The sequence below is a fragment of the Sparus aurata genome, chromosome 10, assembly GCF_900880675.1.
Source record: "Sparus aurata chromosome 10, fSpaAur1.1, whole genome shotgun sequence".
NCBI classification, from domain to species: Eukaryota; Metazoa; Chordata; class Actinopteri; order Spariformes; family Sparidae; genus Sparus; species Sparus aurata.
The window spans coordinates 4,428,928-4,501,016 of NC_044196.1; the positions used below are offsets into that span (position 1 = coordinate 4,428,928).

The window sequence follows — 72,089 nt, forward strand, 5'->3', positions numbered from 1 at the left end:
AACCCATCGGCCCTTACTGTATTAACAGTGCATTTTGGCTGGTAGAGGGTTAACCTGAAAACTCATATGTTGACATCTAAGTAGGAAATCTCTCAATTTTGAACTTTCTATGTGCAATATTGTGATAAACTGGCTGGACATAGGCTGCCTGTAGGGAACTAGCCTGAAAACCTGGCAAGATACAATCTTAGAGGCTACGGGACTAGACCTGGACCCCCGGCTGGTTACTGGGCAGCTGAGTCTGTACCAACAACTCACATTATCATCCTCATCTGATTCTGACCAGTAACTGTTTGAAGTCAGTCATACTTTCCATTGTTTTTGAGCCTTTTCCATGTTTGAAAGCTTGTGATCCTTTTAATCACCACTGACTTGAAAGATGTAACAGCCATATCTGTTTTATTTGAGGAGCAAATAAATAACAATATCCAGGTGTAGAGCATGTGTGTGTGAGGGAGGCTTAACTGACTCATGAAGTTTCAAATTGTTCTTTGATGAAAGCACAAATTTTGGTACATGTTGGGAAAATGTGACAGCTCAGTTTACTGCAGTGGTAACAAAAAAAAAAAAAAGAAAAAAAAAGCCTTAAGTAGTAAATGAGGCTTACAATTTTTCTTAAAAAAGTTATTTTAATAATAGGTTTCAGTATGTAAAAATTAATAATATTGTGTCACATTTTGGAAAAGTAACTTGTGGTGTACCACAGGGTTCGGTATTGGGACCTAAGTTATTTATACTTCATTTGAATAATATTTGTACAGTATTTAATAAGTTGAAATTCATTACATTTGCGGATGATACAAATTTATTCTGTTCAGGACCAGATATTAAAGAATTGTTGTCAACAGTAGAAAAGGAGTTTTCATGTTAAAAGAATGGTTTGATATTAATAAGTTATCATTAAATGAAAATAAAACAACATTTATGGTGTTTGGTGGTTTTAGGGCTAATTGTGAAATGAAATTATTCCTGAATGAAATAAAAATTGAAAGAGTATATGAGATTGAATTCTTGGGAGTAATTTTGGATCATAAATTCAGTTGGAAGCCACATATAGAATATATTAAATATAAATTAGCTAAATCTATTAGTATTATTTACAAAGAAGGGGATTTGTTGAACAATAAATGTCTGCGTATATTATACTTCTCACTTATAATGATATATTTGTCATATTGTGTTGAATTTTGGGGAAATGCATGCAGGACAAACGTAGACCCTATAATTAAACTCCAGAAAAGAGTTATCAGAATAATCAATAAAGCTTCCTATCGCGAAACCACTAATGAATTATTTATAAAGTCTGGCATCTTAAAATTCTTAGACATTGTACATATAAAAACATTAGAAATATTATTTCGAGCAAGGAATAAAAGTCTTCCCACCTGTATTCAACATTTTTTTAAATTGAGAGAGAAAAACTATAATTTAAGAGGGTTGTGTGTCTTTGAAATATGTAAAGTGAGAACTAATGTTAAATATAGATGTGTTTCATTTTTGGGAGTTAAATTATGGAATGGACTTGGTGATGGACTGAAATTGTGTAGATCACTGTTGAGTTTCAAAAAAACATTGAAAGGTAAAATAATTAAGGATTATAATGTAAAATAACTGAAATGTGAAATGATTAAGAAGTAAGAATTTAGTAAATGTAGTAAATCTTTGCTAATTTTTGTTGTTGTTGTTTTTTCTTCCTCTTTGTATTACTGATACTTATTTACTTATTTCATGGATTGCACAGGATAGGCAAAAATAAGCCTTGGCTTCAGCCTATTCCTTTTTCGGTTACAGAGTTTGTTTAATATTTATTTTTTTTGTGAGAAAATGTTGAGTGGAAGTCTGTATGATAATATCTGCCAGTTGATTGCACATGATTTAAGTATTTTATATTGTAACCGAAATAAAACTATTCATTCATTCATTCACATATGCATATACATGACAACATCAGCCAACCATCATTGATTTGATTGATTGAATATGATTTGGAATTTAGAAGAGAACTAGTCAGTGTATATAAAGGTGTTTTTTTAGATTAAAGTACTGAAAAAGTTTTACTTGAAAAATGGTGTATAAAACTATCACACAGGAGGACAAACATAATGGCCCAATAATAAAGCATATTGTTAGACAACATGTAGCAATAATATCCTAATAAAGACAGTGATTTGTTTTAAAAAAAAAAATACAGTTATTGCTGACGAGTAAAAAACAAAGGCCTTTCTACCACTGATGCAAATGCATGCCCACTACCTTGTTTTAAAACTATCCTATTTGAAAATGTTAAACAGTATATACTTTTGAGTGTGGATGTGTCATTTAACAGATACATTCATGGTTGAAGAATTTGGGCTAAATATTTTCAGAGTGATTATACAATGAAAACATAATTTGAAGGAGGGATAAAACAAGGCATAAATAATGGGGTTACAGGCTGAATTCAAGTAACTCAACCAGTATAATGCTTCGTAGAAGAAAGGATCAATGTGGAAGCCAGTGAGAGGATCAATGATGTATTGCATAAAAAAGGGCATCCAACAAAAGATGAATACACCAAGCACAATACTGAGAGTCTTTGCAGCCTTGCTCTCAGAGTGCTTAATCAACCCACCTCTTCCTCTGTCATTTGAACATTTGTTCTTATCTCCAATCTTTCTTACATGCTGTTCGGCCACAATAAATATTTTAGTGTAAATACAAACCATTACGGTGCAGGGAAAGAAAAAGCAGAAAGCGCTGCTCAACATTCCCCAAAGTGGGTTAAAGTAAACAAAACAAGCGCCAAGGCAAAAATAGTTTGATATTTCTAACCCCGCCATGTTGGCCTTTGAATAAATGACTCCATAAGCATAGACAGCAGCCAGTGCCCAGCTGACACATACCATCATCACAGCCACTGACATTGTGATTCTTCCAGAATAATGCAGAGGATTACATATTGCTTCATGTCTGTCAACAGCAATGCAAATCAGGTGGAAGATAGAAAGAGTGGTGAGAAACAACTCAGAACTGGTGTGTATGTCACAGAACGTGTCGCCATAGAACCAGCAGCCATGAATAGTCCGGGTGGCACTGAAGAGCATCACAGTAACACCTACTAGTAGATCAACCAGAGCAAGAGATAAGATGAGCACATTGGTAGGACTATGCAACTGTTTGAAATGACATACTGACACGATGACAAAAGAGTTCCCTAAAATGGTAGCCAGCATGATCGAAATAAACAGCAAATACAGGGCAAAACTGGTCCACACACTGAACTGTTGCATAACACATGAGGCATTGCTGCCAGGAAGACATTGCATCAACAGCTCTTGAGAAAAGTTAGCAGTCATCCTTAACACAAACACATATGCCAAAACCTCAGAGATAACCCAACAGAACCCAACAGAGAGAGGACCTCAGGAGAAACATGCTTAAACCTCTCTCTTGTCGCAACATTGAAGCCACCTAAATAATCATCGGATTCACTGTGCCATCCAATCAAAGGCCTTCTATTAACATACACTTAAAATAGTCGAGCAACGTCATTACATCATTATGTTTGCAATTGTCTCGATATTCATCCAAATAACCATTAATGGTTTCACAAGGAAAATAATTTTGTTTTGAGTAATAAAGCATAATTTTAAGTGTCAGTATTACTTCAAAGTGCACTGTGCTATAAACTGTATCGTTTGTAGAGTCAGGTCGCTGTTGGAGTAAAAGGTTCAGTTATTCCAAACACCTCACTCTGAGAGCTGCAAAGTCTACTCAGGGCCCTCCTATCTGTGACAGAGCAGCAGAGTACCAGGGGCAGTTTTATGAACACTTGAAATGAAGTGCTAGCTAAATGTATGACTAGTCCCATTCACACTGCCCTTTGAGTGCAGGGATCCTGTGCCAGTTCTCTGCATCTTCCTTTGTGTGAATGTCTCAGATGCGGCGAGGGGTGAAATTTCGCTGCACCTCTGATGGGCCTCCGGAGGTAGCATTAGAGGTGCAGCATTGGTGAACTGTACCTGTGTGAGTGGACAAGTCGGTGGCGCGGAGTGATGGAGTGTTTATCTGTAATGTTTCATTTAATCTTCTAACCCTGCTACATCATGCTAATCATTGCCACTGACATTGTGATTTTTCTAGAATAATGCAGAGGATAATGCCCTATGTCTGTAGACAGCAATGCAAATTAGGGGGAAGATAGAAAGACTGGTAACAGACTTATTGAACAGATCATGCAGGATATAATTAACATGTTGGACAGTGACGTATATATCAGCCCCCATTTTGAGAGCTGCTGAAGTCTGTGACCTCAAATTGGCCATGGGAGAAGGCAGAGCGTGTAGCCTATGGACACCATGACATTAGCTATCTGTTGAATCACTTCAAAGCAGACCTACAGAGACAAAAAATGGAACATTCAGCTGAGGGCACGTTTTACCAATGCAGGGTTGTGTGCTATTTCTGGTGCATGTCACAGAGGCTACCAGGAGAAGTTTGCCCTCATTCTGATGCCACATGATATGATGTTTCTATCTCCCTGGCTGTATGTGGGTAGAGATTTAACTGACTAAACAGAATTAAGAAGGATAGCAGGTCATTTCTTAAGTTCTGATGATGGACAAGCTAATGTTGATGTAACTTGTGGGAATTGAGGGTGGACACAACTGACTGATAAATGGGAACTAATGACATTGATGATATATACAATTCTTACATCAGATTCAAATTCTGTGACAGAATAGTATGACATCCAAAAAATACAAATGTTGGTTGGCCAGTGTAATGAAGCCTTTTAACATTATTTTTGTCACATTTTCATTTTTAAGTTCATCTGTAACTGTGTAGTAATTGTAGCATTTGCCAAAAATATATTGCATGTTTTCTGCTCTCTTGTCATTGCTTAACCCCCAAAACTGAAGAGAAGTTGATTGTAGACATTGATTTACAAGACATATTCATGAATTCACATGCTGCCACTTCTACAAGCTTCTGGGAAGAAATGTCTGCTTCCATTACGGCACTAGTCAAAAAACAAGGCCTAAAATGGACATATGCATGACAGTTTCAATTACTCCCAATGGACAAATTTCTGAAAATAAGGAAATAATTACAAAACACAAGTTACACTTTTAGAGGCTTTATTTTATAGTGTGGCAAAATACATGATAAAGCATATGTTATTTATTTACCCCTATGTACCCTTAGAAAGCAATAACGTATGAATTTTTACAAGTGTAAATTGATCAAGGGACTAGGGTTGTCACGATACCAGAATTTCAGTAGTCGATACCAATACCTGTGAATTTCCACGATTCTCGATACTAATTTGATACCACGAATTGAACTCTCTAAACAAGTTGGGGTGCCTGTCTTTGAGGTGTTTGGCCAGGTTTGACCTGCTTCCTCCTTTCGTTTGAAAACTTCTGAGGCACTGTTTGCATGTCGGCTTGTTTGAGTCTAGAATTGCTCCGTATTTATCCACTTCGAATGCAAAATATTTCCACACGCAACTCTTAGTACCTGTCTTGTCAACGAGCCGACGTGTTGTGCTTTCACTCTCACTTGCTGAAGCCATTTTTTTCTAAGACGGCAGGTTTTCTTCTTCAGCGCCTCTGACTGCTCTGTGCTGCTCATATGCGTATACTGCCCCCGTCAGTCCCGCCAATTATCGACACGGCTCGCCAAGTGAAAAGTTGTATATTTGGTTCTGACGGTACCAGAAAAAAGCAAGTATCGAATTATTTTTTACGTGTCGGCATAGAATTGGTATCGAAGTAATCGGTTCTTGTGACAACCCTATAAGGGACATCATGTGATCATAATTGGGAATCGATTATACGCGTTATTATTGCCAGGTGTTTTTCAAATTCAAATAATGAACTTTGAAATATAGTGTGTAAAATAACCACATAGAGCAACAAACATAATGGCCCAGTAATAATGTATGTTGCATGCATTATTAATATCGTAAACACTTTGCAACACAGATTATTGTTGATTATTTATGAAAAGACTTTGATTAATTTGCTGATGCAAACGCTCATCTTTGACCTAGTTTCAAAAATGGCTTATTTACATGATGCATTTTCATGATGTAGATTTATTATTTAACAGTTATATTCATATTCGAAGAATTTGAACTAAATATTTTCAGAGTAATTATGCAATGAAAATAGTTTTTGAAGGAGGGATAAAACAATGCATTAATAATGCCTTGTTATTAGGCATTATTAAACAAGGCATTAATAATAGGGTTTAAGGTTGAATTAAAGTAACCCAACCAAATTAATACTTCTATCAGCAGACCAGGTGTGCTGTAGCCAGTGAGGGGATCAATTATTGAAACTGTAAACAAAGGTATCCAACAAAAGATGAATGCACCAAGCACAATACTGAGAGTCATTGCAGCCTTGCACTCAGACCTTTAACAAAGGGGAAGCAGGGGAGGTGGGTTGAGTGAGAGGGGCTGCGACTCGGCTGTAGTCGTGGATGAAGTGCCAGTAAAAGTTCGCAAACCCGAGGAAACATTGGAGCTGTTTCCGTGTTGCAGTTGTAGGCCGCTCCACGAAGGCTCGGATCTTGGCGGGGTCTGACTAAAGCTTCCCTTGAACTATCGCGAAGCCCAAAAAGATGACCTCAGTTGAGTGAAACTCACATTTCTCCGGTTTAACGTACAGTTTGTTATCTAGGAGTCGTCTTAACACTGCCGCACCTGTTCGATGTCCTCAACATGTCATCCAGGTAGACAAATACAAAATGATTAAGCATGTCTCTGAGAATATCGTTGATCATTGCTTGAAAAACAACTGGGGTGTGAGAAAGGCCAAATGGCATCGCCTGTTACTCAAAGTGTCCCAAGGGGGTGTTGAAAGCCGTCTTCCATTCATCTCCCTCTCGAATGCGGACCAGGTGATATGCATTTCTTAGGTCCAGCTTGGTGAAATCTCTGGCATGACACAGCGGCTCGAATGATGGGTCAAGGAGGGGTAGAGGGTTTTTATTCTTGACGGTGATGTCGTTTAGTCCTTTGTAGTCGATACATGTGTTACGCTTCTTTAACGCAGGAAGAACCCAAAAGCCGACAAGATGCTGGGGCAGGATGCAAAGGTGCTTTATTTATATACACAAAATAGAGCCACAGTGGGCGAGGGCAGGGATAGAAAGCAGATGGGACTGAGTCCAAGAGGTGAAGGTGCCCTGAGGAGCGCAGTGCAGGTGCCGTGCTGCAGGGGAGCGGAGGTGCTGCACACTAAGGCCGGTGCTGATTAGCAACCTGCTGCAGGTGCATGTGTGAAAGATCCTTTCTTAGACTGCAAACTCCGCCCAGCCCACCTCTGTAAGCAGACAGAAACACACAAGCACAACCAAACACACAGACAATTGCAGCCATAGATTGTGACAACATGGGCAAAGACTCTCATCCTTCTTTCCCACAAAAAAGAAGCCAGCACCGAGAGGGGACGAGGAGGGCCGGGTTATTAATGAATGAATGATGAATTAATGTAATCATCCATAGCCTCCATTTTGGGGTGTGACAAGTTGAAAGCTGGCGTGAAGGGAGAGGAGCACCAAGAAGTAGATCAATTGCACGGTCGTGTGGGCTGTGTGGTGGCAAAGACGGGGCTCGTTCTTTGCTGACTACTGTGGCCAAATCACGGAAAGCTGGTGGCACCAGGGACCGATTGGGTGAGGATGGAGTGATGGAAACAGATGGTCTGACAGTAGTGGCGGCAGAACCGAAACAATGGGAATGACAGAAAACACTCCGGCTTGAAATGGAAGCGGAAGACCAGTCTATGTGGGGATTGCTTAGGCGTAACCATGGGAGACCCAGAACTACAGAAGAGGAGGGTGATGAGATGATGTAGAGCTGCAGATGCTCCCGATGATTGCCAGAAACAATTGATGAGACGGGTGCGGTGCGGTAAGTGACGGTTGCCAGGCGCTGCATTCACCGTCTTGGGGTCATTTAGGGTTTCAATGGGAATTTGTGATTGGTCAAGGGAAGAGTCAATGAAACTATCATCTGCCCCGGAGTCCACAAACACAGGTTCAGGTAGCCACTCACGGGACCACTGGAGAGATGCTGGGAGGATGATACGAGCTGTAGGGCTGGGTAAGGAGGTTGTATGGCTCACCAGTTTGCCCATATTCACTGGCAAGCCGGACCTTTTGGTAGAGCCGGACAGGTGGAGATATGGTGTCTGGGCTGACCAGAGTAGATGCAAAGACGTTGGTTAAACCAGCGTTAAAGGGATAGTTCGTGTTTTTTGAAGTGGGGTCATATAAAATACATATTTATAGTTGATCTGTTCCCTACCATAATCACCGATCAGTGCAGCCTCAGTTTGGAGGAGCAGAGAGCCGCTCCAGCCCAGACGCTCAGCTTTGTACTGCAGTGAACAGGGTCCAGATGCGTTGTATAGAGAAAATTCACACCCCTTTACATCGTCGTCAGACCGGCCTTTCTTTTGGCACTACATTTTCTCAACCTCCGTATCCCTACGCAGTTGCGCTAATGCATAGGGATACGGAGGTTCTACGGTCTGTCTGTGTCTGAAAGTTTCTTTTTACCGAAAGTAAACCTCTCATCCAGCAACTAGGCCTAGCACTGTATTTTACCGCTCGCAGATTACCTGTCGCCCAGTGACGCTAATGCATAGGAATACGGAGGTTCTATGGTAGAGAAAATGTAGTTTTTTAGGTGAGCATTATTTTAGGTGCTTAAAATTCAGCGTCTGGGCTTGAGCGGCACTCTGCTCCTTTGATCTGAGGCTGTGCTGATCGGTGATTACGGTAGGGAACAGATCGTGACGGAGCAGCAGAGTACCAGGATATCAGGTTTTCTGAACTCCTGAAATGGAAGTGCTAGCTAAATGTACGACTAGCCCCATTCACACTGCCCTTTGAGTGCAAGGATCCTGGACCAATTCTCTGCATCCTTCTCTGTGTGAAAGTCTCACATGCAGCGAGGGGTAAAATTTCGCTGTGCCTTTGATGGTCCTCCGGATGTAGAATTAGAGGTGCAGCATTGGCGAACTGTACCTGTGTGAGTGGACAAGTTGGTGGTGCAAAGTGGTGGAGTGTTGATCTGTAACGTTAAATTTAATCTTCTAACCCTGCTACATTGGCTTTTGAATAAAGTACTTCATAAGTGTAGACAGCAGCCAGTGCCCGGCAGGCAAATACCATAATCATTGTCACTGACATCATGATTTTTGTAGAATAATGCAGAGAATTGCATAATGCTTGATGTCTGTCGACAACAAGTTTCTCTAGTTGAACCTGCGGAAGGATCATTACCGATTGCGGGGCGGCCCGTGAAAACACTCTCTCCCGCTGAGGGTCTTTAGCCGTGCGCGGCACCCTTAATATGGCGGCACCCGGCAGGTCTCCAGAGGTGTGCAGCTCTCCAGAGGTGTGCAGGTCTCCGTCGTCACCTGGGCCCCCCACCTTGGATCTCAGGGTCTGTGGGGTTGCTCTTGCATCTCGGACTTGACGTGTCGGGTGCGCCTGTGGGAAGGCCTAAGGTGGTCATCCAGGATGTGATTAACATGTTGAACAGTGACTTGGATATGTCAGCCCCCATTTTGATACCTGCTGAAGTCTGTGACCTCAAATTGGCCATGGTAGAAGGCAGAGCTCATATCTTATGGAGACCATTACATCAACTATCTGTTGAATAACTTCAAAACAGACCCACACGAGATTGAGCAATAACAGGTCTGTGATGGCCGGTGCTGCACACGCGCCACACTGAGTGGATCAGCGTGTGTCTACCCTCCGCCAAGAGGCGTTGGTAACCCGCTGAACCCAACTTGTGATAGGGACTGGGGATTGCAATAATTTCCCATGAAAGAGGAAATCGCAGTAAGCTCAGGTCATAAGCTTGCATTGATTAAGTCAATGACACAGTCGCCAGGAGAACTTCAGACATGTCAAATGATATCAGAGAGCAACTGATAGAGTTTATAAAAAAGACTCCTTACTACTCGCAGCAGCTGGACGAATCCACTGATATTGCTGGGCAGGCATAGCTCCTCACCTATGTCAGGTATCTGCGGGACAAGGCGATTGAGGAGGATGTCCTGTTTTGCCGGCCTCTTCAATCGCACACTACAGGAGAAGCCATCTTCAATGTCCTTGATATTTTTATCTGTGAAAATGGTTTGGCTTGGGACCGATGCGCTGGCCTATGCACAGATGATGCGCGGGCAATGACGGGCCGTGAGTGTGGCCTAGCTGCTCGTGTCCAGCAAGTAGCTCCACTTTTGAAATGGACACATTGCATGGTCCATCGCGAAGCACTAGCTGCTAAAAACATGCTGGTTCTCTTTGACTACGTGCTGAACCAATCCGTGAAAATGACAAATCTAATCAAATCACGGCCGCTAAACTCTTGATTGTTTGGGGTCCTCTGTCAGGAGATGGGGTCAGGGCACAAACAGCTGCTTCTGCACACTTAAGTTCGCTGGCTCTCCAGGGGGCAGGTGTTACAGCGGTTGTATGAGCTGCGAGAGGAGGTGAAGTTGTTTTTGACAGAAATCAAATCAGATCCACTTAAAACGGTTGAACAGCGACAGCTGCAGACCGAGGAGACAGAGCAGTCTGTGAGAGGAGCAGGGAGCAGGAAGGTGGGGGCTAGAGGAGGACGGAGGGCTTCTGTACTCCGTGGGAGGGATCTCCTTCCATTCACTCAATGTATTTAGGATTTTTTCATGCTGGATTTTTTCATGCTGATCTATAAGGACCAATCCGCAACCAGAATACAAGATTGACAGCAGGTTGGTCCAATAACAGTTCCCAAATTTCATTCTCACATTTATACAACCGTAAACAAAAAATACTTCTATGTATTTAACAGCTTTCACTGCCAGCCATGCTCGGACAAGAAATATGGAGTTTTCAGCGATATTGGAATCGGTTTCAAAGGAAATATATGCAAATTTCTGAAAGAAAAAAAACTTTTCGGAGAAATCAGAGAGAAGCAGTCAGAAAGATCTCTCTCCCCCGCACCGTCGGGGAGGTGGAGCATGAGCATACACGGAAGGACATGAAAGTTGGTGAAAGTTCCAGTATTTCAGTGTACCCCAATAAAAAAGGATGTTATATTCTTTAAAGCCGTTTGGAAACATGTTTCTGGAACACCAAAAATTTCAGATGTCATCCTTATCCGATGTAAGATATGGTTTCATTCTCAGGAAGTATCTGTAATGAGGCCCAGGTTTCTTTAACAACAATTTCCTACATTTTAACAAAGGCCTTCTTTTAACATAAAATTAAAGTAGTCAAGCAACATTATTACATCATCATATTTGCATTTTATTCAGCATTGATCTAAATAATCATTAATGGTTTTACAAGACAAATACTTTATTTTTGTAATACTCACTAGTAGCATTACTTTTTCTTCAGAGCGCCCTGTGCTATAAACTGTATCGTTTCTAGATTCAGATCGCTGTTGGAGTAAAAGGATCAGTTATTCCCAGAACCTCACTCTGAGAGCTGCAAAGTCCACTATGGGCCCTTCTGTCTGTGATGGAGCAGCAGAGTACCAGGGGCAGTTCTATGAACACCTGGAATGGAAGTGCTAGCTAAATGTTTGACTAACCCCATTCACACTGCCCTTTGAGTTTGGGGATCCTGCACCAATTCTCTGCATCCTCCTCTGTGTGAAAGTCTCAGATCGCGGCGAGGGGTGAAATTTCGCTGCTCCTCTGATGGGCCTCTTATTGAACTGGTCATGCAGGATATGATTAACATGTTGGACAGTGACGTAGATATGTCAGCCCCAATTCTGACAGATGCTGGAGTCTGTAACCTCAAAAATTGGCCATGGGAGAAGGCAGAGCTTGTAGCTTATGGAGACCATGACATCAACTATCTGTTGAGTCACTTCAAAACAGACCCACAGAAACAAAAATCTGAAAATTCAGCTGAGGGCACATTTTGCCGATGCAGGGTTGTGTGCTATTTCTGGTACATGTTACAGAGGCTGCCAGGAGAGATGTGCCCTCATTCTGATGCTGCATATTATGATAGTTTCTATCTCATTCTCCCTGGCTGCATGTGGGTCAATATTTAACTGACTAAGCAGAATTAAGAAGGATAGGAAGTCATCTTTTAAGTTGTGATGATGGACAAGCTAATGTTGGTGTCACTTGTGGATATTGAGGGTGGACACAACTGACTGATAACTGGGAACTAATGACATTGATAATACATTCTTACATCAGATTCAAATTCTGTACAGTATGAGATACAATGAAGTACAAATGTTGGTTGGCCAATGTAATGAAGCCTTTTAACATTATTTTTGTCACATTTTTATTTTTAAGCTAATCTGTAACTGTGTAGTACTTTATTTGCCAAACATATATTGTACATTTTCTGCTCTCTTATCGTTATTTAACCCCCAGAACTGAAGAGAAGTTGACTGTCACAAGACATATTCATGAATTCATGTGCTGCCACTTCTAAGAGCTTCCATGTCCATTTCCATTTTGGCAGCAGTCAAAAAACGAGGCCTAAAATGGACATATGCATATGCATGACAGTTTCAGTTACTTCCAGTGGACAAACTTCCAAAAGCTTCTGAGAAGAACTACAGCTTCCTTCAATTCAGTCGTCAAAATCAACTTAAATCAGTACATAACTCCTTAAAGTCATGAGGTGATGTCTGAAGACGAAGACTGAAATAATTACAAAACACAAGTTACACTTTTAGAAGCTTCATTTTATAGTGTGGCAAAATACATGATAAAGCATTTTTTTTGCTTACCTCATGTACCCTTTGAGAGCATTAACGTATGAATGTTTACAACTGTAAACTGATCAAGGGACATTATGTGATCAAAACTGGGAATCGAGTGTACACGTTATTATTGCCAGGTGTTTTTCAAATTCAAATAATGAACTATAAAATATAGTGTGTAAAACAACCACATAAAGGGACAAACATAATGGCCCAGTAAACATGTTGTTTTTGATAACAAAGAATAGACTTTAATTAATTTGCTGAAATGCTTGGCTTTGACCTAGTTTCAAAAATGGCTCATTAAAAAAAAAGGAATGATGATGGTGTAAATTCATTATTTAACAGTTAAATTCATGTTCGAAGAATTTGAGCTAAATATTTTCAGAGTAATTATGCAATGAAAACATTTTATGAATGAGGGATAGAACAAGGCATAAATAATCGGGTTACAGGCTGAATTGAAGTAAGCCGACCAGTGTAATACTTCCGTGATTATTGGAGGTGTGCTGAAGCCAGTGAGGGGTTCAGTTATTGAAATTGTAAACAAGGGTATCCAACAAAAGATGAATGCACCAAGCACAATACTGAGAGTCTTTGCAGCCTTGCACTCAGACTTTTTAACAAACCCTCTTTTGCTTCTGTCATTTAAACATTTGTTCTTATCTCCAGTCTTTTGAACATGCTGTTTAGCCACAATAAATATGTGAGTGTAAATACAAACCATCACAGTGCAGGGAAAGAAAATACAGATAGCACCGCCCAAGATTCCCCAAAGTGGGTTAGAATAAACATAACAACCACCAAGGCACGCTACTGATGCTATTAAATCTTCTAAGCCTGCCTCATTGGCCTTTGAATAAAATACTCCAAAAGAGTAGGCAGCAGCCAGTGCCCAGCTGACACATGCCATGATCATTGCCACTGTTATTGTGATTTTTCTAGAATAATGCAGAGGATTACATATTGCTTGATGTCTGTCAACAGCAATGCAGATTAGGTGGAAGATAGAAGCAATGATGAGAAACAACTCAAAACTGGCATGCAGTTGACAGAACGTATCACCATAGAACCAGCAGATATGAACAGTCCGGGTGGCACTGAAGGGCATCACTAAAACACCCACTAGCAGATCAACCAGAGCAAGAGATAAAATGAGCACATTGGTAGGACTATGCAACTGCTTAAAATGACATATTGACAAGATGACAAAAGAGTTCCCTAGAATTGTAACTAGCATGCCTGAAACAAACACCAAATAGAGGGCAAAAATGGTTCGAAAACCGTTTGGTATCATAGCACATGAGGCATTGCTGCCTGGAACACAGTACAGTAACAGCTCTGGAGGCAATGACTCATGAGTCATCCTGAACCCAAATACACATGCCAAAACCTCAGAGATAACCCAACAGAACCCAACAGAGAGAGGACCTCAGGAGAAACATAGTGAAACCTCTCTCTTGTAATCAGTGTCGCAACATTGAAGCCACCTAAATAATCATCAGATTCACTGTGCCATCCAATCAAAGGCCTTCTATTAACATACATGTAAAATAGTTCAAGCAACATCATGACATCACCATGTTTGCAATTTGCACGACACTGATCTATATAACCATCAATACTTTTTAAGTATTGAAGAAGTATAATTTTTAAATATATGTCATGTTACATATATACGTATACAAATGTTTATTACATTTTTGTTGATGACCTTTGTATAGTATAGTAATAGTCAATCTGAGCCCCAAAGTACACTCAGCTATAAACTGAACTGTTCATAAATTGCTAGCACTGTAGTAGTGTAACATTTTTCTGAAGCACTGCTCTCTGGGCCTTTCTCTCTGAGAGAGCTAAGAGAAGCTAGTGTTTCACAACTAGGTGAAATGGCAGTTGAAGCTATGAGATAAGGTCTTAATTGTAGTTTAAAACAATACAAACTAACATTCTTGACAGAATGTAAGAAAACTGTGTTGACATTATGTAAAACATGTCTGTGTATTGTATTGCAGAGTTGTTTGAAGTTGGTATACGAACCAGCTAGCCCCGGCCCTAGCTAGCTCCCTTTATTTTCATTTAGGACATTTGTGAGCAGCAAGGTTCTCTGTGTTTCACAAGCTCTTAACCTGTAGTGTATTAAATGAAAGAAAAATCTTAAAATAAATATTCTTACTCACATTTACATAGTAAATGAAAAAATACAGCCATACACCAACTGAGTTCAGGTTTTTTTCTTCGATCAATCTAAGATGAGCTTAATTCCAGGGTGCCATGTTCTAACCCATAGGCCCTAACAATACTATCTGTGCCTTTTGACTTAACTTTTGACTGATATGTTAACATTTTAGTAGGTCAGTAGGTTAGTCTCCTGTGTGGATTTTCTAGGGGTCCAATACTCTGATAAACTGAATGGATATCAGCTGACTGTGGGAAACTTGCACACGACAACCTGACGACCCTGAATCGTGTGTGAGATTTATGGACCAATTCAATTATCTGGGGGCAATAGCTCATGTTATCATCATTATCCTATTTTGACAAGTAACTGTTTGAAGTCAGTTCCTCATGATTTCCAATGTTTTACAGCCCTTTTCTTGTTTGACAGCTTGTGATCTTTTTATTCACCACTTACTTGACAAATACAACAGTCAGGTTCAGGGGTTGGAAGATGTGTATGTGAGGCAGACTGAACAGACGCATGTGCAGACTGATGACAGCAACACATGCACACACTGATTGAACCAGTCATGCAGCCCATGATTATCATGTTGGACAGTGACTTAGATGTGTCAATCCCCATTTAACAGCTTCTGACCCCAAAGTGAGGCCATGGGAGAAAGCAGAGCTTGTAGCTTATGGAGATCATGACATCTAGCATCTGTGGAGTCACTTCGAACCCGTCTTATAAAGAAACAAATTTATAAATAAGGAAAATGTCTTAACAGAGTAAATTCAGCTTAAGGCATTTATTGGTAATGCAGGGCAGTGGGCTGTTTCTATTGAATGTTATCCTGCAGAGGTTTGCTGACATTCTGAATTCATGTTGTGTTGGCTCTCCTAATCTCTTCAGTTGCTTGTGAGAGGACAATCAGCTGTCTAATTAGAATAAAGAGAGATTTTAGATCATCTCTGCAAGGAGAAACCGAACACAACAAGAAGAAGACGAAAATGGCCGGTGCAAGGAAACCAGAATCGTTTGTGTGTACGGATAATGAGGTCGAACTGTTGCTGCGACTCACACTCGACTACAAGGCGAGTAAGTTGCAAGAAACACGAACACAAGCACGTAGTCCGCCATTTTTGTTGTTGTTGTTATGAGACATCGCGGGGTTCAGAGGTCGAAGGCTAGAGGTCAAGGGGTGGGGCGATTGCGTCATTGATATGGAAAGTATGCGGATTTGCTGTCCACGCGAAAATGCGAGGGCTGCGTTTTCAGATTTTTTCACCCTGAGACCCGTTTTCAAAAAAGTGCGTTTTCAGGTGCTGCGTTATCAGGATCGATGTGGACGATTGGCCAAAATGATGCAATACATGTGCGTTTACACAAACGATCATTTCCGTATGGACGGGGCCTAAAGCCTCCCCTAGAATTAGGGGGAGGGGCCTTATGGAGGGGACAACTGCCAAGCAAGGCCCACGTCAATTTCCAACAATTCACAGCAGTTTTCGTTGTTGTTTGCAAATTGCCATGCGCAGTCGTAAACCTGAACAATTCCAGGACAATCTACAGTGCTGTTTACTGACGAAAATCACACTTTTCATGCAGTGATCTACATCACTGGTAGGACAACTGTTTGAAATGACATATAGACAACATAACAAAAAGGTTCCCTAAAAAAGTAACTACAATGCCTAAAACGGTCACCAAATAGAGGGCAAAACTGGTCCAAAAACTGAACTGGAAAACAGTACATGAACTGCTCTTAAGAAAAGTCACCAGTCATCATAAACTTAAACACATATGCCAAAACCTCAGATATAACCCAACAGTTCCCGACAGAGAGAGGACAGGGGAAATGGGATAAACATGCTGACGTCTTTGTGTTGTTACCAAAGTCAAAGCCAAAAAGCCACCTTAATAATTGTTGGATATGCTGTGCCATCCTATCAAAGGCCTTTCATTAACATAAATGTAAACAACATTATGATGTCATCATGTTTGCAATTTGCACACTTATGATCTAACTCACTGTTAATAGTTTCACAAAGAAAACCATTTAGTTTTGAGTACTGAATGAGTATAATTTTAAAATGTCATATATTACATATACACATTTTAATTGCATTCATGTTGATGTACACTGCACACTGAGTGTTTGTTTGTATCATATAGTAGTAGTCAATCTGAGCTCCAAAGTACACTCTGCTACAAACTGAACTGTTCATAATTTGGGAGCTCTGTTGGAGTATACTGTTAATTTTCTTTTGAAAGTACTGCTCTCTGGTCCTTTCTGTCTGAAACAGAGCAGCAGAGAGGAAAGAGAAGCTAGTGTTTCATGACCAGTTGAAATTGAAGCTGTTGCTATAAGGTATGGCCACAATTTTAGTTTAAAACATTAAAAATACAAATTAACATTTTCGACATAATGTGATCCTTTTAATCACCACTGACTTGAAAGATATAACAGCTATATCTGTTTTATTTGAGGAACGAATAAATAACAATATCCAGGGGCTAGAGCATGTGTATGTGAGGGAGGCTTAACTGACTCATGAAGTTTCAAATTTTTGTTTGATGAAAGCACAAATTTGGGTACGTGTGGGGAAAATGTGACAGCTCAGTTTACTGCAGTGGTAAAAAAAAAAACTAGGTTTGGCTCCACTTGTGATGCCTCGTCCTGCTCGGTCGTCTCCTGAATCCACTAACTTTACATAACTTGTATCAGATTTTCTGTTGATGTAACTTGTAAACTGTGATTTGTTGCTCTTTTCTGTACACGCAACATCTATTGCATGTCTTTCCTCTGTGGCTCTTCCTGAGGTTTCTTCCATTGTTTTTTTTTACCCTCTTAAAAGGTTTTTTTTTCCATCAACATGTGAAGTTTTTCCTCACTCAAATCGAGGGTCTAAGGACAGAGGATGTTGTTCACTGTACAGATTGTAAAGCCCACTGAGGCAATGTGATTGTGATTTTGGACTATATAAATAAAATTGATTTGATTTGATTTGACTAGGTGTGAACATAGAGATATGTTGTCTTTTGAAAAAAAATAAATAAATAATGATACATTTGACAAGAAACTAATATGAACCCATGTTTTCCTTCACATTCATTCTGTTATGTTTCTGGAGTATAAATGTATTTATTTGAGCTTCTGGGAAGAACTTCAACTTAGTTCACAACCTCCCAAAAGTCAACAGGTGCTATCTGTAGACAAAGACTGAAAACAAAGTAAAATCTATGATTTGGTAATGCTCACTTCTCAAACCAGCCCTCCATTTCCTGTAACAGCATTAATGTTTGAGTGTTACAAGTGTGAATTTATCATGGTGCATTATTTTGATATGATTAGGAGCTGAGTATACACGTTGTTAGTGTATATAAATGTGTTTTTTTTAAATCCAAGTACTGAACAAGCTTTACTTAAAACAATATTGCATAAAACCATCACACAGGAGGACAAACATGATGGCCAATAATAAAGCATGTTGTTAGACAATATGCAGCATTAATATCCTAATAAAGGCAGTGATTTGTTTCAAAGAAATATGGTTATTAATGACAAGTGCAAAACAAAGGTGTTTCTGTGCCACTGATGCAAATGCATGACTTACACCTTGTTTCAAAACTATCCTATTTGGAAATGTTAAATAGTATATATTTTGAGTGTTGATGTGTCATTTAACAGATAAGTTCATAGTTGAAGAATTTGGGCTGAATATTTTCAGAGTGATTATGCAATGAAAACATTTTTTGAAGGAGGGATAAAACAAGGCATAAATAATGGGGTTACACGCTGAATTCAAGTAACTCAACCAGTATAATGCTTCGTAGAAGAAAGGATCAATGTGGAAGCCAGTGAGGGGATCAATAATGTATTGCATAAAAAAGGGCATCCAACAAAAGATGAATACACCAAGCACAATACTGAGAGTCTTAGCAGCCTTGCTCTCAGAGTGCTTAATCAACCCACCTCTTCCTCTGTCATTTGAACATTTGTTCTTATCTCCGATCTTTCTTACATGCTGTTCAGCCACAATAAATATTTTAGTGTAAAGACAAACCATTACAGTGCAGGGAAAGAAAAAGCAGAAAGCACTGCTCAACATTCCCCAAAGTGGGTTAAAGAAAACAAAACAACCGCCAAGGCAAAGTGATTTTGATATATCCTCTAACCCTGCCATGTTAGCTTTTGAATAAATTACTCCATATGCATAGACAGCAGCCAGTGCCCAGCTGACACATACCATCATCACAGCCACTGACATTGTGATTTCTCTAGAATAATGCAGAGGATTACATATTGCTTCATGTCTGTCGACAGCAATGCAAATTAAGTGGAAGATAGACAGAGTGGTGAGAAACAACTCAAAACTGGTGTGTATTTGACAGAATGTATCACCATAGAACCAGCAGCCATGAACAGTCCGGGTGGCACTGAAGGGCATCACTATAACACCCATTAGTAGATCAACCAGAGCAAGAGATAAAATGAGCACATTGGTAGGACTATGCAACTGTTTGAAATGACATATTGACACAATGACAAAAGAGTTCCCTAAAATGGTAGCCAGCATTATCGAAAGAAACACCAAATAGAGGGCAAAACTGGCCCACAAACTGAACTGTTCCATAATACATGAGGCATTGTTGCCAGGAAGACATTGCACCAACAGCTCTTCAAAAAGCAACTGCTTTATAGAAAAGTAATCAGTCATCCTGAGCCCAAACACATATGCCAAAACCTCAGCGATAACCCACCAGCACCTAACAGAGAGAGGACCTCGGGAGAAACATCCTTAAACCTCTCTCGTTGCAACATTTAAGCCACCTAAATAATCATCCAATTCACTGTGCCATCCAATCAAAGGCCTCCTATTAACATACAATTAAAATAGTTGAGCAACATTATTGCGTCATCATGTTTGCAATTGTCTCGATATTCATCCAAAAAACCATTAATGGTTTCACAAGAAAAATAATTTTGTTTTGAGTGATAAAGCATAATTTTAAGTGTTGCCATATATTTCTTGTAATACTAACATACTTTACTAAGTAGTATAACTTCAATTCAAAGTGCACCTTGCTATAAACTTTATCATTTGTAGATTCATAGCACAGTTGAAGTAAAAGGCTCAGTTATTCTTAGCACCTCGCTCTGAGAGCTGCAAGGTCCACTCGGGCCCTTCTGTCTGTGACGAAGCAGATCGAGTACCACGATTTTACGTTTTACAAACACTTGAAATGGAAGTGCTAGCTAAATGTATGACTAGCCCCATTCACACTGTCCTTTGAGTGCAGGGAACCTGCACAAATTCTCTGCATCCTCCTCAGTTTGAAAGTCTCAGATGCAGCGATGGGTAAAATTTCACTGCGCCTCTGATGGGCCTCTGGAGGTAGCATTAGAGGCGCAGCATTGGCGAACTGTACCTGTGTGAGTGGACAAGTCGATGGCACAGAGTGGTGGCGTTTTGATCTGCAACATTACATGTAATCTTCTAACCCTGCTACATTGGCTTTTGAATAAAGTTCTCCATGAGCATACACACCGCCCGTCGCTACCACTGATTGGATGTTTTAGTAAGGTCCTCGGATCGGTCGAAACGACAATCAAACTTGACTATCTAGAGGAAGTAAAAGTCGTAACAAGGTTTCCCTAGGTGAACCTGTGGAAGAATCATTCCCGGTTTTGCAGGGCAGCCCATGAAAAACACTCTCTCCCGCCAAGGGACTCTCATCTGGCACGGCGCCCTTAACATGGCAGCCTCCGGCAAGTCTCCAGAGGTGTGCGGCTTTCCGTTGCGCCTGGGCCTCTCCCCTTGGACCTCAGGGTCTGTGGGGTTGCCCTTGCACCTTGGACTTGATGTGTCAGTTGCGCCTGCAGGAAGGGCTAAGGTGGTATGCCTAGTGACCCTCCCGACATTCATAACCTCACCTCCCAAGCGTTTGTTGTTGTTGCGGCTGCCTCACCCTGGCTGAGGTTCACTTTCCAATCAACTGGAAACCCCCGTCGCGTCACCAGGGAGGGGATCAGCCCACGTAAAAAGGTGTCAGGGGTCTGCGGCGATGTAGGCAACCCACCCGACCCGTCATGGATAATGGACACAGATATACCAGCCATATCTGTTTTATTTGATGAGGCAAGAAATACCAGTGTCTAGATGGTAAACGATGTGTATGTGAGGCGGGCTTAACTGACACATGAAGTTTCAAACTGTTCTTTGATGAAAGCACAAATCTGGGGCTTACTGGGCAAAATGTCAGCTTGGGGTACTGCAGTGGTCAAAAAAGTCTTAACAAGTAAATGGACTCATGTATAAACATGACAACATCGGCTGTCTCAGTGGACTACCTAAGTGTAAATCAGTGAATGAAGCCTAAAATAGACATGTTCTCTCTTGCAAAAATTATTTGACAAGAAACTAATATAAATCCATGTTTTCCTTTACATTCATGCTGTTTGTAATGTTTCGGGAGTATAAATGTGTTTATTTGAGCTTCTGGGAAGAACTACAGCTTCGTTCATAACCTCCCAAAAGTCAATAGGTGCTGTGTATGGACAAAGACTGAAAACAAAGCAAAATACATGAAATACATGATTGTATAATGCTGCAAAAAAGCCCTACATTTCCTGTAACAGCATTTATGTATGAATTGGTTCAAGCATAAATTCATCATCATGCATTATTTTAATATAATTAGGAATTGAATGCAGAAGGTTTTAGTGTATATAAATGTGATTTTGGAATTCAAGTACTGTAAAAGCTTTTGTGAAAAATGGCATATAAAACAATCAGACAAGAGGAAAACATGATACATTCATAGTTGAATATTCTTAGAGTGATTATGCAAGCTCGTTAGGGGAAAGGGAAGCAACATAAAACCAGGTGTACTTGGTAAATTAAAGCTATTTATTCACCAGAAGCTGGATTGTCAGCAAAGCACAGACAATAAAGGCAAAGCACAGAGGGCCTGCAAGTGCTGTTTAAATCAACAAACAAATATAACCACAAGAGGACTCGTAAAACCGAGCTACTGTTGCTACAACAAAATAAACCCCCCTGTATGCTTCCTTTCTTTCTCCAAACCAAAAACAGTCAAAACATCACCGCTCCACCTAGTGGATGTGAGAAACAATGAGAAAACTGCAAGTGTGTGTGATCAGTTCTATATTCTAGCTAGTACACCTGCAGTTGCGTCTGTACGATTTGTCATCAATTTTGGTTACAAAAACTTCAGACTGGATGGAACTGACAAACGGAGCGCTGACTGCCAAGTCTGCAGTGCACGAATCAAAGATGCTGGATCCACCACATCAAATTTTATCCAGCATCTAAAAACTCACCCGGATAGGTCAGTCACATTAGCTAGCGCATATGGACGGCTAGATCAGCATCAACGTTCACTTAGCTAAGCCTGCTACTAGCTTTGTAAGTGAGTATTTGAATGACGTTAGATGAGTGAGTGTTAGTTAGCTTGTCGCACTGATTTGCATTGAGTGGCGTTGACATGATGTAAAAAAAAAAGAAAAGAAAAAAAGGTCGGGTAACGTTAATCGTCTTATGTTCCGCTGCGACCATCTACTGGCTGACATTAACGTTAACCATAGAAAAATACATAGTTATACTGTCGGCTTACGGACAGGTTACAGGTTAATTTTTGACCTTGTAACGTTACACTGAGTTTGAGTGAGAGGATAGAGGAATATCTTATTAGAGACCCAGAGTAATTAAACTATACGGTTGCAGAGTGCAAACTTTTAAATTGTTTGTCCACTGGCAACATGGCCAGACTAGTGAATGTTGAAATTTGATGATTAGTTATTATTGCATGACTAATAATGTTAGATTTACAAGATTACAAGATTACTTTGTCACACACAGTCACAGAGTAACATGCAGTGAAATGTCTCCTGGTTACTCCTAAACTGGCCTTATAAATAGAATAAATAAGATAAATATGAATAAAATCAAACTAATACGATGTAAATAATGTTATCAGAAATGAAAATATGTGCAAGGGTGTGTGTGTGTGTATGTGTGTGTGTCAGGCTGAGTCCTGGTGGGGAGTGGTCAAATAGTTCTGGTTCAGGAGTCCAATGGCCTGAGGAAATAGCAATATTTTCCGGTTACCCTGAGTTGGTAGATTTCTTTTTTTAGCAACCTTTTTTAATCAGAAATAAAAGATTGATATATAGCCTACATCATTAGTTTAGATCTGATTCTTCTCTCAGAAACATGTGGTTCCTGATGTGTTTTGCTACACATAAAAATATTAGCTACATCATCCAGATCTTATTACTATAATTCACAGCCTAATTTTTCCACGTTGTTCATCTACAGGTTTATTGAATTCAGCACAGCAAAAAAAGTGGCCAGGGGCAGCGCAGAGGGACAGAGCAGCATTGACTCCTTCTTTAAACCAGGTGTGCAGATATACAGCCAGGGCCATCCCAGGCAGAAGGCCATCACAGAATCAATAATAAGGGACCTCATCACTTCATGCGATCTGCGTCTGTCTTTGATTGACAAGCCCAGATTCAAAAACTTCATGTCAGTGGTAGAGGAGAGATACTGTCCAGTGAGTCAAAGCACTGTTCCAGACATCTCAGTGAGCTAGCAGCAGACAAGGAGTCCAAGGTCAAATACAAACTAGAAAAGACAGACAATGTGTCTGTGACTGTTGATATTTGGACTGACCGAAGCATGCGTGGCTTTTTAGGGGTAACAGCCCACTTCATGGAGATAGAGAAAAACAGCCCAAGCCAGCAGACAGTTCTCTTAAGTTGTGAACGATTTACAGGGTCACACACTGGAGAAAGAATAAGTGAGAAATTTGAGGAGATATGTGACAACTTCAATATAAAACACAAATTAGAGTACATTATCTGTGACAACGCATCAAATATGAGGAAAGCCTTCACAGTTTGTTTCCCCTCTGCAACAAGAACTGAGACTGAAGATGCTGAAGACGACCTGGAAAACAGCAACTTATGGGAAGATGTAAGTGAGAATTTCCAGGACGATGTGGAAACTATCCAGAGCTGCTGCTGTCAACAGCGCCTACAGTGTTTTGCACATTCATTACAGCTTGTGGTGCTCGATGGACTGAAAGAGACTAAGACTCTGGATAGTGCAATGGCAAAAGTTACAAAGTTCTGCAGTCTTCTTCATTCTACTTGTGGGTTGAAGGAAGCATTTGAGAGAGAGTATGGACCCAGTCGCAGCATCCCCTCTGCCATGTCAACCCGATGAAATACAACACTCCGCCTTGTGGAGGCAATCACTGACCTGGATCCTCAAGGCCTAAACACTCTTCTGGAAGCCCAAGGACATAAAGGCCTGTGCTTATCAGCAAGAGAACTGAGTCAGTTGAAAGAGCTTGTGGAAATTTTGGCCCCATTTCTTCAAGCAACAGACCTCACACAAGGGGAGAGAGTGGTGACTCTAAGTGCAGCTCTGCCATGCGTTCTCTCACTCAACAGCCACCTCAACAGTATGCTGAATAAAACTCAGCATCTGGCCGGTTTTGTGAAAGCTCTCCAGAAGTCCCTGCAACGCCGTTTCCGTGGGATCTTTTCAAATGTTAGAATGGATGACTCGCCTCAACTTGCAGGAGAACTTCCATTTGGAGATATGGTCTATATGATGTCTGCACTATTCGACCCATCATTTTGCTTCTTTTGGCTAGAGCAAGATGTCCTCGCACCAGATGAAGTCATGAGTGAGGTGAAGGAGATGATAATAGGTAGGTGAATGCACATCATTTTCAAAACACATTATCATCACATTATTATCATTCATGGCTTGAAGTTTTTAGGCACCAAATTAATGCTTAATTTAATACATTGAATATATTTCCTCCTCCTCCCAACTTTTCAGGCACAAAAATATTTCCTCGCTTTCAAAAACATCAGTAAAATCTTATTCAGACTTACTTATAGTTCATTAACTTAACCATCACCGCTGTGAGTAGTGTATATCAATTAACTTCATAATATTGTAACTAACCATGATTTTTGTGCAACTTTTTCAGACCTTGTCTTGGCAGAGGCTCAGAAAGTCACCATACTTGCTGAGAGCAGTAGTGGAGAGGATGATGCTGCTAAAACTCCACGGCTTTTCACTGGCTACAGGAAGAAAAGCAACAAGAAGGATGACCCTGTATCATCTGTTAAGGCTGAGCTTATTCGCTACATGCAGGTGTCTTCCGATGAAGAAGAAGCGGACTGCCTAGGTTTCTGGAAAAGGCATGCCAAAGTGTTCCCGATGCTCTATCTTGTGGCTATGAGAGTGCTCACTGTTCCAGCCACAAGTGCACCAGTGGAGAGGGTATTTAGTCATGGAGGCCTTATAATGCGCCCTCACCGAGCCTGGCTTAGTGCAAGGACACTGTCCTGCTTGATCTTTTTGAAATGTAACCATTCTGTTGCTTAATATTTTTCTAGGTCTTACAGTAGGCCACTACAAGTTTGTTAATGTTTTGTGGCCCATACAGTGTATCAAGAGAAGAATAAGGTAAACCATTCTGATCTTATTGCAAGTTTATTATTGTTAAATTTTTTGTTCTAGGCAAAACAACACTGTTGATTGTTTCCACAAAAAAGATAGCAAATCACTCCAGTGATATTTCATTTTTCACTTTTAAGCAAGGAATCATTTTTGTCGTACAAGGTGCCTTTTGGAACAAAACTGGTCATGTTTTAGTATCACCAGTTCATCAGTTTATAGATTTACAGTATATTTCAGATAATATGGCAGCAACAGTTTTGCTTTTTTTGTGAACAAATTTTTAATTGCACATAACGCAAAAGTAACACATACAAGTGTTTAAAGTACCATTAAGTGTTTTGCTTACAAGGTGTTTGCATTTAGCTAAAGTGGGATGTTTTGCACTAATTGGAATGATGTTAATTACAATGTCTTTGACTGGGTGAGGTGCAACATTTTGTATATTTGTTCTTTTTCTGATTCCACTGAGCCTGCACAATAGGGGGCAAGCTATTCTGTAACTGTATGTTTATGATCAATAATGCAGTTTACTTTAAAGGAAAACATTCATTGTGTGTTTTCTTCATATTGCATTGCAATAGCCTGTTTAAAGTGATCATATATGTAACAAACGAGTAATCAGTACTGATACTGTATGCTAATAGATAAAGGAGTGACAATAATACAGTAAATGCTTTGAATTTCATAGATATAGCTGTGCAGTATTCTTAGGAGACCGGATAACAGCATATGAGAGAAGGCTCATTAGAACCAGAAGAGACATAAGACTTATTTTTTAGAGACTTGAGACTTGACTTGGACTTGTGACCAAAAACTTGAGACTTGACCAAGTCTCACCCCACAAAGACTTGAGACTTGACTTGGACTCGTGACCAAAGACTTGAGACTTGACTTGGACTTGCAAAAAAAGACTTGTGAACATCTCTGGAGCTATCCATCTGCTGTTTTTTCTTTTTTCTTTTAACTAGTGAGAACAAACACAAAATTTCACTTGCAGTCAAAGGAGTGACCTTATGGAATAATTGTAACAAGGATCTGAAAACATGTACATCATAAATAAGTTCAAACAAATGTACAAAGACAACATACTGAATAGATACATGATGGAATAGGCTGCGTAGGTTGTTTTGTTATGTAAGTACGTCTCATTCGTTATCTCTGTGATCTGAATCGTTGATTTCAAAAGAATGATTATCATGAAGTTAAAAATGAAATATAGATATAAAAAAGGGGTAGGACTCGATAAGTTCACACTTCCTGCTCATTTTCGGACATGAATATGTCCTTATTGCTTGTTTGTTTGGTGCAGAGATGTGTCATTTAACAGATAAATTCATAGTTGAAGAATTTGGGCTGAATATTTTCAGAGTGATTATGCAATGAAAACATTTTTTGAAGGAGGGATAAAACAAGGCATAAATAATGGGGTTACAGGCTGAATTGAAGTAAGCCAACCAAGTTAATACTTCCAAGAGGAATGCAGATGTGCTGTAGCCAATGAGGGGATCAATTATTGAAACTGCAAACAAGGGCATCCAACAAAAGATGAATACACCTAGCACAATACTGAGAGTCTTTGCAGCCTTGCACTCAGACTTTTTAACAAACCCACCTTTGCCTCTGTCATGGGAACAGTTGTTCTTTTCTCCAATCTTTCTTACATGCTGTTTGGCCAGAATAAATATGTGAGTGTAAATACAAACCATTACAGTGCAGGGAAAGAAAATGCAGATAGTACTGCCCAAGATTCTCCAAACTGGGTTAGAATAAACTAAACAAGCACCAAGGCACGTTATTGATGCCATTAAATCTTCTAAACCTGCCTCATTGGCCTTTGAATAAAGTATTCCAAAAGAGTAGACAGCAGCCAGTGCCCAGCTGACACATAACATCATCACAGCCACTGTAATTGTAATTTTTCTAGAATAATGCAGAGGATTACATATTGCTTGATGTCTGTCAACAGCAATGCAAATTAGGTGGAAGATAGAAGCAATGATGAGAAACAACTCAAAACTGGCATGCAGTTGACAGAATGTATCACCATAGAACCAGCAGCCATGAACAGTCCGTGTAGCGCTGAAGGGCATCACAATAACACCCACTAGTAGATCAACCAGAGCAAGAGATAAAATGAGCACATTGGTAGGACTATGCAACTGTTTGAAATGACATATTGATAAGATGACAGAAGAGTTCCCTAAAATGGTAACCAGCATGCCCGAAACAAACACCCAATAGAGGACAAAATTAATACCCAAACCGTTTTGAATTACAACACAGGAGGCATTGCTGCCTGGAGCACAGTACATCAACAACTCTGGAGGCAATGACTCATGAGTCATCCTGAACCCAAATACAGAAGCCAAAACCTCAGAGATAACCCAACAGAGATAGGAACATCCTGAAACCTCTCTCTTGTAATCAGTGTCGCAACATTGAAGCCACCTAAATAATCATCATATTCACTGTGCCATCCAATCACAGGTCTTCTATTAACATACATGTAAAATAGTTCAAGCAACATCATTACGTCATATTAGCAGTTTGCACAATATTGATCGAAATAACCATTAAACTTTTTTTTTTTTAAGAAAAACAAATTCCTCCCATGAATCCTGTGTGAGATTTATGGAATATCTGAGTGTAAAGACAAACCATTACAGTGCAGGGAAAGAAAAAGCAGAAAGCACTGTCCATTATTCCCCAAAGGGGACTAAGAGAAATGTTGCAAATGCCAAGGCAATCTGTTGATGCTGTTAAATTCTCTAACCCGGCAACAGAAGATTTTGAGTAAATTAGTCCGAAAGAGTAGGCAGCAGCCAGTGCCCAGCTGACACATACCATCATCACAGCCACTGACATTGTGATTTTTCTAGAGTAATGCAAAGGATTGCATATTGCTTGATGTCTGTCGACAGCAATACAAATTAGGTGGAAGATGGAAAGAGTGGTGAAAAGCAAATCAAAACTGGCGTGTATTTGACAGAACGTATCACCATAGAACCAGCAGCCATAAATTGCTGTGATGGCACGGATGGGCATCACGATCACGCCCACTAGTAAATCAGCCAAAGCCAGAGATAAAATGAGCACATTGGTAGGATTATGCAACTGCTTGAAATGACATATAGACACAATAACAACAGCGTTACCTAAAATGGTAACCAGCATGGCAAAAACAAACAGCAAATAGAGGGCAAAACTGGTCAAAAAACTGAACTGTTCCATAACACATGAGGCATTACTGCCAGGAACACAGTACAGCAACTGCTCTTGAGAAAAATAATCAGTCATCATAAATCCAAACACTATACGCCAAAACCTCATATACAACCCAACATAAATCAATAAAGAAAGGACCTTGGGAGAAACATGCTGATACCTCTCTCGTAATCAGTCGCGCTATAGAAGCCACCAAAATAATTATTGGACACACTTTGCCATCCAATCAAAAGCCTCCAATTAACATACATGTAAAGTAGTCCAAGCAACATTATTGTGTCATCGTATTTGCAGTTTCACAAGGAAAATAATTTAGTTTTGTGTAATGTAGTATACATTAAAAGATGTCCTACTTATAATATTAACGCATGTTAATTGCTGTATTGTTGATACACACTACACACTGAGTTTACAGTTGTTAAAAGTCAATCCGAACCTTCACAACAGTCCAATACACTACACCACTCAGAATATGTACAGTTTGCACACTGATTATTGATGTGATTATTTGATGTGCTGAAAAATAAAGCACATTTCACTGAGGGTGAAATCGTAAGTAGTCATTTTGAGCACTGGTTTGTGCTCTGACACACCCTGGACCGTTTGTAAATTCAAAGTGCTGTTGTAATATCCATCCATCCATCCAGGTCAGGTCCCTGAGTCAACAGGATTAGAAGGATATTCCAGACATCCTTCTTCTCAGCAATGTTTTACCAGATTCTCCATGGGGCATCCACTTCATGAAAAGTCCCTGTAAGCACCCGGAAATCTCCCTAATTTTCGGCAGTTAACGACAATTTACAGCCTGTGAACGTCACGTTCATCTTTGCCACATATTGACGGACACGACCTATGATGTATGTGGAGCTCGGGCAGGTGCTAATGGCTCTAATTAGCATATGAATAGCAACCATGCCTGGCCAGAGAATGTGTGGCCTGGCTTGCAAATTTTAACTTCTTAACAACTGGCATTTTATATTTAACTAATTTAAATAAAAAATAATTTTGTGTATCTTTTTTACATAACAGTGGTCATTGCTAATGACATACACAGTAATTAATCTAGCATACGTTCATAAAATAAATCAATTCAAGCTAAAATTTAAGAGTTTATAATTAGGCTATACTGAGCCTGATCTATTTATACCAGAGATTTTCTTAAAATGAAATTAACACCTTTTAGAAATATGTCACCAGGGGTAAAACTCCCCCTGCAACCCTGATTTGCATTTGTATAGCTCAAAGCATTTTCATTTACAGGTTAAGGCCTTGTCCACATGTACCAAAACAATTCTTTATTCCTCTGTCTTCCTCGGCATCGTTTCAAGAATATTTGCATCCAAACGGATCCACTGAAAACAACTCAACACGCTGTAGTTCATATTCCAGGCCTATAGGTGGCGCTCCAAATTCACCAAGAATGGAGAGGAAGAGACAGAGCATTCACATAAAGCTTGCGCGCTGTAAACAAACAGACAGTAGACAGAGTAACCGAACACAACAAGAAGAAGATGAAAATGGGTAGTGCCAGAATCGTTTGTGTGGACCGTTGATGAGGTTGAACTGCTGCTGTCACTCACACTCAATTACAAGGCGAGTAAGTTGCAAGAAACACGAACACAAGCACGTAGTCCACCATTTTTGTTGTTTTTATGAGACGTCTCAGGGTTCAGAGGTAGATGGCTAGAGGTTGATGGGTGGGGCGATCATCGATTTGGAAAGTATGCGGATTCGCAGTCCACACGAAAATGCGAGGGCTGCGTTTTCGGATTTTTCCACCCTGAGACCCGGTTTCAAAAAAGTGCGTTTTCAGGTGCTGCGTTATCAGGATCGATGTGGACGATTGGCCAAAATGATGCAATACATGTGCGTTTACACAAACGAGCATTTCCGTATGGACGGGGCCTAAAGCCTCCCCTAGAATTAGGGGGAGGAGCGTCATGGGGGGACAACTGCCAAGCAAGGCCCACGCCAATTTCCAACAATTCACAGCAGTTTTCGTAGTTGCCTGCACATTGCCATGCGCAGTCGTAAACCTGAACTTCCAGGACAATCTACAGTGCTGTCACACTATGAAAATCACACTTTTCATGCAGTGATCTACATCACTGGTAGGACAACTGTTTGAAATGACATATAGACAACATAACAAAAGAGTTCCCTAAAACAGTCACTAGGATGCCAAAAACGGTCACCAAATAGAGGGCAAAACTGGTCCAAAAACTGAACTGGAAAACAGTACATGAACTGCTCTTAAGAAAAGTCACCAGTCATCATAAACCTAAACACATATGCCAAAACCTCAGATATAACCCAACAGTTCCCGACAGAGAGAGGACAGGGGAAATGGGATAAACATGCTGACGTCTTTGTGTTGTTACCAAAGTCAAAGCCAAGAAGCCACCTTAATAATTGTTGGATATGCTGTGCCATCCAATCAAAGGCCTTTCATTAACATAAATGTAAGCAACATTATGATGTCATCATGTTTGCAATTTGCACACTAATGATCTAACTCACTGTTAATAGTTTCACAAGGAAAACCATTTAGTTTTGAGTACTGAATGAGTATAATTTTAAAATGTCATATATTACATATACACATTTTAATTGCATTCATGTTGATGTACACTGCACACTGAGTGTTCGTTTGTATAATATAGTAGTAGTCAATCTGAGCTCCAAAGTACACTCTGCTACAAACTGAACTGTTCATAATTTGGGAGCTCTGTTGGAGTATACTGTTAATTTTCTTTTGAAAGTACTGCTCTCTGGTCCTTTCTGTCTGAAACAGAGCAGCAGAGAGGAAAGAGAAGCTAGTGTTTCATGACCAGTTGAAATGGCAGCTGTTGCTATAAGGTATGGCCACAATTTTAGTTTAAAACATTAAAAATACAAACAAACATTTTCGACAGAATGTGAGGAAACTTTGATGACACCAAAGATGTCTGTATTGCAGAGTTGTTTGAAGTTAGCATGGAAACTAGTTAGCCACGGCCCGCACTGACTCAGGGCAACAGCGCGTAGCACCCCCAGAGTTTCAGCTAGGACATAGTGCTCACAGCAAGTTCTTTATATTTAACACACTCTTAATGTGTAGTGTAGTGAATAAATAACATAACTTATTACATGTTAATAAGTTAATATTCTTACATATATTTAATATGCTATACAAAAGAAAAATACAACCATACCGCCTCTGAATTCAGGTTTTTCTCTTCTAATGAACTAAGACAACCTTAATTCCAGGGTCTATATGCTAACCCATCGGCCCTTACTGTATTAACAGTGCATTTTGGCTGGTAGAGTGTTAACCTGAAGACTCATATGTTGGCATGTGAGTAGGAAATCTCTCAGCTTTGGATTTTCTGAGTGCAATAGTGTGATAAACTGGCTTTCTGCAGGAAACTAGCCTGATAACCTGGCAAGATAGAGATTAGAGGCTACAGGACTAGACCTGGACCCCCGGCTGGTTACGGGTCGACTGAGTCTGTACCAACAACTCACATTATCATCCTCATCTGATTCTGACAAGTAACTGTTTGAAGTCAGTTCCTAATAATTTCCATTGTTTTTGAGCCTTTTCCATGTTTGAAAGCTTGTGATCCTTTTTATCACCACTGACTTGAAAGATATAACAGCTATATCTGTTTTATTTGAGGAGCAAATAAATAACAATATCCAGGGTGTAGAGCATGTGTATGTGAGGGAGGCTTAACTGACTTAACTAACCCTAACCCTAACCCTCATGAAGTTTAAAATGTTTCTTTGATGAAAGCACAAATGTGGGTATGTGTGGGGAAAAAGTGACAGCTCAGTTTACTGCAGTGGTAAAAAAAAAAAAAGAAAAAGCCTGAAGTAGTAAATGACACTGAAAATGGACTCATGCATATACATGACAACATCAGCCGCCTGAATGGACAAACTAGGTGTGAATCTGAACTGAACCTAACATAGAGATGTTGTCTTTAAAAAAAAAAAAAAATTGACAAGAAACTAATATGAACCCACGTTTTCCTTCACATTCATTCTGTTTGTAATGTTTCTGGAGTATAAATGTATTTATTTGAGCTTCTGTTAAGAACTACAGCTTAGTTCATAACCTCCCAAAAGTCAACAGGTGCTGTCTGTGGATGAAGACTGAAAACAAAGTAAAATCTGTGATTTGGTAATGCTCACTTTTCAAACCAGCCCTACATTTCCTGTAACAGCATTAATGTTTGAGTGTTACAAGTGTGAATTTATCATGGTGCATTATTTTCATATGATTAGGAGCTGAGTATACACGTTGTTAGTGTATATAAATGTGTTTTTTAAATCCAAGTACTGAAAAGCTTTACTTGAAAGATAGTGTATAAAACCATCACACAGGAGGACAAACATAATGGCTCAACAATAAGTTGTTAGACAGCATGCAGCATTGATATCCTAATAAAGACAGTGATTTGTTTAAAAAAATGTTTTTAATGACAAGTGCAACACGAAGGCCTTCATACCACTGATGCAAATGCATGACTCACACAATGTTTTAAAAATATCCTATTTGAAAATGTTAAACAGTATTTGAGTGTGGATGTGTCATTTAAGAGATGAATTAATAGTTGAAGAATTTGGGCTGAATATTTTCAGAGTGATTATGCAATGAAAACATTTTTGAAGGAGGGATAAAACAAGGCACAAATAATGGGGTTACAGGCTGAATTCAAGTAACTCAACCAGTATAATGCTTCCAAGAGGAAATAAATAATTTGGAATCCAGTGAGGGGATCAATGATAAATTGCATAAAAAAGGGCATCCAACAAAAGATGAATACACCAAGCACAATACTGAGAGTCTTTGCAGCCTTGCTCTCAGAGTGCTTAATCAACCCACCTCTCCCTCTGTCATTTGAACAATTGTTCCTATCTCCAATATTTCTTACATGCTGTTTAGCCACAACAAATATTTGGGTGTAAAGACAAACCATTACAGTGCAGGGAAAGAAAAAGCAGAAAGCACTGCTCAACATTCCCCAAAGTGGGTTAAAGTAAACAAAACAACCGCCAAAGGCAAAATGATTCTTATATATCCTCTAACCCTGCCATGTTGGCCTTTGAATAAATTACTCCATAAGCGTAGACAGCGGCCAGTGCCCAGCTAACACATATCATAATCACAGACACTGACATTGTGATTTTTCTTGAGTAATGCAGAGGATTACATATTGCTTCATGTCTGTCAACAGCAATGCAAATTAAATGAAAGATAGAAAGTGTGGTGAGAAATACCTCAAAACTGAGATGCAGTTAACAAGGGGTGGGAATTGATAAGTTTTTATCAATATCAGTGCCATTGTCGATTCTGCCTATCGATTCAATTCCTTATCAATTCTCATATCGATTCCTGAGTAGTTCATTGAGTGGCAAAAAAGAAGTTCTACACAGTCTTCTGCACCAAAAGCAACCATTTTATTTTTTCCCAAAATTATGTCTGCACAAGACTGTGAACATGAACATATTCAACTTAAACATACAACAAAAAACTGTGCATGCTGCCTAATGCAGGATATTTAATGTCAACGTTACCGTCGTCAACGGAGGTCTCAGTGGAGCTTGTTTGACCAGCAGCAACACAGGCGCCCTTACACGATATTACAGCATTATTAATAATATATTTAATTTATATAGCGCCTTTCAGGGTACCCAAGGACACTTAACAAAGTGAAACAAACAAAACAAAGAACAAATGGAGCGCCTGTCAGTCCGCACGTCTTTATAAACAGACTTGCGTCTGGAGGTCCCGTCCAGCATCGCCGCAGCCGGGGGAGAGCACAGCAGCAGAGGAGAGCGACAAAGGAGCCAGGCGGTGAAAAACCCCGAGGTTGTGGTGGAGGGAGGACCAACGGAGCAATGATGGACAGCCCACAGAGTATTGAGTACATCGGTTTGAAAGTTAGTGTTGCTAGGCTAACAGCTGATCAGGGGAGAGAGGTGAGTCCATGTAGCCAATTGTTCAGGTGTGCAGCCTTCAGAGTTAGTAGCACAGTCCCAGAGCTTGTATGGACAACTTGGCTTTCTATCTCTAAAAAAAAAAAAGCAGTTTTGCTACGAATTGAGAAGTGCCGATATTTCAGTAGCGTCCTCTCGCATCCAGGTTGATTGCACTGATTACACACAGCAGAATAGATCGCTTCTTCTTCTCCATGATGCTGCCTCGCGGTTGAAGGTCTGAGTCGCCAGAGAGTGTGACGCAAAATTTCATTCTGCAGACAGGGAAATGAGAGAACCGTTGAGCAGAATTGATAATGCTGGAGGCCAACAATTCCGATGGAATTGGTCATTTGGAACCGGTTCTCGATTCCCACCCCTACAGTTGACAGAATGTGTCACCATAGAACCAGCAACCATGAACTGTCCGGGTGGCACTGAAGGGCATCACAATAACAGCCACTAGTATATCAACCAGAGCAAGAGACAAAATGAGCACATTGGTAGGACTATGCAACTGTTTGAGATGACAAATTGACAAGATGACAAGAGAGTTCCCTAAAATGGTAACCAGCATGCCTGAAACAAACTCCAGATAGAGGGCAAAATTTGTTCCAAAACTGAACTGTTCCATAACACATGAGGCATTACTGCCTGGAAAACAGTACAGGAGCTGCTCTTGAGAAAAATCCTCAGTCATCCTGAACCCAAACACATATGCCAAAACCTCAGAGATAACTCAACAAAAAGCGACAGAGAGAGGACATTGGAGGAAATATAGTGAAACCTCCCTCTTGTAATTAATGTCGCAACATTAAAGCCGCCTGAATAATAATCAGATTTACTGTGCCATCCAATCAAAGGCCTTCTATTAACATACATGTAAAATAGTCACGCAACATTATTACGTCATCATATTTGCAATTTATTCAGCATTGATCTCAATAACCATTCATTAAAATAATTTTCATTTGAGCAATAAAGTATAATTTTAAGTGTTTCCATATATTTCTTGCAATACAAACTACTTGTATTACTTTTACTTCAAAGTGCACCGTGCTATAAACTGTATCGTTTGTAGATCCGGAGCGCTATTGGAGTATACAGTTCAGTTATTCCCAGCACCTCACTCTGAGAGCCTCGGCCAAATGACGCATAATGCGGTCACATGACTTTCTCACCCCCGAATGCCCCAACATGTCATGAGCGGTCTTCATCACTGCGTGTTTAGCAGTGGCAGGCACAACAACCTGTAACCATGGCTCCCCCACCGAAGTGTCAGTGGATTGGGTCCATTTTCTCACAAGCAGCCCATTCTGAACAGAGTACCCATGAGCCATGCTCTCAAAAGTGTCAGCTGGGACAGCACGGTCAAACAACAATCACAGGGACTGATCTGCACGCTGCTTCTTAACCAGGTCTTCAAAGGACAGATTGAAAGGAAAATCTGGTAAGGCAAACCTAGTTTTCTCAGCAGCCACCTTGACCTGCTTGGGTTCTGCAGCTGCATGAGTCGCCGAGCAGGTCACAGCACAAGCTGCAAACACATCAGGGAACTTCTTTGAACAATCCGTCTCCAGGAGGTTGAGGGGCATTAACCCTCAGACTCTTATCTCTGCAAAAAGAGACATTCTCATTAAATGGAGGAATCAAGCGTAGACTAGCCACAATATCCTTATTGTCATCTACTCCACCAGGTGTATGCAATTTCCCCTGTCAAATAAGGTCTAAACGCTGTGCCTCAATCTCGAGCCTTTTGCTGCTCCAACGTCCGGCGAGCGCATTCATATTCTTCATTAAAGCGAACCCTTTCCAATTTCATTTGATGTAGAAGTTTGCTATTCTCCAACTGAATACGAAGCAATTCTTTCTGCTCTGCAAAAGTCAAGCTGTCTGAAGGTGTAGGAGACAGAGGATTTTCCTCCTCGTCCGAAATGGGAGGCTCTTTGTCATCCTCCTCAGATCCGTGATCAATCAAATGTATAGTACATAAAGCCGACTTCATCATCTTCTTGACATCACTTTTAAGACGTATCTACAGGACTTCAATTTTGTAATGATCAGCCAGTTGTATCAACTGGTCCTTGGTCAATAATCAAACACAACCCTGGAAGGTTCCTCCACAAACTTTTCCACAAGTATTGTCATTATTTAGTCAAGTGCACGCATCTAACCAATTGAACAATACAGTATAGGAGACAATTTACCCCACAGTCAGACCACAAAACTAAATCGGGAAGTCCAGCTATAATACCAGCCGAGACCAATGACCAATTTCCCTAGGCAAAACAAAATAACCCACGTAATTAACTATAGTGAAGCTTCGAACAAGCCGGTGGTGGGATGAATTAAGCACCAAGCCCGCAGGAATGGCAAAACAACCAGAAACTGGCGATTCCACCAATGCCTCGGAGTGCCCCCGGGACAATTGCTCTAGCCACACCGAACTGTTCAAAAATAATAAACCACACGTCCCAGAAACACGTGATTAAATAAACCTAAAGGAAAGGTAAAAGAACAAAATGCGCAGGTAGGCCCGACACAGGTACATGCGTTGAGGCGGACAAACTGTTTGGACGAGCCCCCATTTGTTACCGGCTCAAGTAACAAGGAAAGGGCTGGAGAGACTTTGCAACAGTTTCGCGTCTATTGTTTTAATTCCGTCAAACAAACATAACGATTTCATAAGAATCTCAACATCAAACAGAACAAAAGCCAATGCAAAATTTCTGCTGCTCCTCTCAAAGGCCAGGCAAGGCCAGGCCATGTCCTCGACTGGGAGACGCCCCGCGCGCTGGCATAACCCACGTAATTAACTATACGTGAAGCTTCGAACAAGCCGGTGGTGGGATGAATTAAGCACTAAGCCCGTAGGAATGGCAAAACAACCAGAAACTGACAGATCAGCGGAACACCAAGTGCACTTTCATGAAACCTGACATGGCAGTGCTAGTTAAATGTATGACTGATAGGTTAAGTCATTAAAATAATTCAACACACATGCAAATCATAGAGGTGATATGGATTTTCTGTATTTAGATATTCTGTATTCGTTGTTGTCATCGTGTTGTGTGTAAATGTTTACATTGTTTAGTTAACTCAATGTGAGATTAGGTGAGATAAAGTAACTGGCCGATTGACGCAGATCCATAGTCCTCTCGTGACTGTAATCTCTCTGAATCTCAGTTTTATGTGGGGGTGGGCGTGGTCTTCCTCTGGCTCCTGTGTGAGTCTCAGAGATTTATGGACAGCTTCAAGTAACCGGAGCCAATAACTCAACATCCTTATTTGATCCAAATAATTAACTTGTTTTAAGACAGTTCCTTCGGATGCCAGTTGTTTTCTAGCCTTTTTCTTCTTTGACAGCTTGTGATCCTTTTAATCACCACTTACTAAATGTATGACAGATCATTGTGTTGTATTTTAGCAGGCAACAAATAACAGTGTCTAGGAGGTAGGGCTGGGTGATAAATCGGCAAAATCGATTAATTCGAGTTTTTGGTTTAGGACGATTTTAAAAAATCTAAATCGATTTTTTATTTAACTTGCTCTACCGCCACTCCTCATGGGCTCCCATAGTTCATAGTGAGCTCCGCCCCTCGCATTTACTTTCCACAGAGGAACAAACAGAACATGCAGTGAGCAAAGAGCTCGTTCCTAAAAAGGCACTGTCTCGTTAGTAGCTCGGTTTTGTGGCGTCGGACCTCGAACAAACCACGGTCCGCTGTAAAGTTTGTTTATAAGCTGTTGCAACTAAAGGCAGCGGACCAACACCTTTATCTCAGCATCTCAAAACAGACGCATGTATCACAGTGTTGTTGTTGACTACGAGAAGACTACTGCAGCCCACAAACACCCGCTATAAAGCAGCCGACATTAGCAGAATCATATAATCACTTGTGCCCCGTATGAGAAGAAAGCGGCCCGATGGAAAGCTTTTACGGACGCAGCCATGTTGAATATCGCTTAAGACATGCTGCTCGTATATACAGTGGAGCCGGAGGTTCATCCATGTACTGAAAATGTTCAACCCCAGGTTTGTGTTATGGAGCCACAACGGGGCATGATGTCTCAAGCCAGAGGAAGCAGACGCGCTCGTCTTCCTGGCCAAAAACAGACAGCAAACACACCTCATGTCCTGTACATCTACCAACATGTCATGTTTACTGTGCAGCATGCAGATGTTTAATTTTGTTTACATATCTTCAGGGATATAAAATACTTTGTTGTAAATAAAGGCACCTTTTGCAAAATAAAATATTTAATCAAAGTAATGTTAAAACTTTATGAATACCAATATGGAAACTCATCTGTTTTCAGAATAGCAAGCAATCTGACATGTTAAATGTATGTTTACAAAAGCATTTTATCAAAAAGGGACACAGTCTTTTCAAAAGGATGCACTTTTATTTATTTTTTCAAGTGAGTTTGAAACTGCAATGTTTACAATGGCAGGACAAATTTGTTGTAAATCATAGCATTAAAATAAAAGCAATGCTTTTAATTATTTCTTTGCAATTTGAAGTTTGTTCTTGAGAAGAAAAAAAATCGATTAAAATCGTAAATCGAGTTTGGTGTGAAAAAATCGGAGATTCAATTTTTAGGCCATATCGCCCACCCATACCAGGAGGTAGAAGCTGTGTATGTGAGGCTGATGGATGTGCAGACTGACGACAGCTACGCATACACAGACTGATGAAACCTGTCATGCAGCACATGATTAACATGTTGGACAGTGACGTAGATGTGTCAACCCCCAGTTTGAGGGCTGCTAAGGTCTCTGACATCAAAGTGTAGCCATGTGAGAGAGCAGAGCTTGTAGCTTATGGAGACCATGACCACAAACATCTGTAGGTTCACTTCAAAACAGTCCGACAGAGAGAAATATCTGTAAATGGGAAAATTGTCTTGGCAGAGTGGATTCAACTGAGGACATGTTTTAAGAATGCAGGGTTGTGTGCTACTTCAAGTGGATGTTTTGGCGGCCTGTAGCAGAGATTATCCCACATTCCGATTTTACATGATGTGGTGTTGGCATATCCCAGTCCTTCCAGCTGTATGTGAGAGAGCATTCAGCTGTCTGAGCAGAGTCAAGACAGATTTAAGGTCATTTTTGCAAGTAGATGGACAAGCTGGTTTTAGAGTCACTTAAAGGACCCACAATCCAAGGTTGTAAAGCTGAGAACCAATGGAACTATGATGGAAATAAGCATAAAGATTGAGAAAAGCAAGCTTTCGAAAGGATAGAACAGGTGAACAGGCAACAAGAGAATTGCTGTATGTGATAAAACAAACGTATATGTTCGGTTGATGTAGTAAAGATTTTAATTTTTTAATTTTTAGGCTGACATAGAACTGCATGATATTTAAGTTGCTCAAAATATTGACTAAATGGACATTTCGTATGTTGTCTTCTCAATAAAGGACTGGCAAGAAACAAATGTAAGTTCCTGTTTTCCTTCTTGTTAGTTCCATCTGTAATGTCTCTTCTTCGCTTCTGAGAAGATCCACAGCTTCATTAATAACCTCCAAGAGGTCAAAAGGTGCTCTCTGTAGAAAACAACTAAAAGAAAAGCAGAACATATAATGCAGTAAGACTTACATTTCAAAGAGGTTTTACATACCCTGTAACAGCATTGACATGTGTATTTTCTCAAGTGTAAATTGATTGATTGAAGGGGAATTATTTAAATATTATTAGGAATTGAGTATAGAAGTTATTATTGCAAGTTGTTTTTTTCAGTGCAAGTACTGAAAATCTTTTCATCAACAATGGTGTGTAAACACTCCACAAAAAATATGGCACAGTTATAAAGCATGTTGTTAGACAAAATGTACCATTAATATGATGATAAAGACAGGGGTTTGTTATGATTGATGACAATTGCAAAACAAAGGCCTCTCTGCAGCCTATGCAAATGCATGCCTTAGACGTTTAAAACTCAAAAATATATTATCTGAAGATGTTGAACAGTTTATGTTAAGATTTAGATTATGTGTTTAGTTTTTGTCATTTAACAGATAAATTCATAGTTGAAGAATTTGAGCTGAATATTTTCAGAGTGATAATGCAATGAAAACATTTTCTGAAGGAGGGATGAAACAAGGCATAAATAATTGGGTTACAGGCTGAATTGAAGTAGTTCACCCAGTGAAATACTTAAGAGAGCAGAAAGGGTATACTCAGCCTAGCGAGAATAACAATCAAATGTAGCACATACAAAGGCACACAACAAAAGATGAATACACCAAGCACAATACTGAGAGTCTTGCAGCCTTGCTCTCAGACTGTTTAACCCACACAACTCTCCCACCTCTCCCTCTGTCATTCCAACATTTCTTCTTATATCCAATCTTTCTTACATGCTGTTTAGCCACAGTAAATATTTGAGTGTAAAGGCAAATCATTACAGTGCAGGGAAAGAAAAAACACAAAGCACTGCTCAAGATTCCCCAAAGTGGGTTTAAGTAAACAAAACAACCACCAAGGCACATTATTGATTCCATTAAATCCTCTAACCCTGCTACACTGGCATTTGAATAAACTCAACTCAACTCAACTCAACTTTATTTATAAAGCGCTTTAAGCATCTGCAGCTGGAACAAAGTGCTGTACATAAAAAGAAATAGAACATGAAACATAAAACATAGGAAACAACAAATAGAATAAAATAAATAAAAAACAATAAAACAATAAAAATGTTAAAACAATAAAAACAATAAGACATTAAAACACTAAACAACAGCAGGGTCTCAAGCTGGGTTGAAAGCCAAGGAATAAAAATGGGTTTTAATATACGTTTTAAAAATGGACAGTGAGGGGGCTTGTCTGACATGGAGCGGGAGGGCGTTCCAAAGTTTGGGACCGGCAATGGAAAAGGCTCTTTCCCCTCTGAGCTTCCGCTTAGACCTCGGTACCTCCAGGAGCAGCTGGTCAGCTGACCTGAGGCACCAGGCAGGAGCGTAGGGATGGAGCAGCTCAGAGAGGTAAAGCGGGGCGAGACCATTTAAAGATTTAAAAACAAATAAAAGAATCTTAAAATGAACTCTAAAATGCACAGGCAGCCAGTGGAGGGAGGCCAGAATGGGAGTAATGTGCTCCCTCTTACGTGCTCCAGTTAAGAGGTGAGCAGCAGTGTTCTGGACTAACTGGAGACGTGTGAGGGAGGACTGGCTGACTCCAAAATAAAGTGCATTACAGTAATCCAGCCGAGATGTAATGAAGGCATGGATTACAGTTTCAAAGTGCTTTTGTGCAAGAACGGGCTTCACCTTTGCCAGCTGCCTCAGGTAAAAGAAGCTGGACTTCACTATTGCACCAATTTGCCGGTCCAGTTTAAAATCACTGTCCATTTTAAAACCCAAGTTTGAGACTGTTGGCTTCATATAGTGTGCCAAAGGGCCCAAATCAACGGGGGGGGGGGGGGGGGGGGTTCACTAGAGCCGCTCGGACCAAAAATCATCACTTCTGTCTTTTTTTAATTAAATTTTAAAAAGTTCAGTGACATCCATGCTTTAATGTCTTCAAGGCATAAAAGAAGTGGTTTCAGACAGGCGTTTTTCTTTTTCAGCGGCACATAAATCTGACTGTCGTCAGCATAAAAATGAAAGGAAATGCCATGTTTTCTCAGGATGGAACCCAGGGGAAGCAGATACAGAGAGAAGAGCAGAGGCCCTAAAATTGAACCCTGTGGAACCCCATATGACAGCGGAGCAGAGCGGGAATCAGAGCCACCAAGGCGTACACACATAGATCTTCCCTCAAGATATGATCTAAACCAATTCAGGGCGCTACCACTGATGCCCACTAGGTGCTGCAAGCGAGACACTAAAATATTGTGGTCCAGAGTATCAAAAGCTGCTGTTAGATCCAGCAAGACAAGGATCACATATTCTCCAGAGTCAGTAGCCAGGAGGATGTCGTTGAAGACTCTTAATAAGGCTGACTCCGTACTATGCCTTGTTTTAAAACCAGATTGGAAAACTTCCAGGATATCATGCTCATCCAGGAAAGCCTTTAACTGAGCATGGACGACTTTTTCCAGGATTTTAGAGATAAAAGGCAGCTTGGAGATTCTAGTCTATAATTGGCTAGCATACCACGATCAAGGCCAGGTTTCTTAAGCAGGGGTTGCACCACAGCATGTTTAAAATTTTGGGGAACAACACCAGAAGATAAACTGCTGTTAATAATGGCCAGAACTGACTGCCCTATGCAAGGGAATACCTCCGGTAAAAGTGAGGCGGGACAGTGTCACAGGGAGAGCCTGATGGCTTCATCTGGCCAACCACATCTTCTAAAGCCATCAGAGACACGGGCTCAAATAAATCAAACACAGCTGAGCAAAGAACATGGTCAGAGGGGTCAGATGCAGGTGTGGTAATGAGAGCCCTTGCAGTAGCAACCTTATCAATGAAGAAATGCCGGAAGCTATTGCACATTTCAGGGGACTCCTCTGTGCACGCTGGCTGAGGTGAGCCAAGAACAGATTTGATGGTTTTAAATAACACACGCGGGTTGTGAGAATTTGATTCAATAATGTTTGACAGGTGCTCTCTTCTGGCCTCTTTAACAGTGCTCTGGTAGCAGCGCCAGCAGTCTTTTAGGATTTGACGAGACACATGCAGCTTGTCCTTTTTCCACCTGCGTTCAGCTTTGCGGCACTCCTGTCTGGCTGCGCGAGTTCTCCCGTTGAACCAGGGCTCAGGTTTAGCTTTGGGCTGCACAGTTTTCAATGGAGCCACAGAGTCCAGTATGTTTCGGCACGAGGAGTGAAACCAAGAACTGAGCACCTCCGTGTTTGCAGATGTTAAGTCAGAGGGGACACAGAGCTGGTTGAAGGCAGCAGAGAACTGACCGGCAGTGACGGGGTTAAACATCCGACGGCAGCGAGCAGGAGCGGCAGATTTAACTGCAGCACAGGAGACAGCAGCTTCAAACAGTACCGGCACATGATCGGAAAACACATTGTCACAGATTTCCATGTTTGACACAGATAAACCATGACAGAGGACGAGGTCTAATGTGTGTCCACGTTCGTGTGTAGGACCAGACACACACTGCTCCAAATTAAAAGAGTCAATAAGGCTTAAAAAGTCCTTCACCAACGGTTTATCAGGACAGCACACATGAATGTTAAAATCCCCTACAAGGAGGACACGATCGTATTTAGGCATAATTTCAGCCAGAAGATCAGAGAAGTCATTTAGGAAGTCTTTATTGTATTTGGGCGGTCGGTAGATGACGGCACACAGCACCGGGTCGGAGCGACCCACCTCAAATACATTTGCTTCAAAGCTGGAAAAAGAGGATGAGACAGCGAGCTGCCTACATTTAAACCATTTTTATAAACAGTCGCCGTCCCTCCTCCACGACCCGACGACCGCGGGGAGTTTAAATAAGAACAGCCGGCCGGTAGAAGTTCGATCAGGGGGCTGCACTCACCGGCACCGATCCACGTCTCTGTCACACAGAGGAAGTCCAGGCCACGGGAGTTGAAAAAGTCCCTCAGGATAAACGTTTTGTTTACCAGTGATCTGGCGTTCACCAGGCCGAACCTGGCGGGAGCCGGGGGCTTCAGTTCGGCAGGTCGCAAAGCCTGTGGCAGCGTCCTCAGGAGCTGGGGGTTCACGCCGCGCTGAGAAAGCCAAGGAGGGCAGGTGCGGCGGGGCCGGAGTCCCTCAAACGAGCCGGCGACAGGTACGAGGCAGGCATCGATGGGGTCCAGGAAACGCCGAGGCACGGCGAAGGGATGAATACGTCCATGTCCTGTCCGGGAAATGGACGAAGATTGTGCCAGCCAGACTTTCAGCTTCACCAGCCGGCCGCCACATTTGCCGCGGCGTCAGGGACATTTCCGCCGAGGAGGTGGAGCAGAGGCCCGGCACAGGTGAGTCGGGATCCCCGCTAGTAGCGGGGGCACAGTTTTCTTCCCACTATGCTTAAATGCACGTAACTCTCCGACATTATGTCGAAGATTCAAAAGAGCCTGGCGATCATACACCAGCAGAGACTCGATCTGGTTAGTGGCAAAGGTTATAAATAACAGATACATCAGCCATTGTAGGAGCAGTAGGCGGCTCAGCAACACACAGCGGCGCCATCTTTACTCTTGACAAATGAGACAAATAAAGTACTCCATAAGCATAGACAGCAGCCAGTGCCCAGCTGACACATACCATCATCACAGCCACTGACATTGTGATTTTTCTAGAATAATGCAGAGGATTGCATATTGCTTGATGTCTGTCGACAGCAATGCAAATTAGGTGGAAGATAGAAAGAGTGGTGAGAAACAACTCAAAACTGACATGCAGATGACAGAATGTATCACCATAGAACCAGCAGCCAGTAACAGTCCGGGTGGCACTGAAGGGCATCACCATAACACCCACTAGTAGATCAACCAAAGCAAGAGATGAAATGAGCACATTGGTAGGACTATGCAACTGTTTGAAGTGACATATTGACAAGATGACAAAAGAGTTCCCTAAAATTGTAACCAGCATGCCCGAAACAAACAGCAAGTAGGGGGCAAAATTTGGCCAAAAACCTAACTGTATACCAATACATGAGGCATTGCTGCCTGGAAAACAGTCCAACAAGTCAGGGGGCAAAGTATGAGTCATGCCAAAACCTCCGATATCACCCAACAGAACCCACCAGTACCCAACAGAGAGAAGACCTTGGTAGACACATGCTGAATTATCTCCTTTGTACTAACGTTGCAACATTGAAGCCAGCTAAATAATCATCAGATTCACTCTGCCATCCAATCAAAGGCGTCCTATTATTATGTCACTATATTTGGAATTTGAACAATAATCATCTAAATGACCAATAATAGTTTCACAAGGAAATGATCTTAGTTTTAAGTAATTTAGAGGGATACATTTAAAAGTTTTGAAAATGTACTGATATAAATATCAGAATTTCTAAGTGCTGCATAGATGAAGCACATTGTAGCTGCGTTTGTAAATAGTCACTCCAAGCAGTAGGTTGCACTCTGACACAAAGTGGACTCAGAGCACTATTGTACAGTTAGGTCACTCAGAGGATCACACTCGTGGAGTGGCAACGCACAGTCTGGGCAATCTGTCTAGGAAGATGGACTGTGGTGACCAGATGTTCCCCTTTTGTACGAGACTGCACAGCATTTTAATCACTTGTCCTACATCCCGCATATTTAGATGATGTCCCCCAATCTGACTGGCTCTAGTTTTCGAAGTCAAACCATTGCAGGTCACAGCGCCGCCGTGAGTAGGGCACCAATTGCTGAGGGGGCACCAAAAAAAGCCATATGAAAAATCATCACAGTCCTAATAATTGTAATGCCGATATTATTTCAGTATAGAAATATTGGGCACTTTTTAGGTATGTATATCACAAAACAGGCAGAACATGAGATATATTTAATTGCTCAAGAAAGTAACGATGGTGGGCCCCCCCAGTGGGGGTCATATAAAGTACATATCTATAGTTGGTCGGTTCCCTACCGTAATTGCCAATCAGCACAGCCTCAGTTTGGAGGAGCAGAGAGATGCTCCAGCCCAGACACTCAGCTTTGTACTGCACTACTGGACGGGGTCCAGATGCAAAGCGAATTTTAACCACCTCGGTTAAGCCAGGGAGCTCGGTGAGCTCCTGGCTATGAAAGGACGGAGGTCGCACAATCCATCCAGACACCCGCCATCTTGTGCCGTCTTCCTCCTCAGACATCAGGTCTATGGCGACGCACTTCCAAAGGTCCACATCATCCTCAGCTAGCACTCTGTCTCGCTTCCAGCAGCTGTAAACACAATCAATAAAGACGATCAGTACTGCGCGATGCACTGCGTATGGACACATCACATCTATTAATGTACCTGAAAAATAGTCACATTGAGCAAAAATGGATCTGATATACAAAGTCTTACCCTCTTTCTTCTCGATTGACTCTGAGCTGAACTCTTCACAGCTTCCTCTTGCGATGCAAGATCTGGTTGTTTGTACCTGAAGCTCCTGCATACCGTCTCGTAATGTGTTACAGACAGCTTGAAAACAATTAAATGAGAGTGGTATGAAAAAAAAACATAAGTCACAGTAAAATTAAACAAGTTAGGAGAAAACAGTAAAAGTTACTTACACACGATGGCGTCATTATCCGCATCGTGTAAGTTAAATCTGGACTTGGAGACATAGCTCCGAGTTAATAGGAGGTCAAAGCCTCGTTATGAGGCGAGGTTAGTCTGTGAAAACAAAATGCTTGCAGCGATGAACCTCTGTGTCCCTCTGCGGCAGCGAAGCGACCTCCGTCGGCGACACAGCAAAGCTCCTCCCGTCCGTGCAGGCCTTCTCTCGACAATGGCCGTGCCGCTAGCCTAGCTCCAGCTAGCTAGCTTAGCTCCTGCTAACTAGCTTAGCCGAACTTGCTTCGTGTCCAATAAAACACCAACACTTCGACTGCGATGGAGAGTCCAACTCACAGCACGTCGTCCGACAACAGTTCACAGTCTGTTAGTGATAAAACACGACACTGACAACACACACAGTCCACTGTTAGCTGCTCGACGCCATTAACTCTCGGCTGCTTCTTCTTCTTCATCTTCTTCTTCTTCACGCTCTGGTCAGTCTGAAATAAGAATTACTTTAACTTATTTTAAAACATTCAGAGCCCATGAAATTATATTTTAAAGTGACTTATTTTAAACAGAAATTATTTATAAATTTTAAATTTAATTTATCTCAAAATATTTCATATTTTAACTTTTAACAACTGGCGTTTTATCTTTAACTTGTTCCCAGGAGAGAAAAAATAAATAAAAAAATAAATATTTTTTTACACAACATTGGCCATTGCTAATGACGTACACAGTGATTAATCTAGCATACTTTCATTAAATAAATCTATTCGAGCTAAAATGTTGTCTATAATTATGCTATACTGAGCCTGATCTATTTATACCGGAGATTTTCTTAAAATGAAGTTAACACCTTTTAGAAAAATGTCACCTGGGGTAAAAGTCCCCCTGCTACCCTGATTTGCATTTGTATAGCTCACAGTGGACTCTCTTCCACTGAGTTGCCCGTGAGAGGCGGCGAGCTGGTGTGGGCTTGTTTATAGCTCCCCAGCTCAGCTGCCATGTGTTGCCCTGTGAACGAGATGGTCGTCTCTCTGCACCTTCAGGTCGGGGATAGGTCTCTCACTGTTGTTTCGGCTTACGGGCCGATCAGCAGTGAAGAGTGCCCGGCCTTCTTGGAGGCCTGGGAGGGGTACTGGAGAGTGCTCCAACAGGGAACTCCGTCGTTCTACTGGGGGACTTCAACGCTCACGTGGGCAGCGACAGTGTTACTTGGATGGGTGTGATTGGGAGGATCCAGGAGAGCTTTGACCAGATCCTGAGGGAGGCTGGGGACATTGAGTCCGAATGGACCATGTTCTCCACTTCCATTGTTGATGTGGCTGTTCAAAGCTGTGACCGTAAAGTCTCTGGTGCCTGTCGTGGCAGCAATCCCCGAACCCGGTAGTGGACACCGGAATTAAGGGATGCGGTCAAGCTGAAGAAGGAATCCTATCGAGCCTGGTTGGCTCAGGGACTCCTGAGGCAGCTGACGGGTACCGGCAGGCCAAGTGTGTGGCAGCACGGGCGATCACGGAAGCAACGTCTTTTATTATCACAAACAAACTGTTTGATATTTGATCAACACAAGGTTTTGAATAAAATTACGAGTTGATCTCAAAAACATTCAAAGACATAAAGAATCTCTGCTGCTGTTTGGGCACAATGTGGTTTAATGACATTTTCTCAAAAATGAGCATGCTACAGCTTCCAATATTCAAGCATTTTCAAACCAATCTAATCCGTGTTTGCTGTCATGGTGATGCTATTTAAGGAACTACAGCTTCCTTTACAGCATTAGTCAGGATAAACTAATGTGAATAGATGCTGTCTCTGACAAAAACTGAGACAAAACATGGGGAGGCAAAACACACAACAGAGTAATGCATATTTAAAAACAGCCCAGCAATATTTGTCCATTGTTACAGGGGAAAATGTTGAAGAAGCATTGATCTCAATACAATTTGGAATTGATGACACAAGTTGATCATAGGCGTTTCTGAAATTCAAAAACTGGAAAGTGTAACCGTCATTCTGAAATTAGGTGCATCTCCAACTTTATTACATGCTGTTTAACCACAATAAATATTTGAGTGAAAGTACAAACTGTTATAGAAGATCTGATATCTGCTAGGGTCTCTGACCTTAAAAAGAGTAACCATTGGAGAAAGCAGAGCTTGTAGCTTATTGAGACCATGGCGTCAAGCATCTGTAATGGCACTTCAAAACAGTCCCACAGAGAAAAATATCTGTAAATGGGAAAACTTTCTTGGCAGAGTGGATTCAGCTGAAGGCATTTTTTCCCCAATGCAGGGTTGTGTGTTACTTCAAGTGGGTGTTTTGGGGCCTGTAGGAGAGATGATCACACAGTCAGAGCAGAGTCAAGACAGGTTGGAGGTAATTTCTGCAAGTAGATGGACAAGCTGGTTCTGGAGTCACTTAAAGGACCCACAATCCGAGGTTGTAAAGCTGAGAACCAATTATTCTGTGATGGAAATGAGGTTCAGAAAAGCAAACTTTTAGGGGTTAGCACAGGTGAACAGGCAGCAAGAGAATTGCTGGATTTGACAAACAAACTTCAAAGAATTTTGTTTGATGTTTTAAAAATTGTAGTTTTCTTTAAGAAAGATTTTAATTATTAGGCTGACATACTGTATAGCCGCATGTTATTTAAATTACTCAAAATATTGACTAACTGGACATGTGTGTTGTCTTTTCATAAAAAGACAAACTGGCAAGAAAGAAATATAAGTCAATGTTTTTCATGTAATGTTTCCGTATTGAAAATGTGTTTCTAAAGGCTTCTGGGAAGATATATAGCATTATACATAACCTCAATGAGGCTCTCTGTAGACAGCGACTGAAAGAAATGCAAAACACATAATGCAGTAAGGCTTAAATTTCAAAGAGGTTCTACATACCCTGTAACAACATTGCTATGTGCATTTTTTCAAGTGTAAATTGATCAAGGGTAATTATTTAAATATTATTAGAAAAGTCATCATTGCAAGTTGTTTTTTCAATTCAAGTACTGAAAATCTTTTCATTGAGCATAGTGTGTAACGACCCCCCCCCCCCCCCCCCCAGATTTCAATGAATTCTGCTTGGCTGATGTTTTAAAGCTTTTACTTTTCTTCATGACATATTGTGATTATTAAGTTGATGTATAACTCCATGGTATATATGAAGTGTGAATTGATCAAGGGGAATTATTTTAATATAATTAGGAATTGAATATAGAAGTTATTATTGCTAGTTGTTTTTTAAGTGCTGCTTACAAGCTTTACACTAAAATTGTGTGTAAACACTCACACAGAAAGACAAACATGATGGCCCAGTAATTAATCATGTCATCATACAAAATGTACCATGAATATCATAATAAAGACAGTGGTTATTACTGATGACAACTGCAAAGCAAAGGCCTTTCTGCAGCCTATGAAAAGGCATCTCTTACACCTTGTTTCAAAGTATATTATTGTAAGATGCTGAATGGTTCATCTTTTTGAGTGTAGATGTGTCATTTAATAGATGAATTCATAGTTGAAGAATTTGCACTAGATTTTTTTCAGACTGACAATGCAATGAAAACATTTTTTGAAGGAAGGATAAAACAAGGCATAAATAATGGGGTTACAGGCTGAATTGAAGTAACCCAACCAAACAAATACTTCCAAGAGGAAAGGATCAATGCGGAAGCCAGTGAGGGGATCAATTATTGCTTGCATAAAGAAAGGCATCCAAGAAAAGATGAATACACCAAGCACAATACTGAGAGTCTTAGCAGCCTTGCTCTCAGAGTGCTTAATCAACCCACCTCTCCCTCTGTCATTTAAATTATTGTTCTTATCTCCAATCTTTCTTACATGCTGTTTAGCCACAATAAATATTTGAGTGTAAAGACAAACCATTACAGTGCAGGGAAAGAAAAAGCACAAAGCACTGGTCAACATTCCCCAAAGTGGGTTAAAGTACACAAAACAACCACCAAGGCAAAATGATTCTAATATATCCTGTAACCCTGCCGCGTTGGCCTTTGAATAAAGTAGTCCATAAGCATAGACAGCAGCTAGTGCCCAGCAGGCACATGCCATAATCATTGCAACTGACATTGTGATTTTTCTTGAGTAATGCAGAGGATTACATATTGCTTGATGTCTGTCAACAGCAATGCAAATTAGGTGGAAGATAGAAGCAATGATGAGAAACATCTCAATACTGTTGTGTATGTGACAGAATGTATCACCATAGAACCAGCAGTCATGAACAGTCCGGGTGGCACTAAAGGGCAACACCATAACGCCCACTAGTAGATCAACCAGAGCAAGAGATAAAATGAGCACATTGGTAGGACTATGCAACTGTTTAAAATGACATATTGACAAGATGACAAGAGAGTTCCCTAAAATGGTAACCAGCATGCCTGAAACAAACACCAGATAGAGGGCAAAATCTCTCAAAAAACCTTTCCGTATCGCAATACATGAAGCATTACTGCCTGGAGCACAGTACATAAACAGCTCTGGAGGCAATGAGACATGAGTCATTGTAAACAAAAAGACACATGTCAAAACTTCAGAAATAACCCAACAGAGCCCGACAGAGAAAAGACTTTGAGAGAAACATTGTGAAACCTCTCTCTTGTAATCAATGTCACAACATAGAAGCCACCTAAATAATTACTGGATACTGTGCCATCCAATCAAAGGCCTTCTATTAACATACATGTAAAATAGTCTAAGCAACATCATTACGTCATCACATTTGTAATTTGCACAATATTGATCTAAATGACAATTAATAGTTTCAAAAGGAAATTATTTCGTTTTGAGTAATTGAGAGGGATACATTTAAAAGGTGTGAATAACTACTGATTTTGATTCACATATTTCAAGTGCTGCATAGATGAAGCACACTGCACACTGTTACTCTGAGCAGCAGGGTGTACGCCAACACATACTGGACCGATTGTAAACCCAGAGCACTGTCGCAATATACGGTTGGGTTATTCAGAGGACCACACTGCCATAGTGGCAAAGTGCAGTCTGTCTAAGAAGATGGACCCACAGAGGGTCAAGAGCAGTCAGTGTGTCATGTCTTGCCAAATGTATGACTGATTAAATAAAATAAGCCAACACACATGCTTGGATATAAGTTACACAGGTAATGATGTGTTTCTAGATACAGATTGGAGGTATTGAAAGTTATTGTGTTGAAATGTTAACATTGGTTAGCTTACCTAACCCAACATTTCATATTCATCTAATTTGGTTATCATTGCAGGAAAAAAAATACCATATACCAGTTTTACATGGTCTAGTGAATTGAAAGCAAATGCTAAGATCAGGGTCAGCTTCCTCAAAAGGCTAGCAGAGTTAGCACCTCCTATAGTTTACATTTGAGAAATTGTTCTAGTATTTCAGTTTACATGTCGGTTATTATCTTGGTTGTCACTCAAAGATGACATCAGGTGCGCCAGGTGCTTTTGGAGCACTGGCTGCAGCATCAGTTTATGTGATGCTTTTAAAGTTTTAGGGTTTAGATTCTAAAATTGCCGTGAGTACTATGAAAGTAACACATTTTTGATCGAGCATTTTGAAAGAGACTGTCGTCTGTTGTCAAACATTTTGGATATAGCAGCATTGCCCTGATCACCATACAATTTTGGCGTTTGTTCACATAAAATGCAAGAATATTGCACCGAAAATGTATGGTCTGGCCGTAAGGACTAAATCCAACATTTGATTGACGTGTAATGGGTGCTGTCTGAATGAAATGTGTCATGCAAACATTTTTGGTGGCATGGAGGAGTCAATGCGTTGCGTCATCAAGAGTATGGCGGACATGAGGAGTGACGGGTGAGTCTGTTTTTAAACAGAAGGGACTGCATTTTATTCACATTAATGCAAGGAGCCTGTTGCCTAAGGTGGAAGAGGTCGGGCACCTCATGCTTATATCTAAGGCTGCTTTGATTGCTGTATTGGAGACCTGGCTTGATTGTTCCATTCTAGATGCTGAAATCGAACTCACAGGTTATTCCATCTACCGGCGTGATCGCATCAGAAATGGAGGAGGAGTGTGCCTCTTCATAAGGACTGAGATATCATACAATCGGTGCGCCGGCCTCCAGGTGGAGGGTTTGGATGCAGCATGGGTTGAGCAACTGCTTCCTAAATCAAAGCTTATTATTATAGGTCAGCGGTCCTCAATAGGCGGTCCCTGGGCCGCATCCGGCCTGCCTGCCTCCTGTTTGTGGCTCCCAAACTGTTATTCCTTCACCATGGATCACTCACTGCTGCGAGCGCAATTTTTAACTTTCACTTTCGTTTTCGGAGCAGTTTGCGTATTCACATTTTGCCGGTTGTAAAAGACTGAAAAGGGCGTGCTCCAAATAAACTGCTAAAAAAAAGGAGACAGTGAAAACCGGCAACTCAAAGTAGTCAAAACGTTAAATTTGCATGCATTCTGACTCCAACCAGGACAAGATCCACATGTCTCAAATGGCAGCGGCAATGATGAGATAGCCAATTGAAGTTTAACAAGTTCTAGTCAAAAACCTATTATGTTTTTTCTTACATACCAATAGCTTTACAGACGACGCAGGCGAGCGTCTGGTGGCCGGGTCTTTGCCCAAGGGACCCGACCAGGCGCAGCCCGAACGAGCGATGTGGGCCCGCCCTCCAGTAGGCTCACCACCTGCAGGAGGGTTCAGAAGGGGTCAGTGCAGTGTGATTTGGGTGGCAGTCGTGGGCGGGGGCCCCGGCGACCCAATCCTCGGGCAGTGACTCTAGCCATGGGGACATGGAATGTCACCTCGCTGGGGGGAAAGAGCCTGAGCTAGTGCGGGAGGCTGAGCAGTACCGGCTAGAGATAGTTGGGCTCACCTCCATGCACAGTCTGGGCTCTGGAACCCAACTCCTTGAGAGAGGCTGGCTTCTTAAATTAAATAATTTCCCAGTCTGGGATCATTAAAGTAATTCTATTCTATTCTCTTCTATTCTGGAGTTGCCCGCGGTAAGAGGCGGCGAGGTGGTGTGGGCTTGCTTAGAGCTCAGCTGCCATGTGTTGGAGTTCACCCCAGTGAACGAGAGGGTCACTTCCCTGCGCCTTCAGGTCAGGGATAAGTCTCTCACTGTAGTCTTGGCCTATTGGCCGAACAGCAGTGCAGTGTACCCGGCCTTCTTGGAGGCTCTGGGAGGGGTACTGGAGAGTGCTCCAACCGGGGACTCCGTTGTTCTACTGGGGGACTTCAACACCCACGTAGGCAGCGACAGTGTCACCTGGAGGGGTGCAACTGGGAGGAACGGCCTCCCCGATCTGAACCCGAGCGGTGTTTTGTTACTGGACTTCTGTGCTAGTCACGTTTTGTCCATAACGAACACCATGTTCAAGCATAAGGGTGTCCATATGTGCTCGTGGCATCAGGATGCCCTAGGCTGGAGGTCAATGATCGACCTTGTAGTCGTATCATCTGACCTCCGGCCGTATGTCTTGGACACTCCGGTAAAGAGAGGGGCTGAGCTATCAACTGATCACCACCTGGTCGTGAGTTGGATCCGCTGGCAGGGGAGGAAGCTGGACAGACCTGGCAGACCCAAACGCATTGTGAGGGTCTGCTAGGAACGTCTGGCGGAACCCTCTGTCAGGAAGGTCTTCAACTCCCACCGCCAGGAAAGCTTTGTCCAGATTCTGAGGGAGGCTGGGGACTAGCCGTAAGGTCTCCGGTCCCTGTCGTGGTGGCAACCCCCGAACACTGTGGTGGACCCCGGAAGTAAGGGATGCTGTCAAGCTGAAGGAGGAGTCCTATCGAGCCTGCTTGGCTTGGGGGACTCCTGAGGCAGCTGATGGGTACCAGCAGGCGAAGTGTGCGGCAGCACGGGCAGTCGCGGAAGCAAAAACTCGGGTTTGGGAAAAATTCGGGGAGGCCATGGAGGAGGACTACTGGTCGGCCTAGAAGAAATTCTGGCAAACCATCCGGTGCCTCAGGAGGGGGAAGCAGTCCTCCACAAACACTGTTGACAGTGGAGGTGGGGAGCTGTTGACCTCGACTGGGGATATTGTCGGATGGTGGAAGGAATACTTCGAGCATCTCCTCAATCCCACTGACATGCCCTTCCGTGGAGGAAGCAGAGGCTGGGGGCTCAGAGGTTGACTCATTCATCACTCAGGCAGAAGTCACTGAGGTAGTTCGGAAGCTCCTCAGTGCCAAAGCACCGGGGGTGGATGAGATCCGCCCTGAGTACCTCAATTCTCTGGATGTTGTGGGGCTGTCTCAGTTGACACACCTCTGCAGCATTGCATGGCAGTCGGGGACAGTGCCTCTGGACTGGCAGACCGGGGTAGTGGTCCCCTATTCAAAAAGGGGGACCGGAGGGTGTGTTCCAACTATCGGGGGATCACACTCCTCAGCCTCCTTGGGAAAGTCTATTCCAGGGTACTGGAGAGGAGAATTCGGCCGATAGTTGAACCTCGGATTCAGGAGGAATAATGCGGTTTTCGTTGGGGCCGTGGAACACTGGACCAGCTCTATACCCTCCGCAGGGTGCTCGGGGGTTCATAGGAGTTTGCCCAACCAGTCCACATGTGTTTTGTGGACTTGGCGAAAGCATTCGACCGTATCCCTCGTGGCATCTATGGAGGTGCTCCGGGAGTACGGGGTCAGAGGCCCTATATTAAGGGCTGAACGGTCCCTGTACGACCGGAGCAGGAGCCTGGTTCGCATTGCTGGCAGTAAGTCAGACCTGTTCCCAGTGCATGTTGGACTCCGGCAGGGCTGCCCTTTGTCACTGGATCTGTTAATTATTTTTATGGACAGAGAGCAGCTGGATCTCATCTCTGCTTTCGCAGATGATGTGGTCTTTTTGGCTCCTTTGAGCCAGGACCTCCAGCTTGTCCTGGGGCAGTTTGCAGCCGAGTGTGAAGCAGCTGGGATGAGAATCTGCACCTCCAAGTCTGAGTCCATGGTTCTCGACCGGAAAAAGGTGGCTTGCTCCCTCCAGGTTGGAGGAGAGCTCCTGCCTCAAGTGGAGGAGTTTAGGTATCTTGGGGTCTTGTTCATGAGTGAGGGAAGGATGGAGTGTGAGACTGATAGGCGGATCGGTGCAGCGGCCACAGTAATGCGGTCATTGTATCGGTCTGCAGTGGTGAAGAGCTGAGCCGAAAGGCGAAGCTCTCGATTTACTCTACGTTCTTACCCTCACCTATGGCCACGAACTTTGGACCATGACCGAAAGAATAAGATCCCAGATACAAGCGGCCAAAATGAGTTTCCTCCTCAGGGTGGCAGGGCGCTCCCTTAGAGATAGGGTGAGGATCTCTGTCACCCGGGAGGAGCTCGGAGTAGAGCAGCTGCACCTCCAGATCGTGAGGAGCCAGCTGAGGTGGCTCGGGCATCTGTTTCGGATGCCCCCGGGACGCCTTCCTCGGGAGGTGTTCCTGGCATGTCCTGCCAGGAGGAGACCCCGAGGTAGACCCAGGACACACTGGAGTGACTATGTCACTCGGCTGGCCTGGGAAAGCCTTGGGATCCTCCCGGAGGAGCTGGAAGAAGTGTCCGGGGAGAGGGAAGTCTGGGTGTCCCTGCTCAGGCAGCTGCCCCCACGACCTGCCCCACATAACGCGGAAGAAGATGGATGGATGGATGGATGGAAATGGTATTTTATTTTAGGTTGTATTTTTCTTGTTGTTTTGCATGAAAAGGACATTTTATCATGAATATTACAGTATTATTGCATGTGGCCTGACTGACCTCAATACATGGACCTTTCAGTCATTGAAAAAAATCTTTGTGGCCCTTTAAGATTTGTATTTGAGTACCTGTTATAGGCGTTTGCTATCGACCACCTAAGCAAACAGACTTTTATGAGCTCCTTAAAACTGTCAGTTATAAGAGCAATGTGTGCATGGAGAATAAATGTATTAACATGGGGGATTTAAAAACAAACCTGTTACTGCCTCAGAGTAGCCTGAAAGAATCCTTACTAAACTTTTCTAGGTTGTCTGGTCTACATCAACTAATCACTAGGCTATCTATCAATAGTCAATCCCTACTGGACCTAATTCTAGTCTCAGACTGCGGAAAGATATCCCAATCAGGTGTCTTGCATGTAGCCCTTAGTGATCATAATGCTGTGTTTTGTACACACAAGAAAACCAGGTCACAACCATTGACTGATCATCGTTCTGTCAAGTACAGATGTACTAAACATTATACTGTTGACGGGTTCAAGCAAAGGCTCTCAGAGAGAGACTGGTCAGATGTTTTGGGAAGTAATGATGTTGATAGGGCTTCGGTTCTGTTGAAACAGCACTTTATAGCTGCTCTTGACACTGTGGCACTATTGAAGGAAACAAGGATGAAACAGATAAGTGCAAATTGGATGACATCAGAAATTGTTGATATTATCAGACAACGTGATAGGTGGATTAAAAAAGTTCCAAAAATCTAAACTGGCGACTGACTATGACGTGAACTTGAGAAATCAAGCCAGTTACAAGGTACAGAAAGCAAGATCTGAATTGTGTACTGATTCGATTGCTGCAAATTCACATCAACCAAAAAAGCTTTGGAAAGTACTGAATGACATGTGGGCTACAGCAAAATATATATAGAAGGGACTACTTTGTGTCTGTTGGTAATTACACATCTGAACGGATGAAAATGACAAGCGGATGACCCAAGGGCTCCATTCTGGGGCCTCTACTATTCAACATTTACATGCCCCCTCTAGCTCAGATAAAGGAAAACAATGACATTTGCTACCATAGTTATGCAGATGACACACAAATTTATAACCATATCACCAGGGGACTATAATCCCATACAAACCCTGATTGGATATGTCAGAGTTTTCTTCAGTTAAAAAAAGACAAGACTGAAACAATTGCTTTTGGATCCAAGGAAGAACGACTTCAAGTCTCTGCTCAGCTACAGTCTGTAATGTTGGAAACTACAGACCAAGCCAGAAACCTCGGTGTAATCATGGACTCAGACATGAATTTCAGCAGCCATATTAAGACAGTTACAAAGTCAGCCTACTATCACCTTAAGAATATATCCAGGATAAGAGGGCTTATGTCTCGGCAGGATTTGTAGAAACTTGTTCACGCATTCTTCAGCAGACTAGACTACTGTAATGGTGTCCTTACAGGACTCCCTAAAAACTCCATCAGACTGTTGCAGCTGATTCAGAACGCTGCTGCTCGAGTCCTAACAAGAACCAAAAAAGTAGATCACATCACTCCAGTAATTAGATCTTTACGCTGGCTTCCTGTCTATCAAAGAATAGATTTCAAAATCCTGTTGTTGGTTTATAAAGCCCTAGATGGTTTCTGGCCAAAATAAATTTCTGACCTGCTGCCATGTTATGAACCATCCAGACCTCTGAGATCGTCAGGTACCGGTCTGCTTTCAGTCCCCAGAGTCAGAAGTAAACATGGAGAAGCAGCATTCAGTTACTATGCGCCACATATCTGTAGCAAACTTCCTGAAAATTGCAGGTCTGCTCCAACTTCACCTCTTTCAAATCAAGACAAATCAAGACAAATCAAGACTAAAAACAACCAACTGAAGCAATTCAAGTCTTTGAACTGCATTATGACTCTGACTTTACAGTCTTGTTTCTTTTAAAGCTTTTCTATTTTAGCCTACTTGTTTTACTGTTTGTTTCTTAATATCTTAACTTGAGTTGGAGAGGGTGGAGAGGATTATCCATAATGGATAACAGTTTTTTCAGTGTCCTCCTCTCCACCACAGCCTCCAGAGTGTCCTGTTTACAGCCAATCACAGAGCCAGCCCTCCTGATCAGTTTGTTGAGTCTGTTGGTGTCGCTGGCTCCAATGCTGCTTCCCCAACAAACCACAGCAAAGAAAAGTACACTGGCCACCACAGACTGATAAAAGATCTCCAACATCTTGCTGCACACTTTGAAGAATATCAGCTTCCTCAGGAAGTAAAGTCTGCTCATCCCCTTCTTGTAAAAAGCTTCAGTGTTAGATCTCCAGTCCAGTCTGTGGTTGATGGTAACACCAAGGTACTTAAATCTTATAATCCTCCACCGCCTCCACATCCCTTCCCAGAATGCACAGAGGTTGGAAAGCCGTCTCCTCTTCTTCCTGAAATCTATCACCATCTCTCTGGTCTTGCTGATGTTCAGCCGCAGGTGATTCTGTCCAGTCCACTCCACAAAGTTGTCTACCAGTGCCCTGTACTCCTCCTCCTGTCCCTCACTTATACACCCAACAACAGCCGAGTCGTCAGAAAACTTTTGCAGGTGACACGACCCGGTGTTGTACTGAAAGTCAGTGGTGTATAAGGTGAACAGGAAAGGAGACAGTACAGTCCCCTGTGGAGCTCCTGTATCACTAACCACCGCATCAGATAGAACACTGCCCATCGGGACAAACTGTGGCCTGCCTGTCAGGTAATCAGTAATCCAGGAGATCATTGTGTCGTCTACACCCATCACCCGCAGCTTCTCCCCCAGTAGCAGTGGCTGAATGGTGTTAAAAGCACTAGAGAAATCAAAGAATGTGATTCTCACAGTGCCTCCTCCACCATCCAGGTGCGAATGGGCTCGTTGCAGCAGGTAGATGACAGCGTCATCAACTCCCAAGTGGGGCTGGTAAGCAAATTGCAGAGGGTCTAGCAGGGCTTTCACCTGCGATCTCAGGTTGGCCAAAACCAGTCTCTCCAGCACCTTCATGACGTAAGATGTGAGGGCCACTGGTCGATAGTCATTGAGGTCTGATGGTGTCGACTTCTTTGGAACAGTAACCAGGCAGGACGTCTTCCAAAGCACCGGTATTCTCTCCTGACCCAGGCTCAGGTTGTAGAGGTGTTGTAGGACAGGAGACAGCTGGCTGGTACATGTCTTCAGGATCCTGGGGCTGATACCGTCAGGGCCTGCAGCCTTCTGCTGATGGAGTCTCTCCAGCTGTCTCCTAACCTGGCCTGCAGTCACAGTCATGCGGGGGAGGCTGCCGGTGTCTTCAGTGGAGGACGAGGAGGTGGAGGAGGAGGTGAAGGTGGAGGAGAAGGAGGTAGAGGAGGAGGAGGTGGATGAGGAAGAGGTGGAGGAGGAAGAGGAGGAGGAGGAGGAGAGGTGCTGCACAGGAGAGCTCACAACAGGGGAGTGAGGGAGGAGGGGAGGAAGCATTTGGGGCAGTGAGGGTGTGTGGGGGTCTGGAGGTGTCATGGAGACGACAGAAGGCTGTGAGCTGAAACTATTGAAGAATCTGTTCAGCTCGTTTGCCCTCTCCAGGCTGCCCGATGACTGTCTGCCGCTCACCTTACACCCAGTGATCTGCTTCATACCAGTCCACACATCCCTCACATTGTTCTGCTGGAGTTTGGCCTCCAGCTTCCTCCTGTAGGCGTCTTTACAGGTCCTCAGCATATCCTCATGCTGCACTCTCCTCAGTTCTTCCCTGTCTCCAGACCTGAACGCCCTCTTCTTCTTGTTAAAAAGGGCTTTCAGGTCATTGGTAATCCACGGCTTATTATTAGGGAAGCAGTGTACAGTCTGGGTTGGTATGGTGGTGTGTTCACAGAACCTGATGTATTCTGTGATGCAGTCGGTCATGCTGTCGAGATCCTCTCCATGTGGCTCAACAAGTGCATCCCAGTCTGTCGACTCAAAGCAGTCCTGTAGTGCGTCAGCAGCCTCCTGAGTCCACCTCCTCACGCTCCTAGTGTGGACAGGCTGCCGCTGAACAAGAGGCATATACTTAGGGGTCAGCAGAACCAGGTTGTGGTCAGATCTTCCAAGAGGGGGGAGGGCTGTGGGACTGTATGCATCCTTAGCATTTGCATACAACAAATGTGTGTTACAGTCTCTGGTGGGGCAGTCAACGTACCGGTGAAATGTTGGGAGGGTTTTGTCCAGTGAGACGTGATTAAAATCCCCAGTGATGACAATAAATGCGTTAGGATGCTGCGTCTGTATCTGGGCAACAGCGGAGTGGATGACGTCACAGGCCAGCGTTGCATCAGCTGAAGGAGGAACGTACACACCGATGGACGTGAACTCCTGGGGCAAATAATAAGGGCTCATCCCCACAGTCAACAGTTCAATGTCCGGGGTACAGAGACGTTTCTTCACGTGAACATGTCCGGGATTCACATAGGTGAAGTCACTAAAATAATTCAACACACATGCAAATCATAGAGGTGATATGGATTTTATGTATTTGGATTTTATGTATTCGTTGTTGTCATCATGTTGTGTGTAAATGTTTACATTGTTTAGTTAACTCAATGTGAGATTAGGCGAGATAAAGTAACTGGCCAATTGACGCGGATCCATAGTCCTCTCGTGACTATCATCTCTCTGAATCTCAGTTTTATGTGGGGGTGGGCGTGGTCTTCCTCTGGCTCCTGTGTGAGTCTCAGAGATTTATGGACAGCTTCAAGTAACCGGAGCCAATAACTCAACATCCTTATTTGATCCAAACAATTAACTTGTTTGAAGACAGTTCCTTCGGATGCCAGTTGTTTTCTAGCCTTTTTCTTCTTTGACAGCTTGTGATCCTTTTAATCACCACTTACTTGAAATGTATGACAGATCATTGTGTTGTATTTTAGCAGGCAACAAATAACAGTGTCCAGGAGGTAGGGCTGGGCGATAAATCGGCAAAATCGATTAATTCGAGTTTTTGGTTTAGGACGATTTAAAAAAATTAAAATCGATTTTTTATTTAACTTGCTCCACCGCTGCTCCTCATGGGCTCCCGTAGTTCATAGTGAGCTCTGCCACTCGCATTTACTTTCCACAGAGAAACAAACACAACATGCAGTGAGCAAAGAGTTTGTTCCTAAAAAGGCACTGTCTCGTTAGTAGCTCGGTTTTGTGGCGTCGGACCTCCAACAAACCACGGTCCGCTGCAAAGTTTGTTTAAAAGCTGTTGCAACTAAAGGCAGCGGACCAACACCTTTATCTCAGCATCTCAAAACAGACGCATGTATCACAGTGTTGTTGTTGACTACGAGAAGACTACTGCAGCCCACAAACACCCGCTATAAAGCAGCCGACATTAGCAGAATCATATAATCACTGGCCCCGTATGAGAAGAAAGCGGCCCGATGGAAAGCTTTTACGGACACAGCCATGTTGAATATCGCTTAAGACATGCTGCTCGTATATACAGTGGAGCCGGAGGTTCATCCACATACTGAAAATGTTCAACCCAAGGGGCCCGTTGCACAAATGTAGGATTAAGACATCCAGGATAAGTAACTGAGCTGAGCTCAATGAATCCAAAACAAGAGCGTCCAGGCTTAATTGGTTGCACAAAGACCAAGCCAGGATGAGCAGACACGGATTCATCAAGCCAGGTGAAACCAATCCTGGATAAGTGTGCGCTCACGGCTCCCTCAAATAGACCCCGCCATCGATCACAGATTCACTGATTCACCATGGCAAGAAGAGCGGCTTACTTTTCCCCGCAGGAGGCAGAAATCCGCATGGAGGCATACGAGGAGGTAAAAGACATAATTAAAAAGAAAGGCAACACCGCCACAGTGATAAAGCAAAGAGAAAAAGCATGGAAAAGTATTGCTGACCGCCTGAATGTGTAAGTAGTGCACAATAACACACTCACCGCTCCGCTGAAACATCACAATTACAATCCAAATAGTTAATTCACATCTCCAAAAACGCAGTTGTACTTATAATGAATCAGTTGAATTTTTAATTGAAATGGACTGCAGATATGAGTGAAACTGTGTAAATGTAATTCCATCAGACTGTATAACTCTTTGATAAATAGATGAGCTAATAATAATAACCACCTCCGGCGCCAAATACAACTGGCAGATATAGATATGCAGTACAGGAAGAAAAAGATGGAAAACTGTTACAACACACACTGCTCTCACTTTTAACAGACGGCCTTTAATAACTTCTTCACTTTCTACAGACTGAGGAAGAAAGTTTGTGGAAACAACAAGTCCAGCCCCACAACTGTTACTGGTTTGTGACTGAAGAAGGTTTCAGCAGTCCACTCTGTCCTCCATACAGTCTGGTTATCAGCAGTACTGTGTGTCTCTGTACCAAAATAACATCCAGCTTGTTGAGAGAACACAGCTTGAAAAGAGACGCCCTTTTCCCATCAGCCCTTGCTCCATTTATATTCAAGCTGCCTGTTCTTATGTCTCCCATAGCAGAGAAACAAGGTGTAAAACAGAAAAGAGTGAACAAAGCAGGAAAAAGAAGAAGTAACTATTTGACTCATTCATCCAAAACATTTCATCCTCTCAGAAGACACATAAACAGTATCATCAAAATCCTCCACTGTGAACTTCAACATCCAGTTGAACTCCTCAGTGTTGTTCAGAACCATGAAGACCTGCCTTCTGAAGGAGACAACATGTCTCAGGTGTGGAGGTTTACAGCCCAGAGGAATCAGTTTGACTGGAGACATTAACTGTCCGTGTCTCTCCAGTTCTCTCTGCAACATTTCATTACTAATGAAAGGAGGAACTCTGGACAGAATGATGTTTCTGGCTGGATGAACCAGCGGTACCACCTGAACAAAGGTGTCCTGGATCACTACACCTCGTTCAACAACCGTGCTCACTTTATCAATACTGCCCAGAAAAATAACCACTCCATTGTTCATCCTAGATTTGGACTTTATACCTTCATAACCGACTGTAACCCGGGTGGAGAAATCAGGGATTAAAATGAGTTGGTTCCTAAATAAAAGCAGAAATGAGTCAGTAATACATCTAAACTAAAAGTAATTTGGTTTAAGAAAGAGGAAGAATGGTTAACTCAGAGATTAAGGCAAATTAATCATAAGTGAGTGATTGTAAATATTTGGAAAATAAGTCAAAAGGAACAGTAAGGTAAATTGTTAAAGAAAAAATACAGACTGTGCCTTTATTGTCATTTGTTTTATTTGATTGGTAACTGTATGTATCCGTCAGTGTCACCTGTGGTAATTGGCTGTAGGTAAGGAAGAGCCCAGTAGGGGGCGGGACGTGTGGGAAGACGGAGAGGGGACGAAGCAGCGACACGACGGTGAGAGGAGTGAGCCACGGAGCTGGAGATTGCAGATAGTGAACTTTTGGAAGTAGTCTTTTTCAGTGTTAAAAGGACGTTTCAGTGCAAGTCGGTGAGGCGAGGGACCGTCACGCACATTCCTGGAGTAACCAAGGTGGTCTGGACCGAGGGCGGGTGCAACTCGGACCTGAGCTGACTGCGCTAGCTGGCTAGCTGTCGGAGCAGCGGACGCCATTTTCTGAACTTCCACTGTGTTTGGTGTTTCCACGAGGACCTAAAGAGGACTTCATCTCCGCTGTTGGGTTCATCTCATCCGTCTGTGAACTGTGTCTCTGGAATGGAAATTGCCCGGTGAGATAAACTATTCTTACTGTATTGAAGAGGAGAGAGTTTTTTCGGCCGCACCGCACCCGAGCAACCCACAGGCCTGCCACGTTTTTTGTTTTGCGTGCGTGTGTGTGTGTGTGGGCCCACTGTGTGTAATGTCAAGCTAATCAAAGTATTATTTGTCTGAGAAATGGATATTGTGTGACTAATATCTTAAGTTTAAAGGAGAAGAAGGAAATAAGGAGTTTTTGTCTGAAACATATAAGCCGATAATTTGAGCTATAGTTTGTAAACAGCTAATTCATTTTCATGCTGTTTGTTATTTTCATACCTGTGGTTAACAATATTTGTGTTTTCAACAGTTTATCAAGCCAATTATACCTTAAGGGTGTATATGTGTATTATTTCGCTGGTTTGGTGAGAAGTCTATTTCTGTGAGAAAGGGGTGCATATTCTTTGCACAGTTATTTGTCTATTTGTTCCAAACAAAGCCGCAGTAAAATATGTGAATTCATTTAATCCAAGTTGTCGGGTCAGTCATTTTAAATGTATATTTGAAACAGAGAGATTTGAATGCTATTTTTAGTTTCTGCTGAGATTGATCGGGTATGTTATCACCCAAACGCAGGTAAACCTTTTGGTATCTACCTTTAAACAAACCGAACCCAAAACACCCCATCATCCAAGTCTAAACTGATCCCAGTCACTTAGGCGTTTTATGGTACAGGGTGGTGGAGTGCTACATAAAATGGAGGCACCGCTGGGATAATTTTTTTGTTATATTAGTTCCTGACCCCGACAACAAAAGTAAAGAAGCATTATAATAAGAACAGTTAATAAAAGGATAAATTAAAGCTGCAATATATTTTAGTTTATAAGCTTATTCAGTTGAACGTAAAAGTGTAAAAAAACAAAAAAAAAAAAAAAAAGTTGAATCACTATAAATACTCTGCTAAAAACACTAACAAATACTGTTTTTTCTAAACTCAAGTAAGCCTATCCGAGACACAGCCATTATGACACAATTAAAGCACTGGTGCAAAGGAGAAGGCATTAACCTTCAAAATGCCGTATTAGTCAAAGATGTCCCGGAGGACACACAGACTGACTTTATTGAAGAAACTATGCAGACCATAAAAGCTCTTGGGCGTGTCAAAGTCAGAGGAAGGATGTATGATCCTCAATGTCAAGCACTAACTGTACTGTGTGAATGCAGGGAGAAAGTCAATACAAAAGCCATTCCTTTGGACGTGTTACCAGGGGGCAGTGACGTTCCATGGATGATTTTTGGACCCTCTGAAGAGGAACATGTGTCCACTGAGGAACAAATAAGGGATGCTGAGCAGGAGGAGCAACAAGTGCCTGGTCCAGCTTTTACACTCCAAGCATCCACACCTGAAGCCATTATTAGAGCAGTGGGAGACATAATGCAGAGAACGTCTAAGCCCACTAGTGACAGTAATTCATACAGAAGATTGAGAACCTTCTCTGGCGCCGTACCTACACCTCCTGGAGAGGAGCCGCTGGACAACTGGATCGAGCAAGCACGACTAATGATAGAGGAGTGTGACCGATCAGACAGAGAAAAGAGAATGAGAATAATGGAAAGTGTGAAGGGTCCAGCCCTAGAGATTTTGCAAGCTGTGCGATTCAACAACCCGGACGCAACTCCTAAAGAGTACCTTGATGTGATTGATAACACTTTTGGCGCACCTGAAACAGGCGAAGAGCTGTACTTTGCCTTTAGAATGCTAAGTCAGTATCCAAGTTAGAAGCTTTCAGCCTTTCTGAGAAGAATGGAGAGAGTCCTGAACAAAGTAGTCCAGAAGGGAGGTTTGCAGCCTGCCTCCGCAGATAAAGCACGTCTTGAACAACTCATTAAAGGTGCCACCAGATCTGACATGATGCTCCTAAACCTCAGGCTTAGGGAGAGAAAGGGTCAACCACCTACATTTTTGCAGCTGTTAAGTGAGATACGGGTTGAAGAGGAGTATGAAGCCTCCCGCCGTAAATTAAGCCCAGCTAAATCAGTACAAGTTAAGACTGTCTCAATACCAGCAGAGGTAGAAGTAAAAGATCTCCAAGCTGAGATACAAGAACTGAAATTAAAAGTCACAGAACTTACAGCCCTGCCATCTGCCCAGTCTGCTAAAAAACCTGCCTCAGAATCTGTAAGCATCGCTGAGGTGGGATCATCAGAGGACGATAAACACCTTCAAGGGTTAAAGAAGGAGGTAAAAAAACTGAGGAAACAGGTCTCTGTTATGAGAGCCCAACCCAGTCAAGATTTTCTGCCCATCCACAGACGGGAGCGAGCCTCAGCACCGAGAGCTTATTCTCAAAGAGACTCAAGTGACTTCTTCTGTTACCGTTGTGGTGAGGACGGACATATTTCCAATAAATGCAATGCTGCAGAAAACAACCAGAAAGTGATACAGAAACTGATCCGTGCTCAACGTCAACTGAGAACAAATCAAAAAGAAAAAAATGTGGCTACAACCCCAGAGAGCACCCATAATGCTGATGTAAAGAAGTTTTCCATGAATGTCCCGTCAAGCCATCTGCCAGAAGGACTTATAGGGCCACCATCCACCACCAGTGTAAAAGTGGAAGGCCAGCCATGCACCGCTCTCTTTGATAGTGGATCACAAGTAACTATCATCTTTGACAGCTGGTATGCCAAGCACCTGTCCCATGTACCCCTGCACCCAGTCAGTGGTTTAGCCATCTGGGGTCTTAGTGAGTCCGGGAACAGCTATCCCTACAGGGGTTACATTCAAGTTGAGTTAGAGCTCCCAGAGAAGAAACGTGGCCAAGCTAAGTCAGCCCCTGTCCTTGCCTTAGTGTGTCCAGATCCCCGATGTTCAGACAACATTCCTATCTTGATAGGCACCAATGTTCGCAAGGTTAGACCGTTCATCGCCAATGACAAAGTTGCAAGTCCAGATAACCTCCGGTCACTGAGGGTATGTGTCCCAGAGCAGGAAGTCCAACCAATACCAGTCACAGCCCCCCCCAAAGTCAATCCCAATGACAGCCCTGTAGCTGAAGTGAAGTGGTCCGGTCCTGGTCCTCTTGTCATTCCTGCTGGCAGTGAGTATATAGCTGCCTGTAAGGTTAAAGAGAAAAACCTTGTGGGAGATAAAATACTTATCACTGAACGTGCATTCTCACCTGCTCTCCCTCCAAGTGTGCTAGTTCAGCCAACTGTCTTGTTCTCAAAAATGATGGACAAAAACAAGTTTCTAATTCTGTTGCGGAACGAGTCATTAAAGGCCACCTCTATTCCCATGGGCACAGTGATTGCAAACCTGCATGTAGCTGATATGGTGACTGAAGTCTCAAGTACGAAGGCAGAGACTTCCCCAAAGATTGATGCTGCACTGTTTGATTTTGGCGATTCTCCCCTTCCCAATGAGTGGAAAGAACGTCTTCAACAAAAACTCTCTGTGAGGTCCAATGTGTTCTCGACTGAGGAGTGGGACGTTGGATTAGCTGAAGGTGTTGAACATCATATAAGGCTTCATGATAATACACCATTTAGAGAACGGTCTCGTCGCATCTCGCTTTCTAAGCTAGATGACCTTCGACGACATCTTCAAGGTCTCCTGGCAGCAGGGATAATAAAGGAATCGAGAAGTCCCTATGCTTCGCCCATTGTCCTGGCCCGTAAGAAATCTGGAAAGCTGCGCATGTGCGTAGATTATCGAACACTGAATCGCAGAACAATCCCTGATCAGTATACTGTGCCACGGATTGATGATGCATTAAACTGTTTAACTGGAAGCAAGTGGTTCTCCGTTTTGGACTTGCGCAGTGGTTACTACCAGATCCCAATGGCAGAAGAGGATAAAGAGAAAACTGCCTTCATATGTCCACTGGGATTTTACCAGTTCGAGAGAATGCCACAGGGAATCACGGGGGCCCCGGCAACTTTTCAAAGATTGATGGAGAAGGCAGTTGGAGACATGCACATGCTTGAGGTCATAGTGTACTTGGACGACTTGATAGTATTTGGAAAAACACTGGAAGAACATGAAGAAAGACTCCTCAAAGTAATCGACAGATTGGAAGAGGCTGGTCTGAAGTTATCAATCGACAAATGCCAGTTCTGCCGGCCGCAAGTTACTTATGTGGGACACATTGTGTCAGAGAATGGAATTGCAACAGACCCAGCTAAAGTAGAAGCAGTAGCCCATTGGAAACAGCCCACTGATCTCCAGTCCTTGCAGTCCTTCTTAGGATGTTGTGGGTACTATCGTCGCTTCATAAAGAACTATTCCATCATAGTCAGACCTCTAACGGAACTCTGTAAGGGTTACCCCCCGACCCAGAAAAAGAAGAAAGCAGTCAAGGTACCCGATAAGACATACTACAAAGTGAGTGAACCCTTTGGGGACAGGTGGGATCAGTCATGCACAGAGGCCTTCAAGAACATCATTCACTGCCTCACTAACGCACCTGTTTTAGCATTTGCTGACCCATCAAAGCCCTATGTACTACACATAGATGCCAGCTTCAAGGGCTTAGGGGCTGTGCTCAACCAAGAACATGCAGGAGGGCTAAGGCCAGTTGCCTTTGCTAGCAGAAAGTTAAGTTCATCTGAGAAGAACTATCCAGTGCATCAGCTCGAGTTCCTGGCACTTAAATGGGCTGTTGTCGACAAATTTCACGATTATTTGTATGGAGCAAGTTTCACTGTAAGGACGGATAACAACCCCCTAACATACATCCTCACATCCGCCAAGCTAAGCGCAACTGGTCATCGTTGGCTTGCTGCCCTCTCAACATACAACTTTACCCTCCAGTGAAGACCAGGGAGTAGCAACATTGACGCCGACTTATTGTCGCGCAACCCCCTTCCAGACAATGGTGCTGAGTGGCAAAACATCCTACCTGAAAATGTCAAAGCTCTCTGTAAACAGATCAGATGTGGAAAGCCAGCTGGAGAGTCCCCTAACAGTGCAGAGCTATTAGGGGTGTCCCCTGATGCCATCCCAGAGTGTTATGTGTTTCCTACCCGTATGGATTTTGGTTGCCTTACACAGATAAACCATAAAGACCTTATAAAAGCTCAAGATATCGACCCAGTAATCTCACCAGTGAAGAAAGTCGTCAAAGAACGTCATTCATTTCACTCAGTCAGGGGTGAGGATTCTGGAGTCACACTGCTGCTGAGAGAGGCAAACAAGTTGCTGATAGCTAATGACCTACTGTACAGAGTAACAGAGAGACCAGTTGGTACCGAAGTAAGACAACTTGTCCTTCCCAAAGAATATGTTCCCATTGTACTCAGATCTCTCCACGACGAGTCCGGGCATCTGGGAGTGGAAAAGACAGTTGAACTCATCAGAGACAGGTTTTACTGGCCTAAAATGGGAGCAGAAGTGGCACAGTATGTCAAGAGCTGTGGCAGGTGTGTTGCAAGAAAGACAGCCCCGCAGAGAGCTGCACCTTTAAATCAAATAACCAGTAAAGGCCCACTTGATCTGGTGTGTATTGATTTTCTATCTCTTGAACCTGATTCTCAGGGATTTGCCAATATCCTTGTTGTGACTGACCATTTTACCAGATACGCCCAAGCGTTTCCTGCCAAAGACCAAAGAGCTTCAACAGTAGCCAAGATCCTTTGTGAGCGGTACTTTGTACACTATGGACTTCCCGCCCGGGTACATTCAGATCAGGGGCGGGATTTTGAAAGTAAATTGATCCAAGACCTCCTGAAAATGTTAGGGATCCGTAAGTCCAGAACAACACCTTACCATCCGCAGGGGGATCCACAACCTGAAAGATTTAACCGCACCTTATTATCCATGCTTGGAACTCTGGATCCAAATCAGAAGCAGAAGTGGAGTCAGAAAATCAGTCATCTGGTGCACGCCTATAATTGCACCCGAAACGAGGCAACTGGTTACTCACCTTATCTGCTAATGTTTGGAAGAGAAGCTCGTCTACCTGTAGACATCTGTTTTGGAGTAACTGATCAGAGTGAAAAGAGTGTGACGTACCAGCAGTATGTAACTAAGTTGAAAGCAGATCTTAGCAAAGCCTACCAACTTGCTACAGATGCCGCTGACAAGAACCACCAAAAAAACAAAAGGGCACACGACAAACTAGTGAAGGAGCAAGTCTTAGAAGAAGGAGACCGTGTGCTGTTAAGAAACTTCGGTGTCACTGGAAAGCATAAGCTGAAGGATAAATGGAGGTCAATGCCATACATTGTTGTGGGGAAGATGCCAAACCTTCCAGTCTACCAAGTGAAACCAGAAAGGGGAACGGGAGTTGTAAAAACAGTACACCGCAATCACCTGTTACCCATTGGTTATCTAGTGAGGCTACCTGCAGATAGTGATGAACCAGAGATACCACAGAGGCCTGTGACTAGGACACAGCAGAGACAGACTCAAAGTCCTACACAGATCGTCAGTAATGGAGATGATCCGCTCTCTTCAGAGTCTGAATATGAGGATGTAGACCCACCCAGACCACTAGCAAAAGAGTGGAGAGATCTTTTGTCACAGCCAGAGTTTGCCCCAGGACAACAAAGTCAAGACACAGATGAAGTCCAAGTTGCTTCACCAGCCAGAAATCTGGCTGAAGTGGACCTAAATCAAGAAACTGTTGATATTCCAATTGTTGATCTGCCTCCCTTCACTGATCCAGATGCAGGAAGAGATTTAGAAGGGGGAGCAGATGTGAATGAGGATGAAATATCTGTTGAGGAGGAGCCTCAAGTGGAACGTACAAGGAGATTGAAGAAACCAGTGATTAGACTGAGTTATGATGAGCTGGGAAAACCCTCTGACCAGCCATTGACTGTCCTGAGCCATGGTGTACTTGTTGGAAGCGGCACCTACAGAGACTCAAGATTCCACTTATGCAGAACAGCCTGGTGTCATTCTATGGCATTGTGTCCTGATTGTTTCAGAGTAAAAACCTTTAGTCAGTATAAACCAATCCAGGTCATCTAACCCTTAATTTGATGGGGTCATCAAATGTTTTAGAAGGGGGAGGGTGTAACCCGGGTGGAGAAATCAGGGATTAAAATGAGTTGGTTCCTAAATAAAAGCAGAAATGAGTCAGTAATACATCTAAACTAAAAGTAATTTGGTTTAAGAAAGAGGAAGAATGGTTAACTCAGAGATTAAGGCAAATTAATCATAAGTGAGTGATTGTAAATATTTGGAAAATAAGTCAAAAGGAACAGTAAGGTAAATTGTTAAAGAAAAAATACAGACTGTGCCTTTATTGTCATTTGTTTTATTTGATTGGTAACTGTATGTATCCGTCAGTGTCACCTGTGGTAATTGGCTGTAGGTAAGGAAGAGCCCAGTAGGGGGCGGGACGTGTGGGAAGACGGAGAGGGGACGAAGCAGCGACACAACGGTGAGAGGAGTGAGCCACGGAGCTGGAGATTGCAGATAGTGAACTTTTGGAAGTAGTCTTTTTCAGTGTTAAAAGGACGTTTCAGCGCAAGTCGGTGAGGCGAGGGACCGTCACGCACATTCCTGGAGTAACCAAGGTGGTCTGGACCGAGGGCGGGTGCAACTCGGACCTGAGCTGACTGCGCTAGCTGGCTAGCTGTCGGAGCAGCGGACGCCATTTTCTGAACTTCCACTGTGTTTGGTGTTTCCACGAGGACCTAAAGAGGACTTCATCTCCGCTGTTGGGTTCATCTCATCCGTCTGTGAACTGTGTCTCTGGAATGGAAATTGCCCGGTGAGATAAACTATTCTTACTGTATTGAAGAGGAGAGAGTTTTTTCGGCCGCACCGCACCCGAGCAACCCACAGGCCTGCCACGTTTTTTGTTTTGCGTGCGTGTGTGTGTGTGTGGGCCCACTGTGTGTAATGTCAAGCTAATCAAAGTATTATTTGTCTGAGAAATGGATATTGTGTGACTAATATCTTAAGTTTAAAGGAGAAGAAGGAAATAAGGAGTTTTTGTCTGAAACATATAAGCCAATAATTTGAGCTATAGTTTGTAAACAGCTAATTCATTTTCATGCTGTTTGTTATTTTCATACCTGTGGTAAACAATATTTGTGTTTTCAACAG

General features: G+C 42.3%; 6 protein-coding genes and 2 pseudogenes across 6 annotated transcripts in view; all 8 read right to left on the reverse strand.

Annotated features, from left to right (window-relative positions):
- Positions 1–2,315: 2,315 nt before the first annotated feature.
- LOC115590391 (trace amine-associated receptor 13c-like) lies at positions 2,316–3,335 on the reverse strand. Its single transcript, XM_030431748.1, has one exon. It carries the CDS (start codon positions 3,333–3,335, stop codon positions 2,316–2,318), a length of 1,020 nt encoding a protein of 339 aa, XP_030287608.1.
- Positions 3,336–13,073: 9,738 nt separating this feature from the next.
- LOC115590392 (trace amine-associated receptor 13c-like) lies at positions 13,074–14,102 on the reverse strand. The gene has a single exon (XM_030431749.1). It carries the CDS (start codon positions 14,100–14,102, stop codon positions 13,074–13,076), a length of 1,029 nt encoding a protein of 342 aa, XP_030287609.1.
- Positions 14,103–18,574: 4,472 nt separating this feature from the next.
- LOC115590393 (trace amine-associated receptor 13c-like) lies at positions 18,575–19,531 on the reverse strand. The gene has a single exon (XM_030431750.1). It carries the CDS (start codon positions 19,529–19,531, stop codon positions 18,575–18,577), a length of 957 nt encoding a protein of 318 aa, XP_030287610.1.
- A 7,193-nt stretch (positions 19,532–26,724) lies between these two features.
- Positions 26,725–27,753, reverse strand: LOC115590394 (trace amine-associated receptor 13c-like). The gene has a single exon (XM_030431751.1). The coding sequence runs from the start codon at positions 27,751–27,753 to the stop codon at positions 26,725–26,727; it is 1,029 nt and encodes a 342-aa protein (XP_030287611.1).
- A 5,514-nt stretch (positions 27,754–33,267) lies between these two features.
- LOC115590395 (trace amine-associated receptor 13c-like) lies at positions 33,268–35,177 on the reverse strand (annotated as a pseudogene).
- A 5,567-nt stretch (positions 35,178–40,744) lies between these two features.
- Positions 40,745–46,607, reverse strand: LOC115590396 (trace amine-associated receptor 13c-like; annotated as a pseudogene).
- A 3,649-nt stretch (positions 46,608–50,256) lies between these two features.
- Positions 50,257–51,246, reverse strand: LOC115590397 (trace amine-associated receptor 13c-like). Its single transcript, XM_030431752.1, has one exon. It carries the CDS (start codon positions 51,244–51,246, stop codon positions 50,257–50,259), a length of 990 nt encoding a protein of 329 aa, XP_030287612.1.
- A 20,049-nt stretch (positions 51,247–71,295) lies between these two features.
- The window catches only part of LOC115590044 (uncharacterized), a 3,003-nt gene continuing 2,209 nt past the window's right edge, over positions 71,296–72,089 (reverse strand). Inside the window, exon 5 of the mRNA XM_030431298.1 lies at positions 71,296–71,732. Within this exon, the coding sequence (XP_030287158.1) occupies positions 71,710–71,732 (23 nt within the window). The 3' untranslated portion in view covers positions 71,296–71,709. The remainder of the gene's footprint in view (positions 71,733–72,089) is intronic.

Coding starts and splice junctions, on each gene's coding strand:
- LOC115590391 (XM_030431748.1), bottom strand. CDS start 3,335: ATGACTGCTAACTTTTCTCAAGAGCTGTTGATGCAATGTCTTCCTGGC.
- LOC115590392 (XM_030431749.1), bottom strand. CDS start 14,102: ATGACTCATGAGTCATTGCCTCCAGAGCTGTTACTGTACTGTGTTCCA.
- LOC115590393 (XM_030431750.1), bottom strand. CDS start 19,531: ATGGAACAGTTCAGTTTGTGGGCCAGTTTTGCCCTCTATTTGGTGTTT.
- LOC115590394 (XM_030431751.1), bottom strand. CDS start 27,753: ATGACTCATGAGTCATTGCCTCCAGAGTTGTTGATGTACTGTGCTCCA.
- LOC115590397 (XM_030431752.1), bottom strand. CDS start 51,246: ATGACTCATGTCTCATTGCCTCCAGAGCTGTTTATGTACTGTGCTCCA.